At 49.6% G+C, this 72,089-nt stretch overlaps 1 protein-coding gene across 1 annotated transcript; it reads right to left on the bottom strand.

Annotated features, from left to right (window-relative positions):
- Positions 1–46,742: 46,742 nt before the first annotated feature.
- On the bottom strand, positions 46,743–67,787 carry LOC125536927. Its single transcript, XM_048700223.1, has 6 exons — positions 67,706–67,787; positions 55,583–55,925; positions 55,373–55,487; positions 54,070–54,152; positions 47,522–47,648; positions 46,743–47,106 (listed from the first exon to the last, which is right to left on the bottom strand). The coding sequence occupies exons 1-6, from the start codon at positions 67,785–67,787 to the stop codon at positions 47,101–47,103; spliced, it is 756 nt and encodes a 251-aa protein (XP_048556180.1). The 3' UTR covers positions 46,743–47,100.
- Positions 67,788–72,089: the final 4,302 nt, after the last annotated feature.

Below are 72,089 nucleotides of genomic sequence, written 5' to 3'. Positions count from 1 at the left end.
ATCTTTGAGGTGGTTTTGTACCCTACAAACAATTTCTTCTTATGTTCTCTGGTAGATAATAACTTTGGAGTAATTCTTCATCGCACGTTGAGGGTGGTTATATGATCCAATTATATTAGCATTGTTGAGAGATTTCACTAGCGAAACTACGGACCCTAGGCCTCATATTCAAGCATTGCAATACCGTTTGTGCTCACTTTTGTTACTTGGTGCCATGCTGTTTTTATTGTTCCTATCACAAAAATCAATATCCACTATCGTTAATACGCTTTTACTACCATCTCTTTGCATAACTAGTGCACCTATACAAATTCCCATTGTATTTGTTGTGTTGGGGACACAAGAGACTTTTTATTATTTGGTTGCAGTATTGTTTGAGAGAGACCATCTTCATCCTACACCTCCCATGGATTGATAAACCTTAGGTCATCCACTTGAGGGAAAATTGCTACTGTCCTACAAAACTCTGCGCTTGGAGGCCCAACACAAGTCTACAAGAACAAGTTGTGTAGTAGACATTAGGGGGTAGGTTTTCACCATCCTCCGCGATGGGTGCGCCACCTCCCACATTCCTGAGGTTGACCATATCCTCTAAGGTTGTAAAACCCTATATTAGAGCACAAGGCTCTGATACCAATTGAGAGGATCGATATAGTCTACTATAGGGGGTGAATAGGAGACTACTAATTTTAATCTTTCTTGTCAATTTTAAGGTTTAGCGGATAAATAGGATTCACTAGATATGCAACTAGGTGAACACAACCTATATGACAAGAAAGCTTAAATCTAAATATGCTAGGAAAAAATCTAATTAGCAAGCCAACAAGCATACAAGGAAGAGTAAAGTACGGGAAAGGATTAATCACAAGTGAGGCGAGGACACGGATTTTATACCGAAGTTCACTCTTCCTTGGGGAAGAGCTACTCTCCATTTAGAGCGGTGCCGGAGCCAAAGCTTGCGGAACGCCACGAAGGCTCACCGTAATATCTTTGAGTCACCCCAACTGATGAGCCTCAAATCATTCAGGGCTGGTCTTGAAGGCTACCACACATTTACAAACTTCTTCGGAGCACAACACAAGCAAGGAATCTTCCAGACGAACCGCTAACCACCTAGGAGCCGAAGCTCCAAGAGTAAGTAGTCAATGGGGAAGAAATGTTGCGGGGAACGCGATTTGGTTTGGTCAAGATGTAGATCAGGTCTTGCTCTCCCAATCCCCAAAGTTTTAGCAAGTTTAGGTGGAGGGATTGAGAGTGTTGAGTAAACTGGGGTGTAGCAATGGTGGGGCTCAATAAGACATTCGGGTTAGAGGACGGAGGAGGAAGAAGGGGGTTTTATAGTGTTCTTGGCCAGATGGGGTTTTCTGCCCGTTGGACCCCATGCACACGGGCTAAGTCAGACCCATGTGCATGGGGTACTCAGAGACTTACGCACCACCCCATGCACACAGGGTACCTAGGGAGGTACGTAGTACCCCGTGCACACGGGGCTCAAAATACCCCGTGCGCACGGGGTACCCAGGAAGTTATGCAATACCTCGTGCGCGCGGGGGTCAAAATACTCCGTGTGCATGAGGTACCCAGAAACTTTCTGTTGCAAAATCTCTGAGTACCACACACAAGCACACTACGGATTTAAGTGTTAGAAATGGGTAGGCTGGCGTTTATGTTTTGGCAATGGCATTCCCACTCAACACATATCCACACCAACCCTCTTAATAGTGCGGTCTTTCCTATGACTCGAGTCGAACCAAACGAACTTTGGGGGCTGTTTGGATGCCGCCTACGCCAACCCTGCCAAATCGGAGGCTCGCCAATTCTTTGGCGCAGGATTTCGCCGCCCCCGCCTCGCCAACAGTTGGCGCAAAAAACTGAAGGTAACTGAGTGTGTAGCCAAAATTTTGGCGCAGATCCGAAATCCTGGGCACCAACCAAACGCATGCCCACGGCCCGAGTCAGCATCAAAATTTTGGTCAGGTAGTTGATGGCTTCTGAGGGAGTCCTGGATTAGGGGGTCTCTAGACAGCCGGACTATATCCTTTGGTCGGACTGTTGGACTATGAAGATACGAGATTGAAGACTTCGTTCCCTGTCTGGATGGGACTCTACTTGGCGTGTAAGGCAAGATAGGCAATACGGATATGCATATCTCCTCCTTTGTAACCGACCTTGTGTAACCCAAGCCTCCTCCGGTGTCTATATAAACCGGAGGGTTTTAGTCCATAGGACAACATACAATCATACCATAGGCTGGCTTCTAGGGTTTAGCCTCTATGATCTCGTGGTAGATCTACTCTTGTACTACTCATATTATCAAGAATAATCAAGCAGGACGTAGGGTTTTACCTCCATCAAGAGGGCCCAAACCTGGGTAAAACATCATGTCCCCTGCCTCCTGTTACCATCCGCCTTAGACGCACAGTTCGGGACCCCCTACCCGAGAACCTCAAATCGGAGCCAATTGCGCCATCCAGTGATGGGTGGATAGACCCCGCCACGGAGGCCGCACTCTCATCGGCGATCGAGCCGAGTATCGACCTTACCCTTCACGAGAGCTGTGACGCCAAACTGTCGGATTCTTCCTCTGCCACGGACTCCGAACCGCCTGCACCCATGCCCATCGAATCCAATTGGGCGCCGATCATGGAGTTCACCTTCGCAGATATCTTTTAGCACTCGCCCTTTGGCGACATACTGAACTCATTAAGGTCTCCCTCTCTGTCAGGAGAGCCCTGGCCGAACCATGTCCGACAGAATTGGTATGTGGATGACGAAGAAATTTGCCGCCCACCCACCACCCACTTAGTAGCCACTGTCGACGAGTTGAACGACATGCTTGACTTCGACTCCGAAGACATCGATGGTATGGACGACGATGCAGGAGACGAACAAGAACCACTACCCACAGGGCACTGGACGCCCACTTCATCATATGATGTATACATGGTGGACACACCCAAAGAAAACAACGAAGAACGGAAGGACACAGTGAAGGGTTGTTCCCTCGAGAAGCAGTCAAAGCGGCGGCGTAAGCGCCGCTCCAAATCCTGCCTCGGCAGAAGCATCGATCATATAAACCCAGCTATAGAGCAAGGCGAGCCAGTGGACGACAAACACGAACCATCGTCCGACCACGGCAACACAGAGAGTCAAACCGAACAACCCGACTCCGTCGAAGATAATAGTCCGGATAACATCACACCGGAGAGGTACCCGGAGCAACAGAATACCCATAAAAGGCTTGTTGCCACTGCGAGGAGTCTGAAAAAGCAGAAGCAAAGGCTCAGGGCTGCACAAGACACACTCAGAATCAGATGGAGTGAAGTACTCAACACTAAAGCGAAGTAAGGCAGTAATCGCCACACCAAGAGCTACCCGAAGCGAAAGTTGCTACCTGAATTCGATGAGGAGGCCTTAGATCCCCTGCAATCAAAAAACAAAACGCTCGTCCAGTTGGATAGACGATCTCGTGGCCAACATAGAGCGGCAAACGACGCCGCACATAAGCTAGTACGCGATCTGCGTGAGGGCTCGCATCAGGCCCAGAGGCCCATTGCACGGGCTCCCTGCTACTAGAGGTTATATTCGGCTTTCCCGATAACTTCCGCGGCGAAAATTTAACGTTCCACATCGCTCCGTTCCAAAGTGGTTATCAAGCACTACTCGGACGCGAAGCTTTCGCTCGCTTTAACACAATACCGCATTACGCTTCTCTCATGCTTAAGATGCTTGGTCCACGTGGCATCATTATAGTAAATGTAAGTATTGAGCACTCCTTGCGCACAGAAGGCCATGCGGCTGCCTTGGCAGCCGCACACTAAACGGCCTCACCAACTAATGCATCTCACAGGTCGTTAACACCACGGACGCGGTTGGACGAGTCCGGCTAAGCTATATGTAATTGATACAGGTTTGATGGCTATACCCCTATTACAATACAAGGGGCTCAACGCACGCAAACAAGTGGCAATTAGGCTCAACTTTACTCATTTTGAACTGTACATGGTTTATTTAGTATAACCTACCTTTTGCATGACAACTTTTCAGTTAAGTTCCTTTCTTTTTCAGATGACCATCGTGCTACACCCATCTAGAATACGGCACAACAGAGACACAGGCGCAGACGTGCAGCAGGGACCCGTTCCAAGGATTCTTTTTAGATTAAGACCATGCGTAAACCTTTTTTACTGTCTCTTGTTGATACACATCCCTCGGATTCTCAATACAATTGAGAAGGATGCTGACGTATTGGCATGTGGCCACGTCAGAATATTGCACGTACCTGGACACCAGGGGCTTATTACAAAGGGCACTATTTAGGCCCGATTTACATCATAAAGACCAAATACCTTAGGCAGTGTTCGGCATCGCGAGTTTGGCCTTATATGCATCAGCTCTGAATCATGTCTTTGGTCAAATGTTGGGTTTGCCCGGCTCCTGTGTTTTGCTGCCTTACGTTCCGCTCTATCGGCTAAGGCGGCACCAGGAGAACTACTGCGATTGTGCCCTGGTTCATCCGGACGAGCACCTCAGTAGAGAAAGCCAAAAACTGACTGTCATGATATAGCGTGAGACTGGTTAACCACTCGATGACCTATCAGAATCTTCGGGATTCCTACGCCTTAACGAAGGGCCGTTTCCCGGCCAGGCATGTACGCGCCCCGAATCCGGATGAGCGTGGAGCCACCAGGGGCTATATAGTAGCCCCACTGTCAAACTCCTCTGGCTAAGTGAAAGTGTTAAAGCATTACAGTCCGGTTGCCTAGTTCGCCGCACTATCACCTCCTTAATGGACCAAGACGTTGGATCAAGTGTGAACATGCGTCTTCTGCAAACACCCCCGCATTATATGCGTGGGGGCTGAAGCCTACGACTGCCATCTTTCAGGTTATATACATACATACATAAACGGCCGCACAGGAGGCATCATAGCACTTTCGGGCAAAAGTATAAATACAGCCTTGATAAATTCAATAAAACATTGTTTGTACAATGGGACTACATGTCACTGGAAAATAACATTCTTCAAGCACTGAGCCTCTATCGAACGAGCGCCTTCAAGGACTTCTTCAAAGTAATGCTCGGCAGCCACTCGGCCTATGGCCGAACCCTATGCCGCAACAGTGGTGGCCTCCATCTCCGCCCAGTATGTTTTGACACGGGCAAGGGCCATCCGCGCACCTTCTATGCACGTTGATCTCTTTACAACATCGATGCGTGGCACAGCTTCAAGGAATTGTTGCACTAAGCTAAAGTAGCTACTCGGCCTTGGCCCTCCCGGCCACAGGTGATCCACAATGGACCTCATGGCAAGTCCGGACAACCTATGGAGCTCGTCCCAGCCGGTCAATCGCTCATTCAGCAGCAGCGGACGGACTGGAGTGTGAAACTGTGACCAGGACAGCTTTTCCAATTCTGGACCTTTCTGATCCTTGAAGTACTCGGCTGCATCAGCAGCACTTGCAGCCAAATCCATGTACGCATCCGCAGAACTCCATAGCCGGTCCAAAGGAGCATACTTCGGATCTCCGAACTTAGTCCACAACAAAAAGGGCCTCCCAGACACGATATCTGCAGCTTGATCCAGCTCCTCCTTCGTCGCTCTAATTTTGGAGCGGGCTTCCTTGGCAGCCACCCGGGCCTTCTCCAGGTCCGTCGCCTTAGCCCGGTTTTCCTCTTTAAGAAGCCGGTAACGGTCAGCAGCATCTTTTAACTCCACGGCCATCTTGGCAATTTTTTCTTTGCTCTCGCAATGTGCGGCCTATTCGGCCCTTAACTCTTTGGCCGCCTGTAAAGCGGCCGCATTGCTACTCCTTGCTTGCTCCTTGGCTCGGGTAAGCTTCGCCCGAAGGGTCTCCACGCTAGCCGCTCCATCTGCAGTCACAACATATTAAAGATACTGGCATCATGCTGCTCTTATTATGTGACGATCACCAGAAAATCACTCACCCTGTGCCTCGTCAAGCCGCTTGTTGACAAGCACGATGTCGACATCTGCCACATCCAGTTGCCTCTTTAGTTTGGCAAACCCATAAGTCCGGCTAGCCACCAGAGCTTCAACCACCTGCACATAAAGGCGGTCTGGTTATTACCTGGGACTATGATCCTATGTATGCCGCCATTCTCGACGACAACCAGAGTCTCAGGGGCTACTATCTGCATGGGCATACCTAACGTATGCGGTACTATTAAAGGCATACATTATTTTACGTACCTCGAAGCCTTTCAGCAGACTCATAAAAGCTTCATGCAAACCGCTTTCGGCGGATGAAATCCTTCCAATTACCGTACCCATTAGCGTACGATGCGCTTACGAGACGATAGCTTTCCCTAGAAGATCATTCAGCGCGTCCAACCGTACACAGTACGGACCCTTGCTGTCGCTCTCCTCAGGAGCCGGATACTGGGGATGCCGGGCAGCCAAAGGGTTATCCTCTAGAGACATTGGATCCAGAGATACCCTTTGCGACGACACTTCAAGGTCGCCCGCTTCTTGAGCTGGGGAGTCCGGGGGAGGCGTTTCGCTCTCCATCATCTTCGGAAGAAGATCCCCTGAAGATGAACTCTGTCGAGAAGGGCTGCGATCCGGACTACAATTTACAAGCATCGGTTATTGTCTTTGGAAGTAAGGTAGGATATCTTCACTATTAAGTACTTTTTGATTACTTACAGCTCGGTAGAGGGCTGATCCCCGCGCGGACATTGTGCGGCAAGAATACCCTCCGAGGTAGGACCCTCTGGCGGAGATTTCTTCTCCCGTTTGGAAACCTTAGTTTCCGGATCTTCAGAGGTAGTCCTCTTCCTTCCCCGGGGAGAGGGAATGTCAGATTCTTCCCCTTGGTTATCCTCCCTCGCGGAGGCGCTCATTCCCTCGATTGGAATATGTAGCGATGGAGGCCCGCTTTCGCCCTCTTTATTCCCCCCTTCATCTTCCTTTGAGGGCACTAGACAAGGTGCTGGCTCGAGCATCTTTTCCAACACCGGATTGTCCAAGCCTTCAGGAAGGGGGGCCGAACACCGGATCATCTTTGCCTTTGTTATCCAGTCCTGGTCAAAGAGCGATTCTTCAGAATGATGTCATGATAAATAAAAGGACAGTGAGTTCAGCCATGGGAATACTTACTTGGGCGGCGGGCGGTTGCAGCTCAGGCCCACGTCATCGGTAGTGTCCGGACACTCTATTTGGGGTCCGAAGAATGATTTGTACATCTCCTCGTGCGTCACGCCTAGGAAATTCTGAATAGTGCGTGGTCCTTCCGGGTTGAATTCCCACATGCGGAGGGGCCAGCGTTTGCAAGGCTGGACTCGACGAACCAGCATAACTTGCATTACCATAACCAGACTGAAATCTCCCTCGAAGAGATCTTAGATACGGCTCTGCAATACTGGCATGTCCTCGGCAGGACCCCAGCTCAGCCCCCTGCTGATCCATGACATCAGTTGTGGTGGAGAGCCCGAGCGAAAGGTGGGGGCAGCTACCCACTTGGCACTTCGGGGAGCTGTGATGTAAAACCACTACCGTTGCCACAATCCGGACACCTCTAGAAAGGAACCCTTTGGCCATAGAGCGTCAGCAATTTTGCTTATTAGAGCACCTCCGCACATTGCGTACTGCCCCTCGACCATCTTCGGCTTCACATCGAAGGTCTTGAGCCACAGGCCGAAGTGAGGGGTAATGCGGAGGAAGGCCTCACAAACGACAATAAATGATGAGATGTGAAGAAGGGAATCCGGGGCCAGATCGTGAAAATCTAGCCCGTAGTAGAACATAAGACCCCTAACAAAGGGATCCAGAGCGAGGCCTAGTCCTCGGAGGAAGTGGGAGACGAACACAACGCTCTCGTTAGGTTTGGGAGTAGGGACGACCTGCCCTCAGGCGGGCAGCCTATGCGAAATTTCGGCGATCAGATATCTGGCCTCCCTCAACTTCTTGATGTCCTCCTCTGTGACGAAGGAAGGCATCCACTGGCCTTGAAGGCTGGATCCGGACATGATTGAAAGTCCGAAGCACCTAACCTGGGCTTTGGGTGTTAGAATTCATGGCGGGGGAAGGATTCAATTGAGCACGGGAGGGAAAAAAGAAAAAGCCTTGTCCCTTTATAAAGGGGATGAATATCAGGCATCCTCCTCGTGGTCGTTCGAGACTTACCTAAGCTCTAGGAGTCATACCAACAGGCACGGTTGGGTTACCCATGTTTGTATTGATGAGAATCCCGTGATAAGGGGAACACGATCTCTGCTTTGACAAGACGTGTCAAGAAACCGCCTCACGTTATGTGCGGGGCTGGTTAAAGAAAAATGGTTCAAATAATTACCAGGCCGTGGCGTGATGTCATGCTGCCGAAACATGTCAGCAGATTAGATTTGTGGAAATATTATTCTCTCTACGGTGGTGTGTGGAACTTATTTTGCAGGGTCGGACACTATCCTTGTATTCAAACTCTTCCGTGGTGTATTCCGAGGAGGAACCCGCCTTGCAATGCCGAAGACAACACTGCGCGTCGGACTCATCATCATTGAAGCCTCGTTCAGGGGCTACTGAGAGAGTCCTGGATTAGGGGGTCTCCGGACAGCCGGATTATATCCTTTGGTCGGACTGTTGGACTATGAAGATACAAGATTGAAGACTTCGTCCCGTGTCCGGATGGGACTCTACTTGGTGTGGAAGGCAAGCTAGGCAATACGGATATGCATATCTCCTCCTGTGTAACCGAACTTGTGTAACCCTAGCCTCCTTCGGTGTCTATATAAACCGGAGGGTTTTAGTCCGTATGACAACATACAATCATACCATAGGCTAGCTTCTAGGGTTTAGCCTCTCTGATCTTGTGGTAGATCTACTCTTGTACTACTCATATTATCAAGAATAATCAAGCAGGACGTAGGGTTTTACCTCCATCAAGAGGGCCCGAACCTGGGTAAAACATCGTGTCCCTGCCTCCTGTTACCATCCGCCTTAGACGCACAGTTCGGGGCCCCCTACCCGAGATCCGCCTATTTTGACACCGACAGCTTCAATCCAAACAGCCTGTTGATCTTTTTGAATTGGGGGTCGCACACCTCCATCAAGAAGAACTTGGAACCAATATCTTGAGATAAACTTTAGCACCGAATATTAGTTCCTCTAACATATTGTCATCACACCAAAATAAACTTTAAGTGACTCTTGCACTTTAAGTTATTATTCAAGAGATATGTTTGAAACTAACCTCCAAAAGTCACCATTTGTGTACATTTAATCCAGGGGTTAGACTGCTCTGGGTTCTTGGTGCATACAACATCCATGTGTTCCTCGATATACAGAGCCACCAAGGTGGAATTTTGTAGAACTGTTTAGTGTGCTTGAGTGAAAGAATGCTCGTCCATATTTATTACTAAATTCTTTCCTAGCATGCCTTTTCCACTCAGTCTCCCCTCATGCCGCGATTGAGGAACACCAATCGGCTTAAGGTCAGGAATAAAGTCAACACAAAACTTAGTAACCTCCTCTGTTTCATGGCCCTTGGAGATGCTTCCTTCTAACCTAGCATGGTTATGAACATATGTCGTTAAGACTCCCATGAACCTCTCAAAGGGGAACATATTGTGTAGAAATACAGGACCCAGAATGGTAATCTCTTCGACTAGGTGAACTAAGACGTGCGTCATAATATTGAAAAAGGATGGCGGGAACACCAACTCGAAACTGGCAAGACATTGGACCAAATCATTCTGTAACCTTTAGGATTTCCGGATCGATTACCTTCTGAGAAATTGCATTAAGGAATACACATAGCCTCACAATGGCTAATCGAACATTTTTCGTAGAAGCCCCCTCAATGCAACCGGAAGTAATTGCATCATAATCATGTGGCAGTCATGAGACTTTAGGTTTTGGAATTTTTTCTCCGCCATATTTATTTTTCCCTTTATATTCGATAAGAAGCCATAGGGGACCTTCATACTGCTCAGGCACCTTCATACTGCTCAGGCATTCAAAAAATATTTTCTTCTCTTCTTTGGTAAGGGCATAGCTGATAGGACCTTGATACTACTTTGGATGCATGCCGTCTTTTTTGTTCATACGTTGCTGGTCCTCCCGTGCCTCCGGTGTATCTTTTGTCTTCCCATACACGCCCAGGAAGCATAGCAAGTTCACACCCAGATTCTTCTTCACGTGCATCACGTCGATTGCAGAGCGGACCTCTAGGACTTTCCAATAGGGTAGCTCCCAAAATATAGATTTCTTCTTCCACATGGATGCGCGCCCGTTAGCATCATTCGGAACATATTTTCCACCAGGGCCCTTTCCAAAGATTACTTTTAAATCCTTGACCATATCAAGTATAGGATCACCAGTACAGTGGTTAGGCTTCTTTCGGTGATCTACCTCACCTTTGAAATGATTGCCTTTCTTTCTTACGAGATGCCTGATTGGAAGCAATCGATGATCTCCCAGGTACACATTCTTCTTACATTTATCCAAATATAAACTTTCGGTCTCATCTAAACAGTGCGTACATGCATTGTATCCCTTGTTTGTCTGTCCTGAAAGGTTACTAAGAGCAGGGCAATCATTGATGGTTACAAATAGCAACACTCGTAGGTCAAATTCCTGCTGTTTGTGCTCATCCCACACACGTACACCTTTTATATCCAACAAGTGTAAAAGTTCTTCAACTAATGGCCTTAGGTACACATCAGTGTCGTTGCTGGGTTGCTTAGGGCCTTCGATGAGCTCTAACATCATAATGAACTTCTGCTTCATGCACAACCAAGGAGGAAGGTTATAGATACATGGAGTCACATGCCAGGTGTTATGACTGCTGCTCTGATCCCCAAAAGGATTAATGACATCTGTACTTATATCAAACCATAAGTTCCTTGCGTCATCTGCAAACTCTGGCCACTTTCCCTCGATTTTCTCCACTATGACCCATCAGCAGGTACTCTCAACATCCTTTCTTTCTCACGGTCTTCTTTGTGCCATCGCAACAACTTCGCATGCTCTTTCATTAGGAACAAACGTTTCAACCATGGTATTATAGGAGCATACCACATCACCTTGGTAGGAACCCTCTTCCTAGGGCGCTCACCCTCAACATCACCAAGGTCATCACGGCTGACCTTATAGCGCAATGCATTGCATAACGGGCATGCACTCAAATTCTCGTGCTCCTCACTGCGGTAGAGGATGTAGTCATTAGGGCATACATGTTTCTTCTGTACCTCTAATCCTAGAGGGCAAAAAACCTTCTTTGCTTCGTACGTACTATCAGGCAATTTGTTATCCTTTGGAAGCATCTTCTTTAACATTTTCAGGAACTTTTCAAATCCCTTGTCAGATACACCATACTCTGCCTTCCATTGCAGCAATTCTAGTGTGGTATCTAGCTTTTTCTTGCAATCTTCGCAATTTGGGTACAACAATTTTTTGCGATCTTCTAACATGCATTGCAACTTCAACTTCTCCTTTTCACTTTAGCAGTTTCTCTTTGCATCAGCAATGGCCCGACCAAGATCATATGGGGCTCATATGATGCCTCTTCTTCAGCTTCCCCCAGTGTAGTACCATCGTATTCAGGGAACCTAGGATAGTTGCTATCATCCTCTTCTTCTTCATTGTTTTCCATTATAACCCCTCTTTCTCCATGCTTGGTCCTATAGTTATAGCCGGGCATGAAATCAGACTGAAGCAGGTGGTTGTGAAGGATTTTTGAGGTAGAGTAATCCTTATCATTCTTACAGACACCACATGGAAAACACATAAAACCATTCCGCTTCTTTTCCTCAACCACAGTCAGAAAACTATGCAAGCCATTAATGAACTAGGGAGAGCGTCAGTCATCGTACATCCATTGCCGGCTCATCTTCGTTACATAATATCGAAGTGGCCAAATTAATACAAGTTCATACATACTTCTCATAAAACAACATACAACTATCTAGCTAAAGCATTTAAATGCAACAACAAATGCGATCAAAATCGCAACTAAGGTAATAATTAATCCAACATCATAATGATACCAAGCCTCTTTATTAATGGCATATTTTCTAATCTTTCTAATCTTCAAGCGCAACGCATCCATCTTGATCTTGTGATCATCGACGACATCAGCAACATACAACTCCAATTTCAACTTCTCTTCTTCAATTGTTTTCATGTTTTCTTTCAAATAATCATTTTCTTTTTCAACTAAATTTAACTTCTAGACAAGTGGGTCGGTTGCAATTTCTGGTTCACATACCTCCTAGATAAAAATATCTATGTCAACTTGATGGGCATAATTGTCATAAACACGAAATGAAACAAATAGTTATAAAAGATAATATACCACATCCGAATCACAAATCGGACGAGGGCCAATGGGGACGGATATCAAAACCATGGCACTATATATAACAAACAATCATACAAGTAAGAAAATTATATAAGTAACTATCTAAAATCATACATATAAGATTTTTTTACAAAAAGTACAAGAACAAGAGGCTCACCAAGTGGTGCCGATGACGGGACAGCGCGGGCGATCGACGACGGTGAGGATGGGGACGGGAAGGCACTAAGTAAACCACACCTAGACATACGCAAACTAAGAAGTTAATTTGAGCTCAAATTGCATATAAATCAAATATACTCCCTCATAATTACTTCCAAACTAAAACCCACAAATCACTATACTTATAGAGCATGAAACGAGCTAAACTAGCTTTGAGAGATGAAAGGATGAAGTTGCTAACCTTTTAGAACCATTGGATAGATGGAATGCCTCAAATATTGAGAAATCTTGGCAAAAATGGAGGATGAACTCGAGCCAGGGGAATGAAATAGAGAGGAGAGAAAGGAGAAGCTTGGATTCGGGCTGGACGAAGCAACTTTATATAGGGATATGTTTAGTCCCGATTGGTGATACCAACCGGGACTAAAGGTCTATCTCTAGTCCTGGTTGGTGATACCAACCGGGATGAGGCCCCTGCGAGCCCCTTCAGTCCCGGTTGGTCTCGGTTCGTATCACCAGCTGGGGCTAGAGATAGACCTTTAGTCCTAGATGGTATCACCAACCGGGATACCAATCGGGACTAGAGGTCCAATTTGAACCGGGACTAGAGGTGGCCGTGCCCCGGTCCGCTCCTAGCCGTTGGAACCGGGACTAATGCTCACATTAGTCCTGGACCCAAACCTAGCCGGGGCTAATGCTTCGGACTAAAGGTCCGTTTTCTACTAGTGCATCCACAAATGTTATTTCTTGGGGTTTGAAGGTTTATACGCACCGCAGGGAAATTCAGCGCAGCGCATCTTATGTACGGCGAAAGGGAATTTTTTTTAAATGGTCACCAGGGGGAAAGACTCCCCACCTGAATATATTTCAAAGTGTCCTTAATGCCATAAGATTGATCCAGTTTATGAGTAAAATCGGGTTGAAAACTGTACAAGAAGACCAAGGACAGCCCACGAAAGTCACAATTAGATTAGGGGAGTCATCGAAGGATCACAATACCAAGACTTGGCAAGCGGCCCAACGCACCACACCGGCATGCGTACCAAACACCACGGCGCAACAAAGGAGCATCCACAATCAATGAGTGACAAGCACAGACCTTGACTGGGAGCTCTGCCATGAAAATTCAAGAATGATTAGTAGGTTGGGGAGGCGTCTTGTAGCATCACAGAGCAAAGATGAACCAAGACAATGCCAAGAGCACGAAGCTCGCAGTTCCACAACCGCAGCCATGGGAGGTCCCACCACCAACCCCCGTTACCAAACTCATCAGCAAAACCAGCAAATAGGAGGACTTCAACTTCCATCTTCATATGACCAAGCAAGGAGAAGAGCCTTGAACGTTGGTCATCTAGTCACCACCCAACAACACCCCGGAGAGGTAGGGTGTCATACAGGAACAAGGTGATCCAAAGAGCATAACACCCCCGCTAACCCGGCTTCGGATGAAAAATCAGACCACTCTAGGGCATGATCGAGCCAAAATCACGTTGACAGAGCGCCACCATCCCACTCCACCACCTCACATCGACCATCGACCCCAATCCAGTTGCACCACCACCAACAACAACCCCATAGCGAGCAGCTACCCGATAAAACAACATGCATACTTCAGATGATGCCTTCAAGAAAGGATGCGACGCATATAGCGTCGCCATCATCCATTCCAGGCGGACCTAGAACCTGGGTCTCCCTGAAGTCACGACTAGGATAGTGAGCTCAACATTACAGCAACGCCTTCAAGAAGGTTTTGTGGCGCCTACAAGCATCACCGTCACTGGCTCCAGTGAGAGCACGGCTTTCATCGTGTTGAGCACACACATCCAAAGCCCCGATTAATCAAGGTAGACTACTCACCTGTAGCACCAGAAGCATTAGGCCCAGCAGCCCCAACGCCACTCAGACCCGAGTCGAACTGCCACCACCAACCACCCCTACTGCGGCGCCCAGCCAACCTCCCAAGACGAGCCGGCACCACGTCACTGCAGTCCAGTCAGAGCCACTCAGCACCACGCCAGCAAGCACCATGACGAGAGCCTACCCAGGTGTGGCCACACCTAGCAACCACTGGCACCACCCGGCACGCCCCCTGTCCAGAACTATGCCAGAGCCCTACCAGGGATAGGGGAGAAAGCACCCGCCGCCGGAGCATGCCAGGTCGAACTCGGGGTCGCAGATCTAGATCTCCCGAACGCGCCAAGCCGTCAACGGCAGGCATGACATTGCATGCACGCCCAGCAAGCAGAACCACCAGCTGAACACGCAGAAGGGGAGGGAGAGCACCTCCACGCGCGCCTCACAGTGACCCAACGCCCACCGGAGCGCATCAGGGGGAAGCTGCTGAATCGAAGCAGGCCACCGGGAGGGACCAAAAAGCGCATCCACACCACCATCCCCAACCACCACCGTCTGAACCGCCGCGCACCGGAGTCGCGCTGTGCCGGCCGCCGCCACATAGAACTCCCCCAGCCCATGACCGCGCCACACGGGGAACAAGTGCCCACTGTCGCCAGATCCGTGTGGGCTTCACCCGGCGGCTGCTATCGATGACATATAGCTCATTGAGCTAATGCTACTTGAAGATAAATATGTCAGGAAAAGCTCAGTGATTGGCATGGCATGGATTACAAAGTTGACCCTCAAAATGCTAAGGACAAAAGGATTGGCTCAAGCTCAAAGCACAAGACTCTACATTTCATTTTTAGTGATCCAAGATCACATTGAGTCCATAGGAAAAGCCAATACTATTAAGAGAGGGTGTGGTGTTGCTTAATGAGGTTCTTGCTCAAAGTGCTTAGTGATACGCTCCAAAGCCATCAACCACTTTCTCATATCCAAATATATCACAAACCAAAAGTCAAACTCGGCCCCACCAATTTGATCTATCCGGCGCCACCGAGTTCACTTGACATAGCCACTGCCGCAGACCCTAGTCTTTTTGGTCCCACCGATAGGGATCTCGGTCTCACCGAGATGGATTGTAATCTCTCTGTTTCCCTTCATAACGTTTCGGTCCAACCGAGATGAGCAATCGGTCCCACCGAGATTGCAATGCAAACTCTCTGTTTCCCTTTCGTAACGTTTCGGTCCTACCGAGAGAGCGAATCGGTCCCACCGAGATTGCCTGACCAACTCTCTGGTTAGTCTATTAACAAAATAAGTCTCACCGAGTTTGTGTAATCGGTCTCACTGAGGTTATGTTATGCCCTAACCCTAATGATATCGGTCCCACCGAGTTGACATGTCGGTCCCACCGAAAACCCTAATGGTCACATTATGAACTAAATCGGTCTGACCGAGTTGTATGATTCGGTCCCACCAAGTTTGGTGATTTGTGTGTAACGGTTAGATTTTGTGTGGAGGCTATATATACCCTCCACCCACTCTTCATTCCTGGAGAGAGCCATCAGAACATGCCTACACTTCCAACATACATTTTCTGAGAGAGAACCACCTACACTTGTGTTGAGGTCAAGATACTTCATTCCAACCACATAAATCTTAATCTCTAGCCTTCCCCAAGTTGCTTTCCACTCAAATCATCTTTCCACAAAGTCATATCCTACGAGAGAGAGTTGAGTGCTGGGGAGACTATCGTTTGAAGCACAAGAGCAAGGACTTCATCATCAACACATCATTTGTTACCTCTTGGAGAGTGGTGTCTCCTAGATTGGTTAGGTGTCACTTGGAAGCCTCCGTCAAGATTGTGGAGTTGAACCAAGGAGTTTGTATCGGCAATGAGATCGCCTACTTCGTGAAGATCTACCCTAGTGAGGCAAGTCCTTCATGGGCGATGGCCATGGTGGGATAGACAAGGTTGCTTCTTCGTGGACCCTTCGTGGGCGGAGCCCTCAGTGGACTCGCGCAACCATTACCCTTCGTGGGTTGAAGTCTCCAACAACATGGACGTACGATAGCACCACCTATCGGAACCACGCCAAAAATCTCTGTGTCTACATTGCGTTTGCTCCCTCCAAACTCCTCCCTTTACCTTCATATGAAATTGTTTTACATTCTGTTGCTATACTCTTGGAATTGCATGTGTAGGTTGTTTCCTTGACTTTTGCTAAGTTGCTAAAATCTGCCAAGAATTAAAATTGGGAAAAGGCTAGATTTTTATTTGGTCAAGTAGTCTAATCACCCCCCCCCCCTCTAGACATACTTCCGATCCTACAAGTGGTATTAGAGCTTTGGTCTCCATTTGCCTTGATTTCCATTTCTTTGGTGATCATAGCCTTGGTTTCACAACCTAGGAGAGTATGAAGTCTAGTGAGGGAAATTACCACCGTAGAGGTCATTATTTTGATGGTACTAATTTTGCTAGTTTGAAGCATAAGATGAAAATGCATATTCTTGGACATAACCCCGCCGTTTGGGCTATTGTATGTATTGGCTTGCAAGGTGAATTCTTTGATGGGAGGGAATCGAACCGTGAGGCTAGCGTGGAAGAGTTGAAGCTGTTGCAATACAATGCTCAAGCTTGTGATATTCTCTTCAACGGATTGTGCCCCGAAGAATTCAACAAAATCAGCCGTCTTGAGAATGCAAAGGAAATTTGGGATACTTTGATTGATATGCATGAAGGTACCGACTCCGTCAAGGAATCCAAATTGGATGTGCTTCAAAGTCAACTTGAAAAGTTCAAAATGAAGGATGGTGAAGGTGTCGCTGAAATGTACTCTAGGCTTGGTATCATCACAAATGAGATTGCCGGCTCAGGGAGTGAAGAGATGACCGGTAGATTCATCATCAAGAAGATCCTAAGAGCCTTGGATGGAAAATACGATACCGTGTGCACATTGATCCAAATGATGCCTAATTACAAAGATCTCAAGCCAGCAAAAGTCATTGGAAGAATTGTTGCTCATGAGAGTCACTCAAGGATAAGGAAGAGCTTCACAACAAGTCAAGTGGTGCTTACAAATCCTCATGTGATGCTCCCACATCATCAAGTGAGAAACAAAACTTCAATAAAGAGTTGAGCCTAATGGTGAAGAACTTTAACAAGTTCTACAAGAGTAGAAGCAAGGAAAGAAGTTCCAAGTCAAGGTCCTACAATGACAAAAGATCTTCAAGTCGTGAACATAATTTCTACAATTGTGGAAGACCTGGACACTACTCCAATAAGTGTACGGCTCCCTACAAAAGAAGAGAAGATTCTCCCAAAAGAAGGAGTAGGAGAGAAGAATCACCACCAAGAGAGAGAAGGAGTAGAGATGACCGTTATGAATGAAGAACATCACGGAGAAGCAAGGATTCAGAAAGGAAGGGCAAATCATCAAGGGGCTACACAAAATGAAGACATCAAGCTCACGTTGGTGAATGGGTATCCGACTTCGACTCCGACGATCACTCTGAGAGAAGTTATCACTCCGACTCCGAATATACTCAAGATGAAGGTGTTTCCGGTCTAGCACTTGTGTCAACCAACTCCTACGACATATTTGAGTCACCAAATGAAGGAATTGGAAGATGCTCCATGGCTAAAGGCCCAAAGGTATCACACCTCGAGTATGTTGATTTCAATAGTGATGAAGATGACTTGCTAGGTGATGATGATTTACTTGTTGACAATTCTAGTGATGAAAACTATGATGAACTTGCTATTAATCATGCTAATCAAGACAAAATGAATGATGATGATAAGTAAGATATTGAGAGTCTAACTAAATATCTTAACACTCTTAAGATAGCTCATGAAACTACCTTGGAAAATCATCAAGAGCTTTTAAAGACTCATGAGAAGTTACGCTTCGAAAAGCTCAACCTTGAGCAAGAGCATGGGTTCTCAAAAGCAATCAATGATGATGTTCGCAAGAAAAGTTCTTCTTACATTGCCAAGCATTTACTTTTGTCTACATACATGCCATAAGTTAAATCTAGCAACAAGAATAAGAAAGATTCTTCCTCTAGTAGTAACAATAATCATGCTAAACCCAATGATGTTGCTTCTAGTAGTTCTCTTGATTCCACTAATGATTCTCTTAGCCAAGTTACACTTGAGAAAGAAAATAGCTTATTGAAGGGAATTATGGAGAAAGGTGTTTACAAGAGCCTTGCCGGAAGTAAGCAATTTGAGGAAATTGTACGCAAGCAAGGAAGACACCGGAAGAATCAAGGTGTTGGTTTTGAATGAAAGTTCAATGTCAATGGAGTTGAGTGGGAAGAAGATCAATACCCCAAGAAGAAATTTGTTCCTCAACAAGAGAAGTATGATCCTACTTCCTTCCCAGGAACACAAGCTCAAGATGATCTTCCACCACAAGACCACAAGCAAAAAGGCAAGGACAAGCTTCAAGAGGAGATTGATGAGTTTGAGGAAGCTCCCAAAGCCTTGGTCAAGTGGGTTCCCAAGACTACATCAAGTTCTACTTCATCAAGTACGACTAAAACTCCAAGGATTCCCATCAAGATGGTGTGGATCCCGAAGAAGAAGAACTAGAGAGTTTTTGAGGGTGACTCCGCCAACATACTTCACTCATATCATTTTGGCGAGGACAAGTGCAAACAACTTCCATATCTTGCACTAGTTCAAGGAGTCACAAACCCTCTTGTTCGTAAGACAAGGGACAAGGTAACCTAATGCATTCATGGACATCATCTCATGTGTATATCACTCTATGTCTATGGATATCCTTGTTTATTCCTTGTGGGACTAACCCATGTAGGTATTGAAAGTGCAACTCACTCCAATGGATTGCTCCGAATGATCTACGTCAACATTGAGGGTCCACATCTTCAACACCTACATGAAGTCATCATCGACAAACCCAAGGTTAGTTCATCCCTCTTAGGGAGGATATCACATCTAGGGGGAGGTTTACTCTAATCAATTGAGTTAAAGCAACTCTAATGGTGTGAACACAACAATGCTTTATGTAAAAGTGGCAACCCCACTTGTGCTTAAACGATGAGTATGACCCACGATCAAATGTTCTCATTTGACTCCTAAGTCAATATACTCATATATAGATGACCTAGTCATCGCCAAATTGCTTGATAGATTCTAGAGTGCTTGTGCATGCTTTGTCACATGTTTCTTTTGCCACCTTATTGTGTGAGCATGTTGGTTTCATATTTTACTCATTCAAGGACATCCATTTGTTGCTTTGATTGTTTGGATTTTTCTATTTTGCCAAATGGATGGACAAGAATGCCTAAGAACTCCCTCTAGCTATCTATGTTTTTATCGTCTCAAACTCTATTCATGCTACATCACAAAGTTTGATCAAGTCAGATTCGAACCACTCTGTGTGAGGAGCACTCGGAGTCCCCGATTCGTCATAGACTTAAACTTCCAAAACCACTTTGTGCATTTCGGTATGACCGAGTCATCCATCTCGGTCACACCGAGATCACTAAGTTGATCTAGGTTTTCAATCTCGGTGCGACCGATTAGAACTTTTGGGTCACACCGAGTTGCAGTAACCGCTTGCAGTTCTGCATCTCGGTGCCACCAAGTTGTTCCACTCGGTCACACTGACAGGGTCAGGTTATATATAATGACGGGTCAAATTTTGGAAAAATTTCCAAAACCCTTCACCCGCGCGTGACCTGCTCTGCCTCCTCAGGTCTCCGGATCGTCCTCTTTCCACCAGCGACCTCCCACTGCCGGTCTCCTCCGCCGTCAATGGCAATCTGCCCTGCCGTTGCCGCCGTAGCAAGTTCACCGCCAAAGTAGGGTATGAACTTGATCTTTGTGCTATTCCTTAACTCCGATTCGTAGCACATTGCTTTGCCATGATTCTTGCCACATATGAAATCATCCTGTCCAGCGAAAGCATCCCGTAGATTAGATTTGATTTAAAAATTTAGGGTTAGGTCTCCACCGAACTCATCTCAGACCGACCGAGTTGTAGAAATCGGTCTCACCAATTTGGATTAGGCCATTGCACATGCGTTTTCGGTCTAACCAAAAATTGCAAATCGGTGTGACCGAGTTCGATTCTCTATGAAACCCTAGCAGTCTCGGTGCCACTAAACTGTGACTCGGCCTAACTGAGTTCACTAGTTTTGGTTCCAAAAGCTGCTTCGGCATCACCGAGTTTACAAATCGGTAGATCCGAAATGCTTTCTATGAAGAACTAAAACTAAGTTTTTAAGTCAACTATTTTGCAAAAATTCTACACTTTGTGATGCTCATCTACTCTACCTCATCTACAACCTATTCACAGGGTCTGCTGACAGTTTGCCTGCAAGATGTCTGACCAAAGTGACAGCCAGAACAAGTCTGAGGAGCAGGTTCATATGAGTGAGGGCACTAGTCCCTCTAGCACTTCTGATGAGGGAAGCAGGAGCACACGAAGCAACTTGCCCAAGGCAGCCACCAGAACAAGGAAGAAGAAGACCTCAGATTCTCAGGATGAGGATTATGTGACTATTGAGGAAGAAGTCAGCTCCAAGAAAAAGGTGTTGAAGAAAGAGTATGGCACAGTTGCATCAAATAAGCCTGGATTGCACAAAAAGGCCCCTGCCAAGAGGGTGCCAACCTTAAAAGTTAGAGCCTCAACTGCGGAAACCTCCAAGCCAACTGGAGAGGCTGCTAGAGAAGGAAAGAAGAGAAAAGAAAGGGTCAAGAAGACCATTGCCAGAGTACTTGGTAGACCCTCCATTATGAGAGATTCAGAAGAAGAGGAGGAGGAAGCGGATGCTGCAGCACCTCCTAAGGCCCAGAAGCTTATGTGAGATGCAATCAAGTCAGGGGCTGCTCCATCTAAGCCCAAATTTTCTCCCAAGGCTGCTGCTCAGAAACTCCCAAAGCCCAAGAGGAACATTAGGAGTATACCTACTGAGGAGAAGAACAAGGCCCCAGTGCCTGAAGCTGAAGAAGAAGATGATGATTCTCATGTTTTGAGGAAGTTGAAGCCCAAAATTCCTGACCACAATGATGCTCATCCTGTCGCTGAGGACATGCACATCAGGAAAGATGCAGGATTGAGGTTATGGAGACAGTCTAATCCCTATGCTGTTAGGAGGAGGACTGTAGTTGACTACAGGTTCCACACAAAGGAACAACAAGATTTCTATGAGACCATTCTGCTTGACAAGAAGCCCATAGTGTGTGACATGAAATGGCTGGACTGGGAGTTCATTCGGGAAAATGAAGTCACTTCCCTAGAGTGTATGGCAGGTAGCTTGATGAACCAGTCTCTTGGAATACGCTTAGTCTGCCCCCCCCCCCCCCCCCCCCCCCCCCCCCCCCCCGCCCGCCCGTCGCCGCCGGCGGGCCGTAGGCCCTCCCTGCCGCTGCCGCCCGCCCGGCGCGGCGCCCCGCTCCCCCACACCCGCTTCCCCACTCCCGTTCCCCCGTTTCCGCCGCCGCTCCGCCCCACCCCTCCCCCTTTTCCCCTCCTACTCCTCCCACCGCCTCCGCCGTCTCCCCGGGAGACGGCCGGGGCGGCGCGCGCCCCCCTCCCTCCTTGTCCGCCCACCTTCGTCCCTCCCTCCCGCCACCGCTAGCGGGTGCCCCTGATCAGGTTGGGTGGTGTCGGCGGCGGCGGGTCGTCCCTTCCCCGCACGCGCTCCTCCTTCCGGGTGTGGGGGGGACGCGGCGGTACTGCTCGGCTGGTGGTGGTCCGGCGTCCTGGTGCGATGGCCGACGGCGCTCGCCGTGGTGGTGCCACCTCTTGGCGGCAGGGCAGTCTGGTGGTGCTGGTCGGTGGGCGGCGTCCCCGGCCCAGATCTGGGCCCGTAGGGTCCCGTTTGGGTCCTTGGGGGTCGACTTCGGCGCGGCCGCGACGCCCTCTATATGGGGAGGCAGGGGAGCGGCTTGACTGGGACAGTGGAGCCGGCGGCATGCTAGCAGCTGCGCGGAGGAGGGAGCTGTCCGGGCCTTTGAGGGCCCGGCCGGGCCTATGGGGCCATGGGCCCGGTAGGCTCCTGCTATGGCGTACGGCTGGCTACCATCATGGACGATGGAGGTCGGGCCCTCCCATATGCCGACGGTGCTGCTGCACTAGTCCCGGCTCCTCTTCTTCGTTGTGCAAGCCATCTTGGCGGTGCTTTGGTGAGACAGCGTGGGAAGCTTCGTGTCCGTGTTGGCGCTGGGTGGTGGTCGGTTTCGTGGCGAGCTCTGAAGTGCCTGAGCTAGAGGATGGGATCGGGAGAAATCCCTGTTGGTTTGGCCGACACCGACGCGGTGGCGCTTGAGGGTGCCACCAGACCTTCCTGGAGGGTGTCGGGGCTACCCTTCCTCTCTCCTCGCCGCGTACTGGGGGAAACCCTTGGTAGCAGCGTCGTCATCGTCGTGTTCCTTCTCGGAGGTGTTGACTGGTACCGGCGCTTCGGAGTCTTGGACCTTGGTGGGTGATCTCCGATGGACGCAGCGGTCGCGAGGCTTCGTAGTTTTTGTCGATCCGCCATTATCGGCATTTGTTTCTTTTACTTTTTCTTTTTCTTTTCTTTTGGGCGTGCTTGTGCTGCTTCCGCCCCAGCACCTATCGTTGGATGTATCGGATGGTTGCTTTGGAATACAAAGCGGGGGAAAACCTTTTTCTTAGTGTATGGCAGCTTAAATGCATGTGGAGTTGATGAATTCGTTGGACAAAAGCTCACCAAGTGGAATGATGAGTTGATCATGTAGTTCTACTCCACTGCCCACTTCCATCCAGATGGGAGGATAGTTTTGATGTCTGAGGGTACTAGGTACCAGTCCATAGTTGATGAATGGGCCAAGCTAATCAATGCCCCCAAAGAACATGAAGATGACTTGGATGTGTATGCCACCAAGAAGAAAGACCACAACTCAATGGCAAACATGTACAAGGAGATCCCTGATAAGGCTATGGAAACTCACAAGCTTGGATCTGTGCATTTCTTGTTGTCTGGTCTGCCTACGATCAACAGGATCTTCAGGCACACATTGCTACCCAAGTTAGGAGATCACAAGATGATCAGAGGACACTCCATCAACATGCTACAAATTTTTGATGTTCCCCAGAAGTTCAAAGTTATGAGCTTGATTGTAGAAACGATCAAAAGGACTGCTGCTGATCAAAAGAGGAGTTGTGGGTATGCCCCACACATTCAGCAGCTCATCAACTCTAAAATGGGCACAGGGACTTACTTGTTGGACAAGGAGCATCTACCTCTATATCCTGAGTTTGAAGACAACACTGTTGTAATGAATGAGGAAGAACCATCATCACCTCAAGTCCAGGAGAAGAGAGCCAGGGAAATGGCTGAGAAAGTTGCCCGGATGCCAAGTGAGGGAGTCCTGGATTAGGGGGTGTTCGGGTAGCCGAACTATACCTTCAGCCGGACTCCTGGACTATGAAGATACAAGATTGAAGACTTCATCCCGTGTCCGGATAGGACTTTCCTTGGCGTGGAAGGCAAGCTTGGCGATGCGGATATCCAAGATCTCCTACCATTGTAACCGACTTTATGTAACCCTAACCCTATCCGGTGTCTATATAAACCGGAGGGTTGTAGTCCGTAGGCAATCAACTCCATATACAACAATCATACCATAGGCTAGCTTCTAGGGTTTAGCCTCCTTGATCTCGTGGTATATCTACTCTTGTACTACCCATATCATCAATATTAACCAAGCAGGACGTAGGGTTTTACCTCCATCAAGAGGGCCCGAACCTGGGTAAAACATCGTGTTCCCTGCCTCCTGTTACCATCCGGCCTAGACGCACAGTTCGGGACCCCCTACCCGAGATCCGCCGGTTTTGACACTGACATTGGTGCTTTCATTGAGAGTTCCTCTGTGTCGTCGCTTTTAGGCCCGATGGCTCCTTCGATCATCAACAACGATGCAGTCCAGGGTGAGACTTTTCTCCCCGGACAGATCTTCGTCTTCGGCGGCTTCGTACTGCGGGCCAATTCGCTTGGCCACCTTGAGCAGATCGAAAGCTACGCCCCTGGCCATCAGGTCAGGTTTGGAAACCTAAACTACACGGCTGACATCCGCGGGGACTTGGTCTTCGACGGATTCGAGCCACAGCCAAGCGCGCCGCACTGTCTCGATGGGCATGATATAGCTCTGCCGCCGAACAGCGCTGTGGAGGCCGCACACGCACCGGTTCCGACCATTGACTCGGAGCCTACTGCGCTGATCGAGGATCAGCAGTTGGACGCTGCCTCAGGGGCTGCGATCTCAGAGGCGATCGAGCCGAACTCCAGCCCCGCACTCTACATGGCCCGTGACTCCGAAGAGCCGGATTCCTCTCCGGACTCCAAACCTCCCGCGCCCCTGCCAATTGAATCCGATTGGGCGCCGATAATGGAGTTCACCGCCGCAGACATCTTTCAGCATTCGCCTTTTGGCGACATCCTGAATTCTCTTAAGTCTCTCTCTTTATCAGGAGAGCCCTGGCCGGACTACGGTCAGCGAAGGTGGGATACGGACGATGAGGAAATTCAAACCCCACCCACCACCCACTTTGTAGCCACTGTCGACGATCTAACCGACATGCTTGACTTCAGCTCCGAAGACATCGACGGCATGGACGACGATGTAGGAGATGAACAGGAACCTGCACCTGTAGGGCGCTGGAAGGCCACCTCGTCATATGACATATATATGGTGGATACTCCAAAAGATGGAGATGGCGATGGAACAGTGGGGGATGATGCCCCCAAGAAACAGCCAAAGCGCCGGCGTCAGCGGCGCCGCTCTAAATCCCGCCAAAGCAAAAATGGTGATTCCGGCACGGGAGATAATACTACCCCGGATAGCGCCGAAGAACACCCACCTCAGCAAGATTCGGCGCAGGAAGATGGAGAAGCCAGCCCTCATGAGAGAGCGGCAGACCGAGAGGTCGAGGATGATAACTATACACCTCCCTCCGAAGATGAGGCAAGCCTCGATGACGACGAATTCGTCATACCATCAGACCCCGCCGAACAAGAGCATTTTAAATGCAGGCTTCTAGCCACGGCAAGCAGCCTCAAGAAAAAGCAGCAACAGCTTAGAGCTGCCCAAGATTTGCTAGCTGACAGATGGACTGAAGTCCTTGTGGCCGAAGAGTATGAACTCAAACGCCCCTCCAAGAGTTACCCGAAGCACAGGCCTCTACCCCGATCAGAGGAGGAAGCACCTACATCACCAGCGCATGACATGGCAGACCGGCCACCTCGCGGCCGCGACAGAGAGGCCTCTCGGCCCTCCACCCAAGCCATGCCCCGACGCCGCTCAACTAAGGCACGGGAAAATGCGCCCGACCTGCGAGACATACTGGAGGATAAGGCAAGACAAACAAGATCGATCTACGGATCGCGCAGGCGCCCTACGGCATGTGACAATGATCTTCACTCCGGATACAACAAATCCAGCCGGGCCGAACACAACAGACATAGCTCTTCCGAGCTGCGTCGTGATATAGCCCAGTACAGAGGCGCTGCACACCCGCTATGCTTCACAAATGAAGTAATGGATCATAAAATCCCAAAGGGTTTCAAACCCGTAAACATCGAATCATACGATGGCACAACAGATCCGGCGGTATGGATTGAGGATTATCTCCTTCACATCCACATGGCACGCGGCGATGATCTACACGCCATCAAATACCTCCTGCTCAAACTTAAAGGACCGTCCCGGCATTGGCTTAACAGCTTGCCAGTAGACTCAATCGGTTCTTGGGAGGACCTGGAAGCCGCATTCCTCGATAACTTCCAGGGCACTTACGTGCGACCGCCGGATGCCGATGACTTAAGCCACATAATTCAGCAGCCAGAGGAATCGGCCAGACAATTCTGGACATGGTTCCTAACAAAGAAAAACCAGATGGTCGACTGTCCGAACGCAGAGGCCCTAGCAGCCTTCAAGCATAACATCCGCGACGAGTGGCTTGCCCGGCACCTAGGACAGGAAAAGTCGAAATCCATGGCAGCCCTCACGACACTCATGACCCACTTTTGCGCAGGAGAAGATAGCTTGCTAGCTCGCAGTAACAACTTATCAAAGAACCCTGGTAATTCGGATACCAAGGACAAAAGTGGCAGGACACGTCGGAATAAGTAAAAATGCCACGTTAACAGGGATAGCAATGAAGACACGGCAGTCAATGCCGGATTCAAAGGCTATAAATCCGGTCAACGGAAAAAGCCATTCAAAAAGAATACTCAGGGCCCGTCCAGTTTGGACCGAATACTCGATCTCTTGTGCCAGATACATGGCACCCCCAAAAGACCAGCCAATCACACTAGCAGGGATTGTTGGGTGTTCAAGCAGGCAGGCAAGTTAAGGGCCGAAAACAGAGACAAGGGGCTGCACAGCGACGACGAGGAGCCCAAGCCGCCGAACAACAATGGACAGAAGGGCTTTCCCCCACAAGTGCGGACGGTGAACATGATATAGGCAACCCACATTCCCAAGCGGGAGCGGAAGCGTGCGCTACGGGACGTATACGCGATAGAGCCAGTCACCCCAAAGTTCAACACATGGTCCTCCTGCCCGATCACTTTTGATTGAAGGGACCATCCCACTAGCATCCGTCATGGCGCATTCGCCGCATTGGTTCTCGACCCAATCATCGACGGATTTCATCTCACAAGAGTCCTCATGGACGGCGGCAGTAGCCTGAACCTGCTTTATCAGGATATAGTGCGGAAAATGGGCATAGATCCCTCAAGGATTAAGCCCACAAAAACAACCTTTAAAGGCGTTATACCAGGTGTAGAAGCCAACTGTACAGGCTCAGTAACACTTGACGTGGTCTTCGGATCCCCGGACAATTTCCGAAGCGAAGAGTTAATCTTCGATATAGTCCCATTTCGCAGTGGCTATCACGCCCTGCTCGGACGAACCGCATTCACAAAGTTCAATGCGGTGCCTCACTACGCATATCTCAAGCTCAAGATGCCAGGCCCTCGAGGAGTAATTACGGTCAACGGAAACACCGAACGCTCCCTCCGTACGGAGGAGCACACGGCGGCTCTCGCAGCGGAGGTACAAAGTAGCCTTCTCAGGCAATTCTCCAGTCCGGCCATTAAAAAGCCAGACACTGCCAAGCGCGCCCAGAGTAACCCACAGCAGGACCGCCTGGCACACTCTGAGCAAGCGTAGCAATGCGGCCCCAACCCCAGCTTTCGCGACATAGCGAAACCAGTACCTCGCGTACATAACTACGCCCTTGAAATACCATGGGCACAGGGGAAGGGGCACAATAACGGCATACCCAAAATACGGCTTAAAACGTACTAGGGGCTGCCGGATTCCTTTTTTTAATTTTTTCTTACTTTCAGGACTCCATACTTCGGACGACCTGTTCGGCAATTCGCCTGCCGCACAAACGATGCAAGATCCAGGGCGACAGACAAGCCATGCCGCATTATGGAACTCCCAGGTGGTCTCTGTTACGAGCGGTATACCTGTTTTAAATACAATTCCGTGGCCTGCCCTTGGTCAGGACATACTGAATAATCCAATATCTTTTGCTTACCGCACTATTTGCATCGTTCGTCTTTGATAAATAGCCTCTCTATAGACAATGCTTAGCTTCTTGTCTATTTTTTGCATTATCCTCTTTTCACATATATGTTTATTAAATGACATGATTGCACCCGTACACCATGGTACGGCAAACACGCCAGGGGCTTCAGTACCCCTCATTATGGTGTGAGAAGTCCGTACACTTTCACAAGTGCGGCACCCCGAACTTATAGCACTATATGCATTGGCTCCGAATCATGAGTTGGGTCAATAGTTGGGTTTGCCCGGCTCCTCTGTTTTGGTGCCTTACGTTCCGCTCTATCGGCTAAGGTAGCACTAGGAGAACCACTGCGATTATGCCCCGGTTGAGCTGGGTTAAGCACCTCAGTGGAGAAAGCTAAAACTGACTGTCATGATGAGGCGAGAGACCGGTCGCTATTCGAGAGGTTTTTCGAGTCCCTAAATACTTATGCCTCTTCGAGCGAGGAGCTGGCTTTGTCCGGCCAAGGCGTGGATAGCGCCCCGAACTCGGTCTTCCGAACTAGGGGCTTCGCCGAAATTTAAAATTATAGAGTTCTATGGCTAAGTGAGAGTGTTCAAGCATTATAGTCCGATTGCCTGGTTCGTTGTGCTGAGCGCCTCCCTCGAAGGACCCAACTATGGGAAAAAGAGCACTCAGGTTTATCCCGAACACCCCAGCACTAGTGGCATGGGGGCAGAAGCCGACGACTGGCCATCTCTCAATTTTTTGATAAACGGCCGCACAGAAAGTAATATTTTAAATTCAATAAGCATTGCTTAGCGCATATGAACAAGTTTTCAGCGCACAGGATAAACACGAGCGAGTTCATTCAAAAATCACATCCTTGGTACATTCATCCACCACAAGGCGGGCACCTGCAAGAACATCCTTGTAGTAGTTCTCGGGCTTGCGATGCTCCTTCCCCGGCAGCGGCCCGTCCTTCACAAGCTTCTCACCGTCCAGCTTACCCCAGTGCACCTTTGCACGGGCAAGGGCCCGACGGGCACCTTCGATGCAGACGAAGCGCTTGATGACCTCGAGCCTCGGAAAGGCCTCCACCAGCTGCCGCACCAGCCCGAAATAGCTCCCAGGCAGGGCCTCTCCGGGCCACAGCCGAACTATGAAGCCCTTCATGGCCTGTTCGGCCGCCTTGTGGAGCTCGACCAGCTGTTTCAGCTGGTCGCTCAAAGGCACAGGGTGACCGGCCTCAGAATACTGAGACCAGAACACCTTCTCCGTCGAGCTGCCCTCTTCAGCTCGGTAGAATGCGGCGGCATCGGATACGCTGCGGGGAAGATCTGCGAATGCCCCTGGAGAGCTCCGAATTCGGGTAAGTAACAAGTAGTTTACTTTTATATTTCTGCTTTGCATGAAGAATGCCTTACCCGCTGCTATCTTCCTCATCTCCTCCAACTCTTGGAGGGCCTTTTGGGCTTCGACCTTGGCAGACTTGGCAGTCTCAAGGGCCGTCGCGAGCTCGGATGCTTGCGCCTTTGACTCAAGCTCCAAACTCTCGTGTTTTTTTCATGAGAGCCTGAAGCTCTTGCTGCACCTCGCCGACCTGAGCCCCAAGTCTGTCTCGCTCGGTGCGCTCCGCGGCCATTTTCTTTTCGGCCTCAGACAGCGCCTGCTTAAGGGTCGCAACCTCAGTCGTGGCCCCTACAATAAGCAGTACAATCCTGTTACTCTTTTTTGCAATCAAGCCTTTCTATAGGCACTTTTTCTGTAAGGTATTTCTTACCTTCTTTTTCCTTGAGCTGCCGCTTGGCCAGGCCGAGCTCTTGCTCGGTCCGCTCGAGGTCATGTTTCAGGACACCCACCTCCGCCGTCAGTGCGGCGGTGGATAGCAGCGAAGCCTGCATACGCATATTGACTCTTTATTGTTAGACTCCTGCGAAATTTAATAGATCCTCTATTCGGCTTTTCTTTTCGAACGCCAAACAGAGCATCAGGGGCTACTGTCTATGCGGTAATATTTTTACATATTTTTACTTACCTCGAAACCTGTTAGAAGGCTAGCGTAAGCTTCAGTCAGTCTGCTCTTGGCGGACTGAACCTTCTGGATCACCGTACTCATAATAGTACGATGCTCCTCGTCGATGGAGGCGCCTTTAAGCACCTCCAGCAGATTGTCCGGCGCCTCCAGTTGGACGGAGGCTGCCGGCTTAGAAGGCTTGCTCCTCTTGGAAGGAGTTCGCCTGCCGCGGTTCGGAATTGTTTAAGATTCCGGCACGGTGTCCGGCTCAAAGCCGGACTTGGAGCCCTGGGGGGTCTTGTCCCCTTTACTCCTGGAGTCCGGGGGGTTGCCTTGCGGCTCCTCCAGGACCACCTCCTCCTGCCCCGGAGCTTGTCGCGACGCCACTTCGGCGTCGTCCGCGGTGCGGGGGGGAGAGAGCGGGTGGAACGGAGTTCACGTCCGATGAATCCAGGGAGCCGCTCAACGACTCATTGAGTTCGGCCCGGGGCGGGCTGCATAATTATGATCGACATTAGGGAAAGCTGCGCGACAAAGGAACATCATGAGTTACTCTGATATCCGAACTTACAATTTCGCCGGACGCTTGGCCCTATCTGGCCACTCCTCTTCGTCCTCTTTGGCGTCGGGGGAGTAGTCCGGCGGAGGGGTCTTCCTCTTCCTAGACCCCTCGGCCTCCCCCGTTGGGGCGGCCTTCCTCTTCTTTCCTCCCCCCGCTGGAGGGGGAGAGGTTTCTTCTTCCTCCTCCTCGTTTTCACGGGAGGAGGGCGTCTCGGACTCATCGGATCACGAGTCCGGCACCACCACGTTACGGGCACTCTTTCGAGTCCCCGTGGTCTTCTTCTTCTTGGCCTTCTTCTCCGGCACCACATAAGGCGCCGGAACCAGCAGCTTCACTAGTAGAGCTGGGGCTGGGTCTTCGGGCAGCGGAGCCGGACAGTTAATCGGTCCGGATACCGCTCGCCAAGCCTGTCAAAGGTAAGGGAGTTTAGATCCCGCATAGAGTCAAACTATGAAAAAAGCTTAACATCCTGTAAAAGGTGAAGATAGCTTACCTCGCTAGCGTGACGCTGCAAGCTGTATCCGCGGTCCTCAGAAGCGGATGCGGGAGCCTCGGCGCCCTTGAATAGCACCTTCCAGGCATCTTCGTACATCGTGTCGAAGATCCTGCTAAGGGTTTGGTGCTGCGCCGGGTCGAACTCCCACAGATTAAAATCCCGTTGTTGGCACGGGAGGATCCGGCGGACGAGCATAACCTGGATTACATTAACAAGCCGGATTGGCTTGTTCACCAGGGACTGGATGCATGTTTGCAATCCGGTCACCTCTTTTTCGTCACCCCATGACAGGTCCGTCTCTTTCCAGGACATAAGCCGCGTGGGGGGTCCGGATCGGAACTCGGGGGCTGCGTTCCAGTTCGGATCGCGTGGCTCGGTGATGTAAAACCACCCGGATTGCCACCCCTTTAGGGTCTCCACAAAAGAGCCCTCGAACCATAGGACGTTGGCCATCTTGCCCGCCATGGCGCCTCCGCACTCCGCCTGGCTGCCGCGCACCACCTTGGGCTTGACGTTGAAGGTCTTGAGCCAGAGGCCGAAATGAGGGCGGACGCGGAGGAAAGCCTCGCACACGACGATAAACGCCGAGATGTTGAGGATGAAGTTTGGGGCCTGATCGTGGAAATCCAGGCCGTAGTAGAACATGAGCCCCCGGACAAATGGGTGGAGTGGAAAACCCAGTCCGCGGAGGAAGTGGGGAAGAAATACTACCCTCTCATGGGGCCTTGGGGTGGGGAGAAGCTGCCCCTTTTAGGGAAGCCGGTGCGCGATGTCCTTAGAGAGGTATCCGGCCTTCCTTAGCTTCTTGACTTGGCCCTCCGTAACGGAGGAGACCATCCACTTGACTCCCACTTCGGACATTGCTGGAGAAGGTTGAGGTGGGAAGTGCAGGCTTGGGCGCTGGAGCTCAAGCGCGCAGGAGATGGATAGGCAAAGGAGGAAGAAGGCGTAGGTAAAAAGGTGGATCCTTATCCCCTTATATGGGCGGATGCGGTTGTGCGTCCCCACCAGCCTAGTAAAACTCGCTTGCCTCCCAAGCGCCGTGATAAATGGCGCGGTTGGGTTACCCACGTCCGTATTGATGAAAATCCCGTAAGGGGGGTACATGATCTCTGCTTTGACAAGACGTGCCAAGGAAACCGCCTCGCAAAACATGCTGAGGTGGAAAAGTAAAAATGATTCGAGTAAAGGACTTGGCCGTAGTGTGATGACGCACAGCGGAATACGTCAGCAGATTTGATTTGTGTTAATATTATTCTCTCTATGGCAATATGTGGAAACTTATTTTGCAGAGCCGGACACTACTCTTGGTGTTTACAATCTTCTATGAAGGACTTGGAGGAGGAAACCGCCTTGCAATGCCAAAGACAATTTGTGCGCCGGACTCGTCGTCATTGAAGCCTGGTTCAGGGGCTACTGAGGGAGTCCTGGATTAGGGGGTGTTCGGGTAGCCGGACTATACCTTCAACCGGACTCCTGGACTATGAAGATACAAGATTGAAGACTTCGTCCCCTGTCCGGATGGGACTTTCCTTGGCATGGAAGGCAAGCTTGGCGATGCGGATATTCAAGATCTCCTACCATTTTAACCGACTTTATGTAACCCTAACCCTATCCGGTGTCTATATAAACCGGAGGGTTGTAGTCCGTAGGCAATCAACTCCATATACAACAATCATACCATAGGCTAGCTTCTAGGGTTTAGCCTCCTTGATCTCGTGGTAGATCTACTCTTGTACTAACCATATCATCAATATTAATCAAGCAGGACGTAGGGTTTTACCTCCATCAAGAGGGCCCGAACCTGGGTAAAACATCGTGTTCCCTGCCTCCTGTTACCATCCGGCCTAGACGCACAGTTCGGGACCCCCTACCCGAGATCCTCCGGTTTTGACACCGACACCAAGTGTTGAAGAGGATCTCGAGTCTTCCTGAAGAGCAAGCAAGATCAGTTAGGCTATCTGATTCAAGCTACACTGAGGATTGAGAAGGGCTTGGCCACCCTGACTCAAAACCAGGAGAGGCTGGAGAGGATTGTGGAAACAAAATTCTATGATCTTGATCTGAAGGTGACTGAGATTCAGACTGCAGTTGAGCAGCTTCAGGAGGAAGTAGAGGAGAGGAGAGGAAAAGCAGCCACTGGTGCTTTTAAGCGTGTGCCACGAGGTCCGAGGTCTGCTGTAGTACCAGTCTCAGATGCTAGAGCTTCAGTGTCAGCACCAGCAGCTATAGCTCCAGTGCCATCTCCAGCACCCACTCCATCAGCTCCAACTACATCGTCGGAAGCCTTCGTCCTTGGAGTTCTATCTACACCACCTCCCGAAGACCAAGCCTGAGATACGTATAGCACTATGCATTTTCGAACTTTTTGGTAACTTGTTGCCAAAGGGGGAGAAATATGTATAGATCATAGGCTTCGAGAGAGAGTGTCTTGCTTTTTATCTCTCTTGCTATTTTGGTTGAACTACTTTATTGTGTGCTTGTGTGAGATACTTTATGTCCTTGTGACATACTTATATAATCATGTGGATGATTGTATGCTACCTTAATGTTTGGTTGAATGATGCTATCCTTTATATTCCATATATGATCATTCACTTGCTCGGTGATGAGTGCATGCTTTTAGTTTCTATCATTTTGAGCGCTCCGCCAAGATGTATGTGACATGGAAGAGTAACCCATGATCCTAATCGATTGTGCATTTGCATTCAAAAGCAAATTTTAAATAATGCACAAATTTAGGGGCAGCTCTTTCTTATCACATACTTCTCAAAGCGACGATGTTTTTCAATCTTATAATCATTTGTCGAAGCTTTGATCTATATGTTGTCATCAATTACCAAAAAGGGGGAGATTGAAACTGCAACTATCCCTGGGTGGTTTTGGTAATTCCTAACAACATATAGCTCATTGAGCTAATGCTACTTGAAGATAAATATGTCAGGAAAAGCTCAATGATTGGCATGGCATGGATTACAAAGTGGACCCCTCAAAATTCTAAGGACAAAAGGATTGTCTCAAGCTCAAAGCACAAGACTCTACATTTCATTTATAGTGATCCAAGATCACACTGAGTCCATAGGAAAAGCCAATAATATTAAGAGGGGTCAGGTGTTGCTTAATGAGGTTCTTGCTCCAAGTGCTTAGTGATATGCTCCAAAGCCCTCAACCACTTTCTCATATCCAAATATATCCCAAACCAAAAGTCAAACTCGGCCCCATCGATTTGATCTATCCGGCGCCACCGAGTTCACTTGACATAGCCACTGCCACAAACCCTAGTCTTTTCGGTCCCACCGATAGGGATCTCGGTCTCACCGAGATGGGATTGTAATCTCTCTGTTTCCCTTTGTAACATTTCGGTCCAACCGAGACGAGCGATCGGTCCAACCGAGATTGCAATGCAAACTCTTTGTTTCCCTTTTGTAACGTTTTGGTCCTACCGAGAGAGCGAATCGGTCCCACCGAGATTGCCTGACCAACTCTTTGGTTAGTCTATTAGCAAAATCGGCCTCACCGAGTTTGTGTAATCGGTCTCACCGAGATTACGTTATGCCCTAACCCTAATGATATCGGTCCCACCGAGTTGACATGCCGGTCCCGCCGAAAACCCTAACAGTCACATTATGAACTAAATCGGTCTGACCGAGTTGTATGATTCGGTCCCACCGAGTTTGGTGATTTGTGTGTAACGGTTAGATTTTGTGTGGAGGCTATATATACCCCTCCACCCACTCTTCATTCGTGGAGAGAGCCATCGGAACATGCCTACACTTCCAACATACATTTTCTGAGAGAGAACCACCTACACTTGTGTTGAGGTCAAGATACTTCATTCCAACCACATAAATCTTGATCTCTAGCCTTCCCCAAGTTGCTTTCCACTCAAATCATCTTTCCAAAAAATCATATCCAGTGAGAGAGAGTTGAGTGTTGGGGAGACTATCATTTGAAGCACAAGAGCAAGGAGTTCATCATCAACACATCATTTGTTACCTCTTGGAGAGTGGTGTCTCCTAGATTGGTTAGGTGTCACTTAGGAGCCTCCGTCAAGATTGTGGAGTTGAACCAAGGAGTTTGTACGGGCAAGGATATCGCCTACTTCGTGAAAATCTACCATAGTGAGGCAAGTCCTTCGTGGGTGATCGCCATGGTGGGATAGACAAGGTTGCTTCTTCATGGACCCTTCGTGGGTGGAGCCCTCCGTGGACTCGCGCAACCGTTACCCTTCGTGGGTTGAAGTCTCCATCAACGTGGATGTGCGATAGCACCACCTATCGGAACCACGCCAAAAATCTCCGTGTCTACATTGCATTTGCTCCCTCCAAACTCCTCCCTTTACCTTCATATGCAATTGTTTTACATTCCGCTGCTATACTCTTACAATTGCATGTGTAGGTTGTTTTCTTGACTTGTGCTAAGTTGCTAAAATCTGCCAAGAATTAAAATTGGGAAAAGGCTAGATTTTTATTTGGTCAAGTAGTCTAATCCCCCCCCTCTAGACATACTTCCGATCCTACACTTCACTAAAAAAGCCAAAAAACGTGAGCTAACATTATATGATTGTGACGCCCCCGATTTGACTGTACACTAATCATACATGCAAGTGTGTACGATCAAGATCAAGGACTCACGGGAAGATATTACAACACAACTCTAGACACAAATTAAAATAATACAAGCTTAATATTACAAGCCAGGGGCCTCGAGGGCTCGAATACAAACGAGTCAGCGGAAGCAACAATATCTGAGTACAGACATAAGTAAAACAAGGATGCCTTAAGAAGGCAAACACAAAAGCAACAACAATCGGAGAGGCAAGGCTTCCTGCTTGGGACCTCCTAACTACTCATGGTCGTTGGCGATCTCCATCTTGTAGTATCCGTCGGCGGTGGCATCTGGCACAAGGGATCCACCATCTAGTTGCAACAACCAGAAAGAAGGAAGAAGGGGGAAAAGGGGGAGCAAAGCAACTGTGAGTACTCATCCAAAGTACTCGCAAGCATAAGACCTATACTAAGTATGCATTGGTATCAAATGGAAGGGTTGTATCTGTGGACTGAAGTGCAGAATGCCAGAATAGAGGGAATGGCCTAGCCTATCGAAGACTAACATCTTCAAGCAGCTCCAAGCATCTTGCAGCATGTAGAAGAGTAAAGATTGGCAGTTTATAATTAACAAGCATGTTGTAGAATTAATGCCTAGAGATCCTTCCTCGACTCCACATATCTCAAGTATCCATTTCTAGATGTAAAAGATCAGGATATAAGTCTGAACGTCCGTTATCGTGGACACGGCTATTAATAGATAATCTTCCCTGCAGGGGTGCACCACGTTTTACATGCTTGATTACTCTGGCCGGACACACTTTCCTGGGTTAATGCCCAGCCTCAGAAGATTAACATGTCGTAGCCCTACCTAGGCTCAGCAGAGAGATCCCCGCCGGTCTACATCCTAAGCACTCTGAGGTCTAGGCCCATTGCCCGTTGCACTCCGGGTCATTGCGCGTAGGGCGGGTCCAGGCTCCACCACTACATGATGGTGTCGGCCCAACCATGCCGCAATGCTGAACTGGATGTCTGACAAAGCTTCGGCTGATACTACGTCGTCGAGGCCCATAACTATTCTCGCGTGGTGGTTAGTATGTAAAGGCCAAAGGCCTACTCAGAAAAAATACCCAAACCATAGTGTATTATTAGCTTGCGGAGACGAGCAGAGACTCACGATCGATGTGACCCCATTGCCCCGTCTCGTGGATTTACGGCAAGGGCCCAGAATACCCAGTCGTGCCATGTAATTGAAGGAAATATGCCCTAGAGGCAATAATAAAGTTATTATTTATTTCCTTATTTCATGATAAGTGTTTATTATTCATGCTAGAATTGTATTAACCGGAAACATAATACATGTGTGAATACATAGACAAACATAGTGTCACTAGTGTGCCTCTACTTGACTAGCTCATTGATAAAAGATGGTTAAGTTTCCTAACCATAGACATGAGTTGTTATTTGATCAAATGGGATCACATCATTAGGAGAATGATGTGATTGACTTGACCCATTCTGTTAGCTTAGCACTTGATCGTTTTTGTTTACTGCTATTGCTTTCTTCATGACTTATACATGTTCTTATGACTATGAGATTATGCAACTCCCGAATACCAGAGGAACACTTTGTGTGCTACCAAACATCACAACGTAACTGGGTGATTATAAAGGTGCTCTACAAGTGTCTCCGATGGTACTTGTTGAGTTGGCATAGATCAAGATTAGGATTTGTCACTCTGATTGTCGAAGAGGTATCTCTGGGCCCTCTCGATAATAGACATCACTATAAGCCTTGCAAGCAATACAACTAATGAGTTAGTTGTGGGATAGTGCATTACAGAATGAGTAAAGAGACTTGCCGGTAACGAGATTGAACTAGGTATTGGGATACCGACGATCGAATCTCGGGCAAGTAACATACCGATGACAAAGAGAAGAACATATAGTGTTATGAGGTTTGACTGATAAAGATCTTCATAGAATATGTAGGAACCAATATGAGCATCCAGTTTCCGCTATTGGTTATTGACCGGAGACATGTCTTGGTCATGTCTACATAGTTCTCGAACCCGTAGGGTCCGCACGCTTAAAGTTCTGTGACGGTCGGTTTTATGAGTTTATATGTTTTGATGTACCAAAGGTAGTTCAGAGTCCCAGATATGATCACGGACATGACGAGGAGTCTCAAAATGGTCAAGACATAAAGATTGATATATTGGAAGCCTACATTTGGACATCGGAAGAGTTCCTGGTAAAATCGGGATTTTACCGGAGTACCGGAGGGGTTACCGGAACCCCCCGGGGGCTAATGGGCCTTGTTGGGCCATAAGGGAAAGAGAGAGGGGCCGTCCTAGGGAAAGCAGCGCGCCCCGTCCCTCTGGTCCGAATTGGACTAGGAGAGGGGGGCGGCGCCCCCCCTTTCCTTCTCTTTCTTCCCTTTCCTTTCCCCCTCCTGGTAGGAGTAGGAAAGGGAGGAATCCTACACCTACTAGGAGGAGGATTCCTCCTCCCGGCACACCAACAAGGGTCGGCCAGCCTCCCCCTTGCTCCTTTATATACAGGGGCAGGGGGCACCTCTAGACACACAAGTTCATCACAAAGATCTCTCCCAGCCGTGTGCGGTGCCCCCCTCCACCATAATCCACCTCGGTCATACTGTAGCGGTGTTTAGGCGAAGCCCTGCTGTGGTAGCTTCATCAACATCGTCACCACACCGTCATGCTGACCAAACTCTTCCCCGAGCTCTACTGGATCATGAGTTCACGGGACGTCACCGAGCTGAACGTGTGCTGAACGCGGAGGTGCCGTACGTTCGGTATTGAGGATCGGTCGATCGTGAAGACGTATGACTACATCAACTGCGTTGTCATAACGCTTCCGCTTAACGGTCTACGAGGGTACGTGGAAGACACTCTCCACTCTCGTTGCTATGCATCACCATGATCCTGCGTGTGCGTAGGAAATTTTTTAAAATTACTACGTTCCCCAACAGTAATTATCTTGCGGGTGCTCTTCGGGCCCGCCCGCGTTTTGCAAAGGTCTCAAGTAAAGCCAAGGTAACCGTGTGTCCAAAACATCAAGGAGGAAAACCCGAGGAATCACCCTCGGTGGATTCCACTCGATGTAATCATCAAGGTGAATGCAAGAGGAACCACCCTCGAGGTTCACACTTGAGGTGTTGCACGACAGAGTCGTATCGGGAGTGGTAAAGGATGAATAACCCTCGATGACCACGACCGAATAGCTACACGACAGAGTCATCATCAGGAGTGCGTTACGAGGTATCACCCTCGGCACTCGATAGTAGCTCTGCAAATTCGAGCAACAAAGGGGGCATGATGTGATGTGAGGGGTCGGGCTTTGGTCATTGATCACGTTGATCGAGTCGTCGATGATGAAGCAGGGGCAACAACGACAAGGTGGGGGTCACTGATGGATCACTATCCAACCTATGCTAAGCAGTTTAGGATAAGCAAGTAGGTAACATAGCATGTACAAAATCAGGCTATGCATCAGAATAGGAGTAATCAATTATTGTACCAAAATCTACTGCAAGCATGAGAGAATGGAATGGGCAATATCAGGATGATCAAAGGGGGGGCTTGCCTGGAAGCTCTGCTGAAAGGGAAGAAGGGTCCTTGTCTACGTAGTCGATCACAGGGACATCAGCAGCGGTCTTGGGGTCTACCAAAGAAGAAGAGGGGGAAGAAATAGTAAATACAAGGCACACAGATTGATGAGGACATCAATACCATTGATACACCCACATCCCCTGCTGCTATACATATTGGACCAATTACTAGAGCTCGCGCAGGCCAATTGAATTACCAGGTACTTTCGTTTCTTGGTAATGATTCTAATGTTCATGAGAATATGATGCTGCCTAAATTGGATACATTTGTTTTGCCTACAAATGAAGGGCCTACCATGGATAAGAGGGATGAACACTGGAGCAAGACCAAGCATGGAGATGATAGCATGCACAAGGGGATCAAGAACGGAGTTACAAGTGATGATTTAAGGACTTTGAAGCCACCATAAGGAGTGCATGAAGCCTTGGACGAAATATACAAGATGCCACTTCATAAATTTCGTCCAGATGCTATTCTAGGTGCAGTGTCACCTTATTATTGGGCCAGGCCCATGTATTTTCGAAATGCTTAAGTATAGGTTGTTTTCAGAGTCCGTATGTGTGGGGAAACAAGTGTTAGGGTTAGTTTCGGACCCCTCCTCCAAGGGCCACAAATCCCCCCCCCTCTTCCTCCATATATACAACCCTTAGGGCGTCGTTTAGACTTTGGGTTTTGTTTAGATTAATAGTTCGCCATAGATGCAGCTTCGCGTACTTCGTTTGTGTCCAACGACCAGACCAAGACGTCACAGAACCCCACCTTCATTAATAAAGCTTTCCTCTTTTATTCGCAATATCCAGATTGCAATCTCAGTTTCTTGCTTGTTCTTTGTTTGCTCGCAGGAAATAGACCCTCGTGGTCAGGTTGATCATGCTCCGGCGTGGTCAATAACCCTCGGAAGTTGGTTTAGCGATTGCTAAGGCGCGACGTCTTTGCACGTTCGTAGTCGGATCATCAAAGTTGACTCCCACCGAAAGCGATATATATCTCATTGAAACATCGGGACACCTTCGCCTCTATCAAGTGGTACCAGATTTCTAGGTTGCTCGGTGAGATTTTACAGTTTTTCGTAGTTTAGATCGAGTCTGTTCTTCATACCTACAGTCCACGAAAAAGCCAAAAAAATTAGGGTTACTTTATCATATTCGAACCAGTCTGAGCCTTTGCATAGTCTTTTCAGTATTTTGCTTTGTTGAATTTATGGTTGCATCGTCGTGTCTAGTTGCTGGTCTTAGAGTCTAGTCTTTTAGAGTTTCGAGTTCTAGTCATAAGTTGTCACGCCGCCGCCGCACCATCATCATCGCCCCTGCCATCTACCACCACCGCTTATACGCCACCGATTCGTCTCCATATACCACCACCAATCTATATCCATATACCACCACCGCTGCCATATCCTACCACCATATATCCACCACCAATCCGAGTTCCTTTCATATTAGGTTTGTTTTTGAGATCCATCTAATTTCCGATTCGTGTTTCCTTGCCTAAGTAAGTTTCAGGAAAAAGGAAAAAAGTCTGGAGACCCCCGGGCAGTTTTTAGGCCAAAATTTTCACGGGCAAAAATATTTTTTCCCTATCCTATTTTTAGGCTTTTCTGAGTCTTTTGAGCCACGTGCCATCATAGTGATTTTTTGTCGCACTTTTTCGTCGTCGCTGCCTTGATTTCTGAAAAAAAAAAAGTAAAAAAAATCATGCCCATCGTGTCAATTTGACGAGGGAAGAGTTTTGCGACACTCGCCATTACAGTGATTTTTTGCAAAAAAAATAAAAAAGAGGAGCGCAAAAAAAGGAGTGCCAAAAAACAGAGCGAAAAAAAGTTCTAGAGTGTGCTTTTCCCTTGTTTACGTGCAGCGCCGTGATTTTGTTAGTGGTCTAGGCTCACGTCTCTAGCACGGTCTAGCCTAGGACCAACACGGTACCATCGTTGAGCGTTTATTCAACTTTGCATCTCTGAATTGATTATTGCTGACCCTTTTTGCTACCATATTATAAGCCTTCCCAGCTCCACATACATCTACGTCGTGTGTTTGACTTTCCCTGGTAATCGCTCTATCCAAGCTTTGAGAGTTTTGACTACGACGGTTGCCGATCACTGCCTGGTGTTGGGTAAGAACTGGTAAGAATTTGAGATTTGCTTGACGGATTTGTTACACCCACCACAACCTCTTGTTAGTAGTCTGTAGGATCATATTCTTGTGTGTTTCTATTGCTGCTAACCATGGTAGGATCACAAGCCGACAAGACTGACTGGGAGAACATGACGAATAAGGAGTTGCGTGATAAATTTCAGCAAATGATGAGTGGACAGGTGCAAGATGTGCTAAACAGATTTGAAGAGGCCATGGAGAAGATAGATGGCATGGAGAAGATGTTCGAAACAAAGCTCGATAACAAGTTTAATGAATTGCTCGCGCGTCTTCCACCACCACCACCGACTGCACCTAACAACAACAACAACGACGACGACGACAACAACAACAACAACAACAACAACAACAACAACAACGACGACGACGACGACGACGACGACGACAACAACAACAACAACAACGATAACAACAACGACAACAACAACGACAACAACAACGACGACAACAACGACGACAACAACAACAACAACAACAACAACAACAACAACAACAACAACAACAACAACAACAACAACGACAACAACGACAACAACAACAACAACAACAACAACAACAACAAAAACAACAACAACGTCGCCTTCCAAATCAAGTGGGACGAGCACAACACGTCCCCATTGACCCTGGGCAAAATTCTGGTGCCGTTGTTGATGCTTCTGTCGCTCCTTCTGCTACTGCAGAGGTGGAGGACCATTACGAGGATGAGGTTGATCAAAATTAGAACTACGTGCAACCAACAGCACCACCACCACCACCAGGTCGTCCTTAGGTATATCATCGCAATGGTAGGGCTGCACCACCACCTGAGTTACGAAATCATGACCTTTTTCCTAAACTGAAGTTGAATATTCCACCATTTGAGGGTAGGTATGTTCCTGATATATATCTTACTTGGGAGTTAGAAACTGAACAACATTTTACATGTTTACAATATCCCGAGGAGAGACGTGTTCCTGCTGCTGTTTGTGCTTTCACTAGTTTTGCATGTGTTTGGTGGTCTGAACATTGTAAATTATATCCTATTCCAGCTACTTGGGCTGCTTTGAAAACTGCTATGCGTACTCACTGGGTTCCACCATATTATCAACGTGAATTACTTCAAAAATTGCAGTGTTTAAGACAAGGAAAAAATTATGTAGAAGAATATTATCAGGAATTACAAACTGGCATGATTAGATGTGGTATTGTTGAGGAGAATGAAGCTACGCTTGCATGTTTTATAGGTGGATTAAATAGAGATATTCAGACCATTCTAGAGTATAATGAGTATACTAATATCACTCGTTTATTCCATCTTGCTTGTAAAGCTGAACGTGAAGTGCATGATCGACAGGCATTGGCGTGAACTAACTTTTCTGCAGGTCGATCTTCATCATGGACACCACGTGCATCCTCTACTTCCACTGCACCAGCATCTCCATCAGGTGCCGCCTCCAGCCATGATACAAGAAAGCAGGCACAACCACCACTATCTGCCAAGAGCACACCTGTCGGGCCTGCGCAGAGCTCTTCTTCTTCCATGGCATCAATAGGGCACACAAGTGATATTATTTGTCGTCGTTGTAAGGGAAGTGGACATTTTGCGAGAGAATGCAAATCTCAACGTGTGATGATTGCTACTGAGGATGGTGGGTATGAGTCCGTAGTGACTATGATGAGGAGACTTTGGCTCTTATTACACATGAAGAACACGGTGGAGAGGATTCTGATCATGAGACGCAATACATGGCTGCTGAGGATGCTGACAGGTATGAATGTTTACTTGCTCAACGTGTTTTGAGTGTGCAGGTTACACAAGCTGAGCAAAATCAGAGGCATAATTTGTTCCATATGAAGGGAGTTGTGAAGGAACATTTTATTCGCGTCATCATAGATGGAGGGAGTTGCAACAAATTGGCTAGCATGGAGATGGTGGATGAGGGAGTCTTGGATTAGGGGGTCTCCGGACAGCCGGACTATTGGGCTATGAAAATACAAGATTGAAGACTTCGTCCCGTGTCCGGATGGGACTTTCCTTAGCGTGGAAGGCAAGCTAGGCAATACGGATGTGTAGATCTCCTCCCTTGTAACCGACTCTGTGTAACCCTTGCCCCCTCCGGTGTCTATATAAACCGGAGGGTTTAGTCCGTAGGACAATAGACAATCATAGCATAGGCTAGCTTCTAGGGTTTAGCCTCTACGATCTCGTGGTAGATCAACTCTTGTAATACTCATATCATCAAGAACAATCAAGCAGGACGTAGGGTATTACCTCCTTCAAGAGGGCCCGAACCTGGGTAAACATCGTGTCCCCTGCCTCCTGTTACCATCCACCTTAGACGCACAGTTCGGGACCCCCCACCCGAGATCCGCCGGTTTTGACACTGACATTGGTTCTTCATTAAGAGTTCCACTGTGTCGTCACCATAAGGCTTGATGGCTCCTTCGATCATCGGTAGCGATGCGGTCCAGGGTGAGTTTTACCTCCCCGGACAGATCTTTGTATTCGACAGCTTTGCACAACGGGCCAATTCGCTTGGCCATCTGGAGCAGATCGAGAGCTACGCCCCTGGCCATCAGGTCAGATTCGGAAACTTAAACTACACCGCCAACATCCGCGGAGACTTGATCTTCGACGGATTCGAGCCCGTGTCAGGTGCGCCGCACAGTCACAACGAGCACGACGTAACTCTGCCGTCGGACAGTGTTCGGGTGATCGCATCTGCAACTACTCCAGCCTTCAATCCGGAGCAAATTGCACCATCCAAGGATGGAGGGATATACCCCGCCATGGAGGCCGCACTCTCAGTGGCGATGGAGCCGGATACTGACTTCACCCCCTACGAGAACCGTGTCGCCAAACCACTGGATTCGTCCCCAGCCACGGACTTCGAGCCGCCCGCATCTGTGCCCATCGAATCTGACTGGGCGCCGATCATGGAGTTCACCTCCGCGGATATCTTTCAGCACTCGCCTCTCGGCGATGTGCTAAATTCATTAAAGTCTCTCTCTTGTCAGGAGAACCCTAGCCGAACTATGTCCGGCTAGAATGGGACACGGACAACGAAGAAATTCGCTGCCCGCCCACCACCCACTTAGTAGCCACTGTCGATGACTTAACCGACATGCTCAACTTCGACTCCGAAGACATCGACGGCATGGACGAAGATGCAGGAGACGAAAAGGAACCAGCGCCCACAGGGCGCCGGACAGCCACTTCATCACATGACATATACATGGTGGATACACCCAAAGAAGGCAATGGCGAAGAGACAGCGGAGGATGGCCCCTCCAAGAAGCAACCCAAGCGCCGATGTCAGCGGCACCGCTCTAAGTCCCGCCATAGCAAAAACAGCGATAACAGCGCAAGAGAAAATAACACTCCAGTCGACTCCAGAGGAAACGACGATCACATTACCCTGGAGGCAGAGCACGATGAGGCTGCAAGCGGCGAACATAGTGCGGATCCGACGTCCGAACACGGCGACACCGAGTATAAACCTCATCAAACCCCCTCTGGGGAGGAAAACGGTTCGGACGAAGATGCACACATCATCCCGGAAACGCACTTGGAGCAAGAGAACCTCCGCAGAAGGCTTATTGCCACATCGAGGAGTCTGAAGAAGCAGAAGCAAAGGCTTAGGGCCGCACAAAATACACTCAACAGTAGGTGGAACAAAGTGCTCGACAACGAAGCAAAGTATGGTGGAAGTTACCACACAAAGAGCTATCCAAAGCACAAGCTGTTACCTAAATTCGACGACGAGGCCTTAGATCCCACACAGCCAAAAAATTAAACGGCCAACCGGCCGGATCCACCACCTTGTGACTGTGATAGAGCGGATAATAAATACGCACATAAGTCAACACACGATGTATGTGAGGACTTGCGCCAAAAATCCGGTATGACCAGATCCATCTATGGATCTAGGAAGCGTGCTCCGGCACAAAATCAAAATCAAATACCACAACTGTCCGAACGCCTTGGTACATCCAAGTACAGGGGTGCCGCACACCCCCTATGTTTCACCGATGAGGTGCTGGACCACGAATTCTCAGAAGGATTCAAACCAGTGAACATAGAAGCGTACGACGGGACCACAGACCCTGGGGTCTCGATTGAGGAATTTATCCTCCATATCCATATGGCTCGCGGAGACGATCTCCATGCCATTAAATAATTGCCCCTCAAACTTAAAGGACCAGCTCGGCACTGGCTGAAAAGCCTCCCTGAAAACTCAATTGGAAGTTGGGAGGAGCTCGAGCATGCTTTTCGGGCTAATTTTCAAGGGACCTACGTCCGACCTCCGGATGGACGATTTAAGTCATATAATTCAACAGTCCGGAGAGTCCGCCCGAAAGCTTTGGAACATGTTTCTCACCAAGAAGAACCAAATCGTCGACTGTCCGGACGCCGAACCCTTAGCAGCTTTCAAACACAGCGTCCGAGACGAATGGCTCACCAGACACCTCGGGCAAGAAAAACCGAGAACAATGGCAGCTCTAACAAGTCTCATGACCCGCTTTTGCGCGGGCGAAGACAGCTGGTTAGCCCGCAGTAGCACCAGCGACCCAAGCACATCCGAAGTCAGGGATGGCAATGGAAAACCACGACGCAATAAAAACAAGCATCGAAATAAAGAAGATAGCCCAGATAATACGGCGGTAAACGCCGGATTTAGGGGCTCTCGGCCAGGCCAGCGGAAAAAGCCTTTCAAAGGCAGCAGAGACGGACCGTCTGACCTAAACAAGATTCTTGACAAACTATGTCAGATTCATGGCACCCCAGATAAACCTGCAAATCACACCCACAGAGAATGCTGGGTCTTCAAGCAGGCAGGTAAGCTAAACGCCGAACACAAGGAGGGGAGACACCAAGCGAAGACGAGAACGAGCCTCGCCAGCAAAGCACTGGAGGACAGAAAAAATTCCCACCAGAGGTTAAAACAGTCAACATGATCCATGTGACGAATAGGAGAAGCAAACATGCACTCCGAGACACACACGCCATAGAGCCCGTCACCCCTAGGGTCAACCCCTGGTTGGCCTGCCCAATCACTTTTTATCGCGGGGATCACGCGACAAGCATCCTGCACGAAGGGTTGGTTGCCTTGGTGTTAGACCCAATAATAAACGGATACCATCTCACACAAGTCCTCATGGACGGCGGCAGTGGTCTAAATCTGATATATTAGGACACAGTCTGCAAAATGAGGATAGGCCCGACAAAAACAAGCACTACTAGGAAAAACACTACCAGTAGCGTGGGTTTTTTGCATACCAGTAGCATGGGTTCCCGCGCTACTGCTACGACGCTACAACTAATTTTTAGCATTAGCGCATTTTTTACCCCACGCTACAGCTAAAAAGTTAGTAGTAGCGCGTGTGCACCCATGCTAGTACTAACCTAAAACCCACGCTATTACTAACCTAACTACTAGTAGCCCTCACTTTTGACCCACGCTACTACTAACAATCTAGGAATTAAAAAATAAAAATAGATGTAGTACTCATGAATGGTAATGCGTCCAGTGCAAACAAAACCAACTCACAGAACCATCTCAAGATTCCATTTAACATCAGACACACACAACCATCATCATAAGGTGGGTACCTTCCCTAGTGGTCTACCACCAACCTAAACAGACCACCTCTCTAGATGTATCTACAAGGCTAGGAATTCAAACGCCGGTGGACACGAATCCTCCCTCTCACGGACGGTGGCGTCAAGGTCCTCCACATCGTCGACCTCCGGCGTCGAAATCACCTGGACGATCATCTGTGCGATGTGGCCACTGGGCTTCACGGCGAAGTCCGCTTCTGAGTGGTTGAAGAGCACAGCGCCACCGGGCCGCGCTTGTCAGCGTCGATCACCTCTGCGCCCACGTCGGGAAAGTGAAAACTTGTTAGTACGCAAATTGCATCAGTTCAACCAAATAGTACTATTAACAGTGTGCTGCAAGAATAAGAAAGCTCAATGTCAAACATCACTTTGGTTGTTAAAAATATCATTCATTCATCATATAACATTATTTTTTGTTGTCAAATCCTGTACACCAAATTCACATTTACAAGAAGTCAACTTCTCATTTCTAAATGGCTGAAAAGTGACCTATTTGGTAACAACAAATGCCAACAGTCAAATTCATATTAGCAGAGATCAAATCATAAGAATCTAAGACAAACATACAAGCACTGAAGTATATGGGGCGTCCTTCAAAAGTTCAGTCAACCCTTCATATGAATCCGACCAAATCTAATAACATAGAAGGTTTTGAGTAGAGAAGGCACCTTTGGGAATGATAACTTTGGTGGAGCTTCGACAACTTCACCAAATTTAACCTTTTCACGTCCAGGGAATTCAAGACGAGTCTCGACCTTACCGGCCTTGCACTTCTTTTTCTTCTCGTCCAGATGTCTGAAACCAATGATACAACATACTTTATTATCATACATTGCCATGAGTCAATGTGGAAGTTCTCTTAGAATATTTTGTCCTAGTTCACAAATAAAAGCTGAAGCAAGATACATGGTTTATTCTTTACACGAGGCAACATTGGATCCAAATGAATTGATGCAAAAGCTACACAATTAGAGTCAAGCAAACCAATACAGATCAAATGGTTAGACAACTTACTTCTTCATTTTCTGCTTCTTCAAAACCGAGAAATATAGAACATCCACAAAGTACATTTTCTTTAAAGTCATTCTTTCCTACGCCCCATAAAAGCTGTCACTCAAGGAGTGACATGTTTTTTATTACAAAAATTCACCACATTCTGATTAACATGGAAAAGCAAGTAGAGTTAGCAGACCAAAATTAGGTTCAAAATGTAATGCTACAGATATCCAATATTCACAACTAGTACTTTCAGGCGGCATGTCAAATCACACTGTACAGTGGCGTGTCTAGGATTACACTATGGGGGGTGCCACTAAAAAATATTCTGCACAAAGCTCACAATTTAAGTGTAATGCAAGCATTGCAAATTCACATATTGTAATAACTATGAAAATGTCGAAAACATACATGGTAGGAGTAGCGTTCCTACCGGCTCTACTGTGTAGGTTGTAGGGGCAAGGAGGAAGTGGGCGCGGCGAGGAGCGGGCGCGCCGGCGGCAGGGCGCCGTCGCGTCTAGGGTTGAGGGCGGTGGCGGCTAGGCTGCGGCGGCTAGGGTTTCCGGCTCCTCTAGGAGCCGGGCAACAAAAGATAATAATAGTCTTTATTGCTTGCATCCAAAAGAGTCTTACAATCTATATTTATATCCTAGATAACTTGTAGAAGAATCAATCCTGAGATAACTTGCCTAATCTGGATAAAACTAAGATAACTTACGGGCCTAAGCCTGCCTGTTGGGCCTGCGGCGGCCATAGACCTGGCCGGTCATAACATCTCTCCCCGCCTGCGCAAACAGCTCGTCCTCGAGCTGAAAGTCTGGATAGTGTTGACGGAAATCCGCACGCTGCTCCCAAGTCGCCTCCTCCTCCGGAAGGCCCGCCCACTGAATTAGGATGAACCAGACGCCACGACGGAGCTGAGCCTGCAACACCTTTGCTGGCTCTGGAAGAATGCGACCATCGGCGGTTGGAGAAAGCGTCGGAGGAGCCGCCGGTGGCTCGCCTCGGAAAGGTTTGAGCAGCCCCACATGGAACACGTCGTGGATGCGGGCGCGGGCTGGAAGCTGAAGACGATAGGCCACCTTCCCAATGCGCTCCACGACAGGGAAGGGCCCGGCGTAGCGAGGGCCAAGCTTGCGCTTTGCGCGCGGGTCCAGTGACTGCGTAGAGCGGTGGAGAAGACGCAGCCACACCCAGTCACCCAGTGCGAACTCCGCCTCGCGATGATGATCGTCGTAGTAGTGCTTGGCCGTCTGCTGGGCCTGAAGGAGACGCTGACTGACCTCAGCCAGCATCTCATCACGGGTGCGGATAAGGTCACCCGCTACTGCTGTCCGAGCCGTCTCCGGGTCGACCGGAAGTATAGGCGGGGGTGGTCGACCATAGACCACCTCAAATGGCGTCGCGCGCAGGGCAGAGTGATAAGAAGTGTTGTAGCAGTACTCCGCCCAAGATAGCCAGTCCACCCAAGCGCGAGGTCGATCACCTGTCACACAACGCAAATACATGGCAATGACCTTGTTAACCACCTCAGACTGAAAGTCCGTCTGAGGATGGAACGCCGTACTCAGGCGGAGCTGGACACCCGCCATCCTGAAGAGGTCGCGCCAGACATGGCCCGTGAAGACTGGGTCCCGATCACTGACGATCGACGTCGGGAACCCGTGTAGACGGACTATGCCGTCGAAGAAAGCCCGGGCCACGGATGCCGCTGTGTACGGATGGCCCAACGCGATGAAGTGGGCGTACTTAGAGAAGCGATCGACCACCGTGAGGATGACTGACTTGCCCCCTACCTTGGGAAGGCCCTCGATGAAGTCCAAGGAGATATCCGCCCAAACCTGAGACGGCACCTCCAAGGGCTGAAGGAGCCCCGCCGGTCTCAGGGTCTCTGTCTTGTTGCGCTGGCAAGTCTGACAAGACCGAACCCAGTCGCGGACCAGGGCACGATCGCCAGGGATGTAGAAGTCGGCGCGAAGACGATGGAGGGTTTTCTGCACACCCTCATGGCCCGCCGAATGAGCGAGCTGCAACACCTGGTGACGGAGATCATCATGCGCCGGAACAAAGATCCGGCGTCCATGCAGGAGCAGTCCGTCAGAGAAGCGCCAGGGCTCCTCCAAGTCGCCGACTGCGAGTTGCTGCTGAAGAAGTGCGGCGTCATCGGCCGTCGCAGTGGCGCGTCGAATGTCAGTGAAGAGACCGAACGATGGCCCGGAGCGGATGCACAGGGCCGTCCCGGCGGACGCGTCGGCGGTTGGCGCGAGGTCGGAATCGCGACGGGATAGCGTGTCGGCCACGGTGTTAAGACGGCCCGGCCGATACTCGACGGAGAAGTCGAAGCCGAAGAGCTTGCTGATCCACTGGTGCTGCGGTACGGTCGACAGCCGTTGATCCAGCAAGAACTTCAGGCTGTAGTGGTCCGTGCGAATGTGGAAGGTCCGCCCCCACAAGTATGGCCGCCAATGACGCACGGCCTGGACGAGGCCAATGAGCTCCCGCTCGTAAGCGGCCAACTTAAGATGGCGCGAAGCGAAAGGCCGGCTGAAGAAGGCGAGGGGCCCATCGCCCTGATGAAGTACGGCGCCAAACCCGGCGCCCGAGGCGTCACAGTCCACCACGAACGGACGGTCGAAGTCGGGCATCTGGAGGACGGGGCCCGTCGTGAGGGCCCCCTTGAGGGCCTCGAATGCCGTCGTCGCCTCAGCGTCCTAGGCGAAGGCGTCGCGGCGAAGCAACCGCATGAGGGGCGTCGCGGCGAAGCAACCGCATGAGGGGCGCCGCGATGAGTCCGAACTCCCGGATAAATTTCCGGTAGTAGCCAGCGAGTCCAAGGAACCCGCGAAGAGCCCGCGGTGAGTAAGGCGTCGGCCAGGCGAAGACGGCCGCCACCTTATCGGCGTCCATAGCCACTCCGTCGGCCGAGATGACATGGCCGAGGTAGGCGACGGTAGGTGTCCCGAACGAGCACTTTGAGCGCTTAAGGTGGAGGTGGTGCGCCCGAAGCTCGTTGAAGACGATGGCAACGTGCTGGAGATGTTCGGCCCAGGTGGCGCTGTAGATAAGAATGTCATCAAAGAAAACAAGCACAAACCGCCGTAAGTAGGGTCGAAGGACGTCGTTCATCAGGGCTTGGAAAGTCGCCGGGGCGTTGGCGAGGCCGAAAGGCATCACCAAGAACTCGAAGTGGCCATGGTGGGTGCGAAACGCCGTCTTGGCGATGTCGTCCGGATGCATGCGCACCTGATGATAGCCCGACCGAAGATCGAGCTTGGTGAAGAAGCGTGCCCCATGGAGCTCATCCAAGAGCTCGTCGACCACCGATATAGGGAACTTGTCCTTGAGCGTGAGTGCGTTGAGGGCGCGGTAGTCGATGCAGAAGCGCCATGTGCCGTCGGACTTACGGACGAGAAGCACCGGCGCCGTGAAGGGTGACGTGGAGATCCGGATGATGCCTGCGGCGAGCATCAGGGCACACTGGCGCTCCAACTCATCCTTCTGCAGCTGGGGGTAGCGGTAGGGTCGTACCGCCACCGGAGTGGAGCCTGGTACGAGGTGAATATGATGGTCGTACACCCGGGCAGGCGGAAGACCCCGCGGAGCGTCGAAGAGGTCGCTGTGCTGCTCCAGAAGAGAATCCAACAGGGGGTGCTCAGCCTCCGAGGACGCGGCAGCCAGCTGGAGATGTGGCACGGCAGCCGCGGCGCCCCCAATGCCCTCCCACCGGATGCGGCGGCCCTGCCGCCAGAATGTCATCATGAGTGCGTCGAAATCCCATAGGATGGGGCCGAGGGTCCGGAGAAAGTCCACCCCGAGGATGAAGTCGAAGCAGCCGAGATCGATCCCTGCACAAGTGATGGAAAAGTGTTCGCCGCCGATGGAGATGGGAACGTCGCGGGCTAGCCCATGGCACCGGAGGCGATCACCGTTCGCCACTGTGATCCGCAGGCGCTCCCCGCCCGTCGTCGGGAGGGCTAGCCGACACATGGTCGATTCGGGCAGAAAGTTGTGTGTGGAGCCCGTATCTAGCAGGGCCACCAGGCGCTCGCCATGGATCGTCACCGGCAGCAGCATGGTCTGCTCGCCCCGGATGCCGGCCAGGGCGTGAAGGGAGACGACACACGCCGTCGCTGCGGAATCCGCGGCCGCGTCCTCGGGCGCCGCAGGCGGATGTAACGGGTCGGGCGAGTCGTTCTCCTCGGTGTAGTCGACCGTCTCTAAATAAAAGAGGCGGGGGCAGACATGGGTCGGCGTATAGGGCTCATCGCAGTTGAAGCAGAGACCCTAACGGCGACGCTCCTGCTGCTCGGCCGGTGACAGCCGATGGAAGGGCCGTGTGGCAGCCGGGGATGTGGCCGTCGCGGATGGGAGAGGCCGACCCAGGGCTGAGGAAGTCGGTGCTGGCCGACTGGGCTGGCGGCCACTCCGTCCGAGTGGCGGCTGCAGTGCCTGGGCCCGCTGCTCGAAGGCCCGGGCATAGTACATGGCCGTCTGGAGATCGGGGGGATCCCGGAGCTCGACGTCCACGCGGATATGGTCCGGCAGACCGCCCACAAAGAGCTCGGCGCGCTGGGTCGCGGAGACGCCCGGCGCGTGGCATGCCAGGGCCTGGAAGCGATCGGCGTAGTCCTGCACCGTAGATGTGAATGGTAAACGGCCGAGGGCCGCCAGTCGGCTCCCGCGGATAGGAGGCCCAAAACGGAGAAGACAGAGCTCCCGGAAGCGCTCCCACGGTGGCATGCCGCCCTCGTCCTGCTCGAGGGCGTAGTACCAGGTCTGTGCTGCGCCTCGAAGATGATAGGACGCGAGCCAGGTACGATCTGAAGCGAGCGTCCGCTGCCCTCGAAAGAACTGTTCGCACTGGTTGAGCCAGTTGAGGGGGTCCTCCTGCCCTCGTAGGTGGCGAAGTCGAGTTTGGCGAACCGCGGCGGTGTCTGCTGCGGCCCGCCGTGCTGAGCAGGCGCGGGGGCTCGGAAGAGTGAAGCCGGAGGTGCCTGATCGGAGTAGTCCGGGTACTGGCCGGCGGGGCCGGATGGCCCGCCGAACTGCGAAAACGGAGTCGGCTCAACCGGGGTCGTGGTGTAGACCGGTGAAGGCGAAGACCCCGTCGCCCATGCTGGCAGGGGGGACGGGGACGGGGGAAACCGGACCTGATGGATCGGTAACCCGGTAGTCGAGGCCGCGCCCGAGGTGGTCCCGGCTGATGAGGGCGCGGAGAACGGCGGTGGACGCAGGCCCTGGGACGCCGTCGGCGGCGACTGCTGGGCCGGCCATGCGGGGAACGGCGTCTGCTGAACCGGCCAGACGGTGGGCGGTGGCTGCTGCAGCCAGGAGGCGGCCGAGGTGGCCGGCGGCAAAGGCCAGAGGGGCGCCGCGGCCGGCGTTGGCCCGGATGCCAATCCCGCCTGGATCGGCCCGAACGGGGGCCCGCCGTACGCGGCCGCGCCCTGGTACAGTCCTGGTGGTGGCGCGAAGGGGCTCGCCCCGCCCCCGTACTGCGGCTGCTGCTGTAGGAGAAGACCAGGGGCGGCGATCGGGGCCGACGGCGGTTGAGCATAGGCCCCGGCCCCATATTGCTGGTGGAGCTGAAGCCCGTGGACGGCGGTGACGAGGTGATGTAGCATGGCGGCGAGTTGCTCCGGAGACAAGGCGGCCAGCGGCGATGGTGGAGATGCGCCCGGAGACGCCGGTGCAGGTGGTGCCGAGGAGGAGACGGGACACGGCAGCGAGGTCCCGGCGGATGCGGTCGGCGCGGTGATGCTTGGCGCCGTCGTCATGGGCGCGGTGGTGCCGACGGGCAGCGGCGGCGGTGATGGCGGCATCGACATGATCGCAACGTGGTCTCTGAATACCAAATTGGTAGGACTAGGGTTCCTACCGGCTCTACTGCGTAGGTTGTAGGGGCAAGGAGGAAGTGGGCGCGGCGAGGAGCGGGCGCGCCGGCGGCAGGGCGCCGTCGTGGCTAGGGTTGAGGGCGGCGGCGGCTAGGGTTTCCGGCTCCTCTAGGAGCCGGGCAACAAAAGATAATAATAGTCTTTATTGCTTGCATCCAAAAGAGTCTTACAATCTATATTTATATCCTAGATAACTTGTAGAAGAATCAATCCTGAGATAACTTGCCTAATCTGAATAAAACTAAGATAACTTGCGGGCCTAAGCCTGCCTGTTGGGCCTGCGGCGGCCATAGACCTGGCCGGTCATAACAATACATGGTTACTACCTTGTTTGTCTACACCAGACTTGCACATGCTTCTTGTTCTGAAGCAGTCCCATGTTCTTGAGTGTGCCCTTCAGCAGCCTCTTCTACTAGAGCATTAGGAGCAGTAGCAAATAACTAGTATCATCATTAGTCAGTACCAAGCACCACTTCAAAGGAATTTAAAAAGGAAGATAAGAACTACTCATACTATATGCCAACCAACATCCACCCAGTTCAGAAGAAAGCGTATATGCTAATATCAGAAGTTCAGAACCATATGAATGAAACTCGGGATTACAGGAGAACTGCTTTCACCTGACAGCGCAACAAGAGCAACGAGTAATATACATACACATTAACACTAGAGCTAGCTCAATTTACACTAGGACTACTCCGGTTATCAACATAAAGAGGCGAGAGGCCGAGAGGCTCAGACCTCGAGTCAGAGGCGAGAGCTCCAAGCCTCCAACAGGATGTGAGGATGACCGCCGACCGCCCGACCAGCCACCCGCCAGCGGCGCAGCAGCAGCGCCAGTCGACACGCGCCCACGGCCCCACGCCGGTCGCCGTCCCCGCCGCCACGAATTGGCGAAGCAAGCTAGGTTTCGGTCTATGCCTCACTGTGGTGAATCGATTCGTGCAGCTCGCTCTGTTGTGGCCGTGGCGTTGTAGTGTCCAGCAGTTCCCAAAAGGCCAAAAAGCTCAAGAACACACTCCAGAGACTCCAAGAACTCCAAGAAAAAACAGCAGCACGTTGCAGGGGCCTTCACGTTCAGCTGGTGATTCTACATACTGTTATCATAAGGGATGGACAAATCTAACACGACTAGGTTATGCGACGATTTACAGCAAAATCAGATAGCTAGCACTATAGAGGAACACCATTGTTAATACGCATGTGCTTTCGAGAATGATTGGCTGTAACACAGGCAAGATCTCTGACACTAAACCCTGAACATGAGATGTAATATAGGTGTTTGTCTAGTCAATTCTTGCGAAGCGACTGATGGACATCAAACTAAATCCGATACTTGCAGCATACACCACATAACACTGAACATTCCCATTAACAAACTTTCCAGTACATTACAGATAAACTGGTGGGGGGTGGTTCGGGACCAATTTGACTGGGTCAAGCGTGACACACACAGGCTGAAGTGATAAATCCAGGACAAAGAAACCAAGAGTATCCCTACTAGCTGAATTTTTTAGTCTGAAGTATGTTACAGATACCATAGTAAGACAGAAAAACAATCAGATGAGTAGCTAGATCAGTCAATAAAAAGGGGGAGGGGAGGGGCAGGGGCAGGGCAGGATAGCTCACGAGGTCGAGGATCTGGAGCAGGGAGCGGATGTTGGCCTCGTCCATGGAGCGGACGTCCTGCTCCACGCAGGTCCCGAGCTCCAGGAAGCCCCTCTGCTTGCTCCTGTACATCATACTGCGCGCACGCAGGTGTACGCGGCCTCACAATCAACAAACCGTTCTTGCTGGCCCAGAGGCTGAAGACTCGAAGGGGTAATGGAGGAGACGCACCTGTTGACGAGGCGGCGGCGGCTCTCTTCGTTGGAGAGGTCGATGGCGGTGTCGGCGGTGTTCTGCTCGGTGGAGGCGGTGACGGAGAGGAGGCGGCTGGAGGCCGCGGAGAGGATCGCGCGCGAGGAAGCTGGAGAGGGGATGGCGCGGCGGAGCTGGAGCGCCCGGCGGAGGAGCGTGGCCGGCGAGGAACTGGCGGGCGTGGGTGGTGGCGGCGGGGAGGAGATCGTGGGGGAGAGGAGGTCGACACAGGGGTGGGGGTGAGGTCGCGAGAGTTCTTTTTTGAGGAATTCACGAGAGTTCGGTGGTGCGAGTGGATCGGGGTAGTAGTAGCGTGGGGTGTCTCACGTGCGCCATAGCTTTTCACCTAGACTAGCCATAGTGGGGTAATTTAGATAGTAACTTAACATATTTTAAGACAATTTTGTTTATGTGACAAATATTTAATGAAGAAAGAGGTGTTTGGAGTAACATAATATATTACTGTAACATAGCGCTTCCTGAGGCAAAATGAGTCTATAAAACAATAAATGAAACAAACTATGACACTACTATTAAGATACTTTGCACTATGAGGGTAGTAACTTAGACTAGTGTCATACATAGTAGCGTTGTTTTTTTTGGTACGCTATTAGTAAATATCTCTCGTAGACAGGATGTAATAGTAGCGCATGTGATAAAACCTGCGCTATTACTAAGGCTGGTTATAGTGGGGAGTAACTTAGACTAGTGTCATATGTATGACACTAGTCTAAGTTACTACCCTCATAGTGCAAAGTATCTTAATAGTAGTGTCATAGTTTGTTTCATTTATTGTTTTATAGACTCATTTTGCCTCAGGAAGCGCTATGTTACAGTAATATATTATGTTACTCCAAACACCTCTTTCTTCATTAAATATTTGCCACATAAACAAAATTGTCTTAAGATATGTTAAGTTACTACCTAAATTACCCCACTATGGCTAGTCTAAGTGAAAAGCTATGGCGCAGGTGAGACACCCCACGCTACTACTACCCCGATCCACTCGCACCACCGAACTCTCGTGAATTCCTCAAAAAAGAACTCTCGCGACCTCACCCCCACCCCTGTGTCGACCTCCCAAACAAACACTACTAGTAAACTTCTATGTATAAGCATTTTTCTAGTATTGAAGCCACCGTACCACTACCTTCAACGGAGTAATACCAGGCCTAGAGGCCCGCTGCACGGGCTCTCTATTACTAGAGGTTGTATTCGGTTCTTCCGACAACTTCCGAAGCGAAAGGTTAACTTTCTACATCGCTCTATTCCGAAGTGGCTATCAGGCACTACTCGGAAGAGCGGCTTTCGCTCGTTTTAACGCAATCCTGCATTACGCTACTCTCAAGCTTAAGATGCCTGGTCCACGTGGCACCATCACAATTAGCGGAAATACTGAGCGTGCTCTACGCATGGAAGAATGTGTGGCGGCTTTAGCCGCCGAGCACTAGACGGCCTCACCAACAAGAAAAAATGACAGGTCGTCAAGACCACGGACATGGTTAGACGAGTCCAGTGCACCACTACATATACATGAGATTGGTTTGATGATCAAGCCCTCCTAGACGGTACCAGGGGCTTCCCGCGTGTAATCAGGGCTAGTCCGGCTCAACTTGACTTATCTTGAATTTTAATAGTTTATTGATAATAACCAATTTTTTGGCACGGCAACTTTCACCTAAGTTCTTCTCTTTTACAGATGACAATCGTGCTATACCCGTCCAGGACACGGCACAACGGAGACACAGGCGCAGACGTGCAGCAGGGACCCGCTCAAAGGTTTCTTTTTAAATTAAGACCCTGCGTAAACCTTTTTTACTGTCTCTTGTTGTTCACATCCTTCGGATACTCAATACAACCAAGAAGGATGCCGACGTATTGGCATCTGGCCACGTCAGGATATTGCACGTACCTGGACACCCGGGGTTTATTATTAAGGGCATTGTTCAGACCGGCATATGTTATAAAGACTGAATACCTTAGGGAGTGTTCGGCGTCGCGAGTTTTGCCTTATATGCATCAGCTCCGAATCATGTCTTTGGTCAAATGTTGGGTTTGCCCGGCTTCCATGTTTTGGTACCTTACGTTCCGTTATATCGGCTAAGGTAGCACTGGGAGAACTATTGCGATTGTGTCCTGGTTCATCCGGATGAGCACCTCAATAGAGAAAGCCGAAAATTGACTGTCATGATATAGCGCGAGACTGGTCAACCACTCGATGACTCAATGGAATCTTCGGGATTCCTTCGCATTAACGAAGGGCCGTTTCCCGGTCATGTACGTACGCGCCCCGTATTCGGATGAGCGCAGAAGTACCAGGGGATATATAGTAGCCCCACTGTCAAACTCCTATGGCTAAGTGAAAGTGTTAAAGCAATATAGTCTGATTGCCTTGTTCGCTGCGCTACCACCTCCTTAATGGACCAAGACGTTGGATCAAGTGTGAATACACGTTTTTTGCGAACACCTCCGCATTATATACGTGGGGGCGGAAGCCGATGACTCCAAACTTTCAGGTTATATACATATATACATAAACGGCCGGACAGGAGGCATCATAATACTTTCAGGTAAAAGTATAAACACAGCCTTGATAACTCAATAAAACATTGTTCTTACAATGGGAGTACATGTCACTAGAACATGATATTCTTCGAGCACTGAGCCTCTATCGAACAAGCGCCTTCAAGGACTTCTTCAAAGTAGTGCTCGGCAGCCACTCGGCCCATGGTTGAACCCTGTGTTGCAACAGTGGTGGCCTCCATCTCTGCCCAGTATGTCTTGACACGGGCAAAGGCCATCTGCGCACCCTCTATGCAAGCCGACCTCTTCATAGCATCGATGTGCGGCACAGCACCAAGGAATTGTTGCACTAAACTAAAGTAACTATTCGGCCTTGGCCCTCCCGGCCACAGATGATCCACAACGGACCTCATGGCGAGTCCGGACAACCTATGGAGCTCGGCCCACTCGGACGCACTGGAGCATGGAATTGTGACCAGAACAACTTTTCCACTTCACGATCTCTTTGATCCTTGAAGTACTCGGCCGCGTCACCAGCACTTGCCGCCAAATCCACGTAGGCGTCCGCAGAACTCCATAGTTGATCTAGCGGAGCATACTTCGGATCTCCGAACTTAGTCCGCAACAAGAAGGGCTTCCCAGCCACGATATCCGCAGCTTGATGCAGCTCTTCCTTCGTCGCTCTGATTTTAGAGCGGGCTTCCTTGGCTGCTACCATGGCCTTTTCCAGGTCCGTCGCCCGCGCTCGGCTTTCTTTTTCAAGAAACTGGTAACGGTCAGCGGCATCTTTTAACTCAATGGCCATCTTGGCTATCCTTTCCTTACTCTGGCGATGCACGGACTGTTCGGCCCTCAGCTCTTCGACCGCCTTTAGAGTGGCCGATCGCTATTCCTTGCTTGTTCATTGGCTCGGGCAAGCTCTGCCCGAAGGGTCTCCATGGTGGCAGCTCCATCTGCAGTCACAACATATTAAAGATACTGGCATCATGCTCCTCTTATTATGCGTTGATCACCGGAGAAATCACTTACCTTGTGCCTCGTCAAGCCGCTTGTTAACAAGCACGATGTAGGCATCTGCCGCATCAAGTTGCCGCTTTAGCTCGGCAAACCCATCAGTCCGGCTAGCCACTGGAGCTTCAGCCACCTGCACATAAAGGCGGTCTAGTTATTACCTGGGACTATGATCCTCTGTTTGCCGCCGTTTTCGACGACAACCAGAGTCTCAGGGGCTACTAATTGCATAGGGCACACCTAACGTGTGCGGTACCGTAAAAAACATACACTATTTCACGTACCTCAAAGCCTTTCGGCAGACTCATAAAAGCTTCATGCAATCCGCTTTTAGCGGATGAAATTCTTTCAACTATCGTACTCATTAGCGTACGATGCGCTTCTGAGATGGCCGCTTGCTCCAGAAGATCCTTTAGTACGACCGACCGTACACTATACGGTTCCGGACTCTTTCTGTTGCTCTCTTTAGGAGCCGAATACTGAGGAATCCGGGTGGCCAAGGGATTACCCGCTGGCCTTAGCGGATCAGGAGAAACACTCCTCGACGACACTTCAGGGTCGCCCGCCTCATGAGGCGGGGTGGCAGGGGGAGGTGTTTCGCTCTCCATCATCTCTGGAAGAAGATCCCCCGAAGACGAACTCTGTCGAGAAGGGCTACGATCCAAACTACAAGATATAAGCTTCGGTCATTGTCTTCAGAAGTAAGGTAGGATATTTTCACTACTAAGTACTTTTCGATTACTTACAGCTCGGTAGAGGGCTGATTCCCTTGCGGACACTGTGCGGCAAGGGTACCCCTCGGGGCAGGACCCTCTGGCGAAGATTTCTTCCCTTGTTTGGAAACCTCTATTTCCGGATCTTCAGAGGTGGTCCTCTTCCTTCCTCGGGGAGAGGGAATGTCAGATTCTTCTCCCTGGTTATCCTCCTTCGTGGAGGCGCTCATTCCCTCGGTTGGGATGAGTAATGAGTGAGGCTCGCTTTCGGCCTCTTTATTCCCCCCTTTGTCTTCCTTCGAGGGCACCTGATAAGGCGCCGGCTCCAGCATTCTGTCTAGTACTGGATTTGTCAAGCCCTCGGGAAGGGGGGCCGGACACCTGATCATCTTCTCCTTTGTTATCCAGTCCTAGTCAAAGAGCGACTTTTCAGAATGATGTTATGATAAATAACAGAAACAGCGTGTTCGGCCATGGAATTACTTACTTGGGTATCCGGGCAATTACAGCTCAGACCCGCATCCTCGGTGGTGTTCGGACACTTTATTTGTGGTCCAAAGAACAACTTGTACATCTCCTCGAGCGTCATGCCGAGGAAGTGCTGAATGATTCATGGTCCCTCTGGGTTGAACTCCCACAAACGGAGAGGTCTACATTTGTAAGGCGGGACCTGACGAACTAGCATGACCTGCATCACCGTGACCAGGTTGATGTCTCTCTCAATGAGATCTTGGATGCGGCTCTGCAATATCGGCACATCCTTTACTGGACCCCCAGTTTAGCCCCTCGCTGATCCATGACGTCAGTTGTGGTGGGGGGCCTGAGCGAAAGACAGGGACGGCTGCCCACTTGGCACCTTCGGGGAGCTGTGATATAAAACCACTCCCACTGCCACAAACTAGACACCTCTGGGAAGGAACCCTCTGGCCATGAAGCATCAGCGCTTTTGCTTATTACGGCACCTCCGCACTCTATGTGCCGCCCCTCGATCATCTTCGGCTTAACATTGATGGTCTTGAGCCACAGGTCGAAGTGAGGGGTAATGCGGAGGAAGGCCTCACACACGACGATGAACGACGAGATGTGAAGGAGGGAATCCAGGGCCAGATCGTGGAAATCCAGCCCATAATAGAACATGAGTCCCCTAACAAAGGGATCCAGAGCGAGGCCTAATCCTCGGAAGAAGTGAGAGATGAAGACAACACTCTCGTTGGGTTCGGGAGTGGAGATGACCTGCCCTCGAGCGGGCAGCCTATGCGAAATTTCGGCGGTCAGATATCTGGCCTCTCTCAGCTTCTTGATGTCCTCCTCTGTGACCGAGGAAGGCATCCACCAACCTTGGAGGTTGGATCTAGACATGGTTGAAGGTCCGAAGCGCCTGACCTGAGCCTGGGTGTTAGAACTCGAGGTGGGGGAAGGATTCGATTGAGCGTGAGAGGAAAAAGGGATAGGTCTTGGCCTCTTTATAAAAAGAGTGAATGTCAAGCGTCCTCCTCGCTGCTGTTCTGGACTCGCCTAAAATCAAGGAGTCATACCAACGGGCACGAGTGGGTTACCCATGTCCGTATTGATGAGAATCCTGTAATAAGGGGGACACGATCTCTGCTTCGACAAGACGTATCAAGAAAACCGCCTCGCGATATGTGCGGTGCTGGTTGAGAAAACGGTTCGAATAATGACCGGGCCATGACGTAACGTCGTGCTGTCAAAACACGTCAGCAGATTAGATTTGTGAAAATATTATTCTCTCTACGGTGGTATGTGGAAATTATTTTGCAGGGCCGGACACTATCCTTGTGTTCAAAATCTTCCATGGAGTATTCGGAGGAGGAACCCGCCTTGCAATGCCGAAGACAAAACTGCGTGTCGGACTCATCGTCATTGAAGCCTGGTTCAAGGGCTACTGAGGGAGTCCTGGATTAGGGGGTCTCCGGACAGCCGGACTGTTGGGCTATGAAGATACAAGATTGAAGACTTCGTCCCGTGTCTGGATGGGACTTTCCTTGGCGTGGAAGGAAAGCTAGGCAATACGGATGTGTAGATCTCCTCCCTTGTAACCGACTCTGTGTAACCCTACCCCCCTCTGATGTCTATATAAACCAGAGGGTTTAGTCCATAGGACAAGAGACAATCATACCATAGGCTAGCTTCTAGGGTTTAGCCTCTACGATCTCGTGGTAGATCAACTCTTGTAATACTCATATCATCAAGAACAATCAAGCAGGACGTAGGGTATTACCTCCTTCAAGAGGGCCTGAACCTGGGTAAACATCGTGTCCCCTGCCTCTTGTTACCATCCGCCTTAGACACACAGTTCGGGACCCCCTACCCGAGATCCACCAGTTTTGACACCGACAGTGGAGAAGCTATCTCTCATCACAAGACCGCATCCACATCCTTACTACATCCAATGGTTCAACAACAGCGGCAAGGTTAAGGTAACACGTACTGTTCGTGTGCATTTTAGTATCTCTACATATGCTGATTGTGTTGATTGTGATGTGGTACCCATGCAAGCATGTTCCATATTACTTGGTAGACCATGGCAATTTGATAAAAATTCTGTACACCATGGTAGAAATAATCAGTATACTCTTGTTCATAAGGATAGCCGTATTACTTTGCTTCCTATGACTCCTGAATCCATTTTGAAAGATGATATTAATAGAGCTAATAAAGCAAAACAGGAGAAAAAACAAGAGTGAAAATCAAATTGTGGCAAAAGAATTTGAGCAACAAACGAAATCTAATAATAAACCATCTAGTGTTGCTTCTGAAATTAAATTGAAAAGTCCATATTTACTTGCCACAAAATCTGATATTGATGAGATAAATTTCAGCAAATCTGTTTGCTATGCTTTTGTGTGCAAAGAGGTATTATTTTCATTCGAGGACATGCCTTCCTCTTTGCCCCCTGTTGTCACTAACATTTTGCAAGAGTTCGCTGACGTCTTCCCACAAGACGTGCCACCGGGATTACCACCTATTCGAGGGATTGAGCATCAAATTGACTTAATTCCCGGTGCATCGCTACCCAACCGTGCACCATACCATACCAATCCAGAGGAGACGAAGGAAATTATGCATCAAGTACAGGAGCTACTCGACAAAGGTTACATACGAATCTCTTAGTCCTTGTGATGTTCCTATTATACTAGTGCCTAAAAAGGATGGTACATCGCGTATGTGTCTTGATTGTAGAGGCATTAATAATATTACTATTCGTTATCGTCATCCTATTCCTAGGCTAGATGATATGTTTGATGAATTGAGTGGTTCTACAATTTTCTCCAAAGTTGATTTGCGTAGTGGATACCATCAAATTCGTATGAAATTGGGAGATGAATGGAAACAGCATTTAAAACTAAGTTCGGTTTATATGAGTGGTTAGTCATGCCTTTTGGGTTAACTAATGCACCTAGTACTTTCATCAGACTAATGAACGAAGTTTTACGTGCTTTCATTGGACGATTTGTGGTAGTCTATTTTGATGATATACTGATTTATAGCAACTGTTTGGAGGAACATTTGGAACATTTATGTGTTGTTTTTATTGCTCTACGTGATGCACGTTTGTTTGGTAACCTTGGGAAGTGCACCGACCGAGTATCTTTTCTTGTCTATGTTGTTACTCCACAGGGAATTGAAGTTGATAAAGCCAAGATTGAAGCTATTGAGAGTTGGCCGCAGCCCAAAACGGTCACACAAGTGATGAGTTTTCTTGGCCTCGCTGGATTTTATAGGCGTTTTGTGAGAGATTTCAGCACCATTGCTGCACCTCTCAATGAGCTTACAAAGAAGGATGTACCATTTGTTTGGGGTACCGCACAGGAAGAAGCCTTCATGGTATTGAAAGATAAGTTGACACATGCTCCTTTACTCCAACTTCCTGATTTTAATAAGACTTTTCAGCTTGAATGTGATGCTAGTGGAATTGGATTAGGAGATGTGTTATTACAAGATGGCAAACCTGTTGCATACTTTTCTGAAAAATTGAGTGGGCCTAGTCTGAATTATTCTACTTATGATAAAGAATTGTATGCTCTTGCTCAGACTTTAGAAACATGGCAACATTATTTATGGCCCAAAGAATTTGTTATACATTTTGATCATGAATCATTGAAACATATCAAAAGTCAAGCTAAACTGAATCATAGACATGCTAAATGGGTTGAATTCATTGAGACTTTCCCTTATGTCATTAAACACAAGAAGGGTAAAGAAAATGTTATTGCTGATGCTTTGTCTCGTCGCTATACTATGCTTTCACAACTTGACTTCAAAATATTTGGTTTGGACACCATCAAAGATCAATATGTGCATGATGTTGATTTTGAAGATGTAATACAGAATTGTAAAGAAGGAAGAATGTGGAACAAGTTTGTCGTTAATGATGGATTTGTGTTCCATGCTAACAAGCTATGCATTCCAGCTAGCTCCGTTCATCTTTTGTTGTTGCAGGAGGCGCATGGAGGAGGATTAATGGGACACTTTGGCGTGAAGAAGACGGAGGACATACTTGCTACACATTTCTTTTGGCCAAAGATGAGACGGGATGTTGAGCGTTTTATTGCTCGCTGCATGACATGTCAAAAAGCTAAGTCATGACTCAATCCTTATGGTTTATATATGCCTTTGCCTGTACCTAGTGTTCCTTGGGAGGATATATCTATGGACTTTGTTTTAGGTTTACCTCGAACAAAGAAGGGGAGGGATAGCATATTTGTTGTCGTGGATAGATTTTCGAAAATGGCACACTTTATACCATGTCATAAAAGCGATGATGTTGTTAATGTTGCTGATTTGTTCTTTCTTGAAATTATCCGCTTGCATGGTGTGCCAAATACTATTGTTTCAGATCGTGATACTAAATTTCTTAGCCACTTTTGGAGATGTTTATGGGCTAAGTTGGGGACTAAACTGCTTTTAGTACTACTTGTCACCCCCAAACTGATGGACAAACTGAAGTAGTCAATAGAACATTGTCTACTATGCTTAGGGATGTTCTGAAGAATAATAAGAAAATGTGGGAAGAATGCTTGCCTCATATTAAATTTTCTTATAATCGTTCATTGCATTCTACTACTAAGATGTGCCCTTTTGAAATTGTGTATGGTTTCCTACCTCGTGCACATATTGATTTGTTGCCTCTTCCATCTTCGGAGAAGGTTAATTTTGATGCTAAAGAACGCGCTGAATTGATTTTAAAAATGCATGAGTTAACTAAGGAAAACATTGAGCGTATGAATGCTTAATATAAACTTGTTGGAGATAAGGGTAGAAAACATGTTGTGTTTGCACCTGGAGATCTTATTTGGTTACATTTGCGTAAGGATAGATTCCCTAATTTGCGCAAATCAAAGCTAATGCCACGTGCTGATGGTCCTTTTAAGGTGTTAGAGAAAATAAATGATAATGCATATAAACTTGAGCTGCCTGCAGATTTTGGGGTTTGTCCCACTTTTAACATTGCAGATTTTAAGCCTTATTTGGGTGAGGAAGATGAGCTTCCGTCAAGGACGACTTCATTTCAAGAAGGGGAGGATGATGAGGACATCAATACCATTGTTACACCCACAACCCCTGCTGCTATACATACTAGACCAATTACTAGAGCTCACGCACGCCAATTGAATTACCAGGTACTTTCGTTTTTCGGTAATGACTCTAATGTTCATGAGAATATGATGCTGCCTAAATTGGATACATTTGTTTTGCTTACCAATGAAGGGCCTAGCATGGATAAGAGGGATGAACACTGGAGAAAGACCAAGCTTGGAGATGATGGCATGCGCAAGGGGATCAAGAACGGAGTTACAAGTGATGATTTCAGGTCTTTGAAGCCACCATAAGGAGTGCATGAAGCCTTGGACGAAATATACAAGATGTCACTTCATAAATTTCGTAGAGGCTATTCTAGGTGCTGCGTCACCTTATTATTGGGCCAGGCCCATGTATTTTCGAAATACTTAAGTATAGGCTATTTTTAGAGTCCGTATGTGTGGGGAAATAAGAGTTATGGTTGGTTTCGGACCCCTCCTCCAAGGGCCACGAAATCCCCCCCCCCATCTTCCTCCATATATACAGCCCTTAGGGCGTCGTTTAGACTTCGGGTTTTTTTTAGATTAATAGTTCGCCATAGCTGCAACTTCGCGTACTTCGTTTGTGTCCAACGACCAGACCAAGATGTCACAGAACCCCACCTTCATTAATAAAGCTTTCCTCTTTTATTCGCAATATCCATATTGCAATCTCAGTTTCTTGCTTGTTCTTCATTTGCTCGCAGGAAATAGACCCTCGTGGTCAGGTTGATCGTGCTCCGGCGTGGTCAATAACCCTCGGAAGTTGGTTTAGTGATTGCTAAGGCGCGACGTCTTCGCACATTCGTAGTCGGATCGTCAAAGTCGACTCCCACGGAAAACGATATCTATCTCATCGAAACATTGGGACACCTTCGCCTCTATCACAGATGCATGACATGACAAGAAGCGGTGCTAGGTGTACCCTAACGCGGTGTTAGACGATATTGGTGAAGGGGGATAACATCCGGGAAATTTTCCCGAAGTTTGGCATTTTCGGACAGGTGAAACGGAGTGGGACGGTTGCATGTTCGCTATGCTAGGGACGTGTGGCAGACGAATGTACTGCGTATTCGGATTTGTTTCGCTTTTCTGAGTAACTTTCATGTAGAAAACATTTTCATCTGAGTTACGGATTAATTTCTATGAATTTCTAAAGTTTTAAATAATATTTTGGAAGTATCTTTAACTCAAAAAAAAGAGAATTATGATGTCAGCCTGACGTCGTCATGATGTCAGCAGTCAATAGAGCGTTGACTGGTCAAACTAACGACTGGAACCCGACTGTCAGCGACCTAACTAATTTAACAGGGTTAAGTTAACTAATTTAGGTAATTAGACTAATAAAGCAAAGTTAATTAGGTTAATTAATTAATTAATTTTACTTTAAAATCCCTTTTTTATTTCTGTTTTGGGTAGGCCCTACTGTCATGGGCCCAGGTGGCCTAGCCAGGCGGTATATCGGGCGTGTGGGTGTGGGTGCCTGACGGGGCGAACCCGGGGGAAGCGTAGCCCGCCCGGGAGTGGGGGCGAGGCCGCCGGGCGCGGCGAGGCGCCGGCAGCCGCCAGCAGCGGCGAGCGGCGGCCTTAGGCGGTGGTGGGCTGCGCACGCAGCGGTCAGGGGCAGGGCGGAGCGGCGTGCAACAGCAGTTGGGGTGGTGGGAGGTAGGCACTGGCGGCGGTGGTGGGCGAGCAGGCACCATGAGCGGCCAGCAGCGGGCGAGGCCCGTGGAGGGCGGCGCTGGCGTAGGGCAGCGCGCGCGTGGCAGGCGGCGGGCGGGGAAAGGCGAGCGACGGCGTGGACGAGCGCGGCAAGCAGCGGGGCGTGGTCGAAAGCGGTGCGGCGCAGGGCGGTTCACGTACGGCGGGGCTGCGAACGGCGGCACGCGTTGCTATGGCAGCGAGCAGCAGGAGGCAATGGTGGCGGGCTCAGGCGGCAGTTGTGGCTGCAGAAGCGGGCGGAGGCGTGTGGCACGGCGATGGCGCGAGGCCAGCGCAGCCGGGGAAGCTCGATACGTGGGGTGGGTTCGGCCAGCGGGGGAGGCGCGGCTACGGGGCGGGACGAGAGGCATGCGGGGCCACCGCAGGCTGATGCGGGGCAGAGCACGGTCAGGACACGGTGAACGCGAGCTCGTGGGATGCGGACACGGTGCTAGCAGGCATCTATGGTGGAAAAGAAGAACGGAAGGGGGTTCGACGGGTGGCTCACCGAGCGGCGCATGGTGGCCGGCGGTAGTTTAGTAGCGGCAGAGCTCGACACAGACGGGGGGATTCACCGATGGGCGACGTGCATGCAAGCTCGAAGCCGAAGAGTGGAGCCTCCTCGGCTCCTGTTGTTGGGCGACAGGACGAGGCCATGGCCCGCACAGCTGCTGGATGCCCTGGCGCAGCCCGGGGTGGCGCCGGAGTGCTCGGTCGGCGGCGGGCAGCGTCAGGAGGCGTTCATCATGATGGATCTGGAAGAGGGAGAGAGAGGAGGAGTGGGGGAGCCTGGGGCAAGTGGATAGGATAGACGAGGGGGCCCCGAGGCATCGGGGGATTTTATCCCCTCGCCCACAACGCCGGCGAGCTGGTCGGGTGGTGACCGCGACCGAGCGGTCGGTTGAACAGGGAAAGGAGACCGTGAGGGTGGAGTGGGATGGCTGGGACGTTGGGCCGGCTGGGTGGGCTAAGGCCCAGGGGGAGTCATGGGAGTTTTCCTTTTATTTTGCCTTTTTCATTTGTTTATCTTTTGAAAACTTTTCTATTTTATTTAAGTTTTCAAATTGTTTTAGTTTTGTAAAACATATGGTTAGCACCTAAATTAGTAATATTGATTATACCACTACCACATTAACAGTTGCTCCTAAATAAAATAGTTTAATGATTTTTATAATTTTAAAAGCATTTAATAGTGTTTTTAGACACTGCTTTCAATACTTAGGAGCAATTAAACACTTTATAAACATGTTGGTTCACTATGACAAATACCCAGGGATTATTTGCCACATCTCGAACATTTTTGTTTGCATGTTTGACAAATTTGAATTTGGACTTTAATTTGAATTTGAATTCTACTTATGCCTTGTATCAGATGAGGATTAGCAACAGTAAGAGTGATGACCTGACATCATTAGCATGAGATTACTATAACTTAATTATTCGAGCGTCACTATGATTCCCTAGAAAAGCATAACATCTCGAATGATTTTCCATCAAAAAAGTTCATGTAAAAATGGTTTTACATAGTGTTCATATAATTAAGGGAGATTCACAGATAAGGCGCTTTAGCCATTCCTGTACAAACTTCGCCTAAAAGTGGTATTTGGCTGCGGCAACAATGGGCTCCGTGGTGGTCGGCAATGGTTGGCGACGGCACGGCGGCGATGGTCAGTGGCAGGCGGTGGTTGTCGACGATGATGAAGGCTGGGCGACGGCACAATGGATATGACAGTGAAGCGTTGACATGGCAGTTTTATGGATAGATTTATTGGAAGGGTCATCTTCCCCTAGATAGAGAGGAAGTTGCCCATATTATATGAGATTCCTTAAACAAAACCGCACCAATATTATACGGATACGTAAACAGTTGGAGATGCTCTGCTATCACTTATTATCTATACTTCTATACCAATATAAAAAAATCTAAATAGGCAGATTTTATTAATCTTAGCCATCAAATTATGTCAATCCAATAACCTAGACTGCTTCAATGTCGAGCACTCAACACATTCTGCATGTAGTTAATTTCATGTCAAGTATAGTGCTAATTACATAATAACACATAAATAATATCCTACTCCCCTTGTCCTTTTTAGTCTACATATAAGTTTTGTCCAAAGTGAAAGTATATCTACTTTGACCAAACTTATAGAAAAAAGCATCAACATTCACAAGATCAAATCTATATTGTTAGATTCATTATGAAATGTAGTTTTATAGTATATATATTTGGTGTCGTAGATGTTGATACTTTTTAATATAAATTTGGTCAAACTTTGCTAAGTTTGACTTGACACAAATCTAATATGCGGAGTAAAAAGGACCGGAAAGAAGTACTAAATATCCGCATACACTTAATATACTTCTAAATTAATGTGCATTGCATATACACATTTACTAGTATTAAGCAAGCAGCCCATCTACCCTAAGAAAAAGGGCAAGCAGTCTCTCTACGTCAAATAAAAACAAATGGTTCATTTGTGTTGAGTATGTGTTTTGTATTGAACGTGTATTGGAGTTATGGCTCATCTTCTAGTCTTGTATAATTGAAGTAGAAGCCTTCCTTTATATTATATATACGTGCACTAGCACCTCATCAATACAATGTTTATTCTATTGCAAAATTTCCGGTCTACATGGTATCATCTTGAAGGTCCTGACTTAGGGCAAGCCGCCGCCGCCGCTGCTCCCCACCGTCGCCGCGCAGCGCCTCCCCGCGCACGCAGTCGCCGCTCTCTGCCACCGCCGCGCCGCGCTTCCTCACGCATGCCGCCGCCGCTCCCCGCCGCCGTCGTCCCCGCCGCACCACGCCCCGCGCACGCCGCCGCCGCCGCTCCCCGCCGCCGCGTCCTCCTCTGACGCCGCCACGTCGCTTCTGCTCCCACCCGTTGCGCTGACTTACTGCCGCCGCAGTGCGCCCCCTGCCGCACCACTGCCGCCCCGTCGCGCCGCAACCCTAACTCGACGCGCCGCTGCCGCTGCCCCCTTCCTCTTCTTTTTGCCTCTGACGTCTTCCATGGACTCTCCAGGCTACTTCATTATCTGCGGTGGAACCGCTTCACCTGCCGCGTCAATCCTGTCACGTCCTCCCCCACAGCACCCGCAAGGGAACGGGGGCCGACGCAACCGGCGTGGCGGCGGGCGCCGCCGCCTGCAGCAGCCGCAGGCCCAGGACGCCGGGGGGCGCCGCACTATCAGTAGGCTCTCCCCGCTGGCCACCAGGCGTTCATCGGCGCCGGCTATGGCGCCCTACCAGCGCTGCCGCCCCTCGGTGGTTATGGCCCGCCCGTCCCGGCGCTGCCCGACGGGGGCCTTCCGCCGTTGTCGGTACCTGTGCCATGGGACCCCACCCTCCTCGCCGCCCAGAACTCTGCACCGCCGCAGAGTAGCTCTGTCGGTGGAGGCGACTGGTACATGGACTCAGGTGCTACTGCCACATGGAAGCTCATCTCGGTAACCTAACCTCCTTCACTCCCGTTCACACACCCACTCGTATCACCGTCGGCAATGGCTCCTCCTTACCTATTACTCATATCGGTAGCACTAGCTTTCCCTCCTCTTCCACACCCATCACTATGTCTACTGTTCATGTTTCACCTGATTTAGTCACAAACCTAGTTTCCGTTCGTCGTCTGACTCGTGAGAACCCACTTACTGTTGAATTTGACGGCGTCGGCTTTTCTGTGAAAGACGCCCGTACCCGAATGGTCCTTCACCGATGTGACAGTCCCGATGAGCTCTACCCCGTGCACGCCAGCGCCTCCACCTCCACACCCGTTGCTCTTGCCGCCGGCGTTGACCTTTGGCACGCTCGCTTGGGTCACCCCAACCACACTGTCTTACGTCAAATCCTTAGGAGTTTCTCTTTCTCATGTGATAAGCTCGACGAGCACTCTTGTGAGGCCTGTCGCTTAGGCAAGCACGTTCTTCTTCCCTTTAGTGCGTCTTCTTCAGTTTCCTCTTTTCCGTTTCAATTACTTCATAGTGATGTTTGGACATCTCCCGTTGCGAGTAACACGGGCTATCTATACTACTTGGTGATTTTAGATGATTACTCTCATTATGTGTGGACTTTTCCCCTTCGTCGTAAATCCGATGCTTTAGCCACACTCATCGCCTTTTATTCCTATGTCACCATCCAGTTCGGCAGCCCCATACTTGCACTCCAAACTGATAACAGAAAAGAGTTTGACAACGTCGCTCTTCGCACACTTCTCACCTCTCACGGCACCATCTTCCATCTGACTTGCCCTTACATTTCCCAGCAAACGGCCGCGCCGATCGCATTGTCCGCACTCTTAATGACTGTGTTCGCACGTTACTCTTTCACTCTAACGTGCCCGCTCGGTTTTGGCCCGATGCCCTCGCTACCGCCACTCTCTTAGTTAACATTCGTCCGTGTCGCCCTCGGTGGAACTACGCCCCTCACCACCTTCTCTTCGGCACACCACCGTCCTATGATGGTCTCTACATCTTCGGGTGTCTCTGTTATCCTAGCACCACGTCCACCACGCCACACAAGCTTGCACCACGATTCGTCCCATGCGTTTTCCTTGGCTACCCTCCTAATACCAAAGGTTACCGGTGCTATGATCCTGTCACTCATCGTGTGTACACCTCGAGGCATGTGTACTTTGTCGAGACGGTGTTCCCTTTCTTTTCAGGATCCTCCGGCTTCGGCCCCTTCGACGCCGGCCCCCACGCTCCCTTCATGGAGTGATGCGTGGCGGCAGCCCCCAGCGGCGCCCCCGGCACGGCGCCTTATGCCGCCACCACCTGGCTTTGTGACACCCTCCCCCGAGGTCGAGTCCGAGCGGGCCCCCGGGTCCCCGTCTCCCTCATACGAGGTTGAGCCCGGCACCCCGCCCGCCACGCCTACGACGGGTTCGATGTCAACTTCGCCCGTCGCCTCTTTCGCCGCCGGATCGGCCGACGCTGTTGCCGCCGCCGCTGCCGCCG

Source organism: Triticum urartu, chromosome 2 (assembly GCF_003073215.2).
Source record: "Triticum urartu cultivar G1812 chromosome 2, Tu2.1, whole genome shotgun sequence".
NCBI lineage: Eukaryota > Viridiplantae > Streptophyta > Magnoliopsida > Poales > Poaceae > Triticum > Triticum urartu.
The sequence above is the reverse complement of the archived record's forward strand: the minus strand, read 5'-3'. Positions and strand labels throughout refer to the sequence as shown.

Excerpts from the sequence above, each read along its gene's own strand:
- LOC125536927 (XM_048700223.1), bottom strand. The coding sequence starts at position 67,787 with ATGGCCTCGTCCTGTCGCCCAACAACAGGAGCCGAGGAGGCTCCACTC. Across the intron at positions 55,488-55,582 it reads CGCCGCCGCCTCGTCAACAG|TATGATGTACAGGAGCAAGC; the intron begins GTGCGTCTCCTC and ends GCGTGCGCGCAG. Across the intron at positions 54,153-55,372 it reads TGCTCCAGATCCTCGACCTC|AAGAGGCTGCTGAAGGGCAC; the intron begins GTGAGCTATCCT and ends ATGCTCTAGTAG.